General features: G+C 39.4%; 2 protein-coding genes and 1 long non-coding RNA gene across 4 annotated transcripts in view; 2 read left to right on the top strand and 1 right to left on the bottom strand.

Moving 5' to 3' along the window:
• Positions 1–318, top strand: part of LOC143887007 (uncharacterized) — a 4658-nt gene extending 4340 nt beyond the window's left edge. For both annotated transcript variants that reach the window (XR_013253978.1, XR_013253977.1), the window contains one exon: positions 1–318. This exon is cut by the window's left edge. This is a non-coding gene — a long non-coding RNA (uncharacterized LOC143887007).
• A 10576-nt stretch (positions 319–10894) lies between these two features.
• Positions 10895–13231, top strand: LOC143887006 (protein VAPYRIN-like). The gene has a single exon (XM_077391133.1). The coding sequence runs from the start codon at positions 11271–11273 to the stop codon at positions 12885–12887; it is 1617 nt and encodes a 538-aa protein (XP_077247248.1). The 5' UTR covers positions 10895–11270; the 3' UTR covers positions 12888–13231.
• A 1414-nt stretch (positions 13232–14645) lies between these two features.
• Positions 14646–33822, bottom strand: ABO6 (DEA(D/H)-box RNA helicase family protein). The gene is made up of 19 exons (XM_077391601.1): positions 33323–33822; positions 31630–31784; positions 31317–31404; positions 30988–31224; positions 30094–30189; positions 28647–28835; positions 28408–28567; positions 28197–28327; positions 24913–25083; positions 24533–24805; positions 23153–23347; positions 20443–20646; positions 19594–19663; positions 19266–19414; positions 18503–18811; positions 18348–18407; positions 16462–16614; positions 16255–16365; positions 14646–15761 (listed from the first exon to the last, which is right to left on the bottom strand). Exons 1-19 carry the CDS (start codon positions 33569–33571, stop codon positions 15288–15290), a joined length of 3474 nt encoding a protein of 1157 aa, XP_077247716.1. The 5' UTR covers positions 33572–33822; the 3' UTR covers positions 14646–15287.
• Between the last annotated feature and the right edge of the window lie 32729 nt (positions 33823–66551).

Here is a 66551-nt window from a genome sequence, read left to right as displayed (position 1 = left end):
AACATCTTCAAATTCATTTTTAAAACATTTCCCTATTTTTTCCCAAACCTTCTGCATCAAGCAAAGAGCTCCTTTCTTGGCCGACATCACCTCAATTCTCTCATCACTCTATTCTTCTCCTTAACCACTTCGCTTATATTTAAACCACTTCCATCTCACACACGCACACACACCTACCGTATGCCCGGTTATTCTTAAGAACACTTGCCTCTCATCTTATGGTGGCTTGATGAAAAGCAGGCAGCAGTCATAAGGCAAGTACCGAGTTAACTAAACAAAAGTATCAGTTTTATAAATTCGATTCTCATCTATCTATCTATCTATTCATCTATCCATAATGGAAATTGCTAGCGTCCATCGCAAAAGTCATTTCGCAGCTGGCCTGTCGCATGTCAGACCACCACCTCGTGAATGGAGACAAAAGCTGCTGTCTCCATTCACAAGGTGGCTGGTCTAACATGCAACAGACCGGTTGCAAAATGATTGTGAGCTTGAAGCTCATATAGCTTATATGAGCTTGAGGGCCCAAACACATGTGGGCCCACATTATTAGGATGATCCAAAGCATTCATTTGAAAGGTCCTTACGTAGATAGGGTGTGTTCAAAAAATCAGCTCCATAGGATCATCCTAACCCATCCAAAAGTGGAGGGCAAAATGGACAGACATCATTTTCCACAAATCTGCCCATTTTTGCCCTCCGCTTTTGGAGGGGTTAGGATGATCCAATGGAGCTGATTTTTGGTACACACCCTATCTATGACAGGGCCTTGCAAATGAATGGTTTGGATCACCACAAAAAATGTGGGACCTATGTGTTTGGGCCCTCAAGCTCATATAAGCTATATGAGCTTCAAGCTCACAATCCTTTTCCTCTTCTTTCAATTGTCATTGGCATTTTTCTAAGAAAAGAAATTATTGTAAAACTTCTTCAATAAATTTTTGTTTGGTAAGCTGGGATTGAACCCCTGACCTCTAGGTCAATGAACAAAGCCTTGACCCTTGAGCTAGAGGCTCAATCCCTTCTTCCATAGAGAATTATCACTAGAATTCTTTATGGTAAAATTTTTGTATACCTCATGCTGGGTGGGGCTTATCATTTTTCAACACATGTTTTGACAAGGAGATGCCCATCATTTTGCACCCATGCATTAGCATGGGCGGGGCCGTCATTAAACAACACTAGATAAGGTGAGTCCCATCAGTTTACATTTATGCATTAGCATGGGTGGGCCACCATTCTGAACGCCATGTTTTGCTATGGTGCGGCCCAACCCCCAATCTCTACCCAAACTCTTGCATTATCTTGCACCCTAGATCTATCAAGCCTTGTTTAGGATTCTCCCAAGAAAAGCTAACTGCTGATTTTCTTAACTCCCTCAACTTACATATGGGATCTGGGATGGGACCACCCTACACCTCTTTCCCCGCTTCGGCTGGGCACTGTGATGCTAACGAAGGGAAGTGACGTGCGGCACTACTTTTCGGGCTTATATGGTTCCTCAATCAGAATTTGGGACCTCTCATTGTCGAGGGGGACTCCACGAACGCCATAGCGTGGGCATCTTATCGTCCCTGGAGACTGGCTCCCAAAATTGACAAAATCAGAGACATTATGCGGTTGGTCAAGCCTCAATTGAGGCACAGGAGGCGTAGTGCGAACTCGATGGCTGATGGTTTGGCGAAACATGGCGTTAATCTTTTGATGGCACGTATTGTGGAGGAAAGCTTTCCTACTGGCATTGGATAGAATCTCTTCTATTTTGTTTTGATTACATGTATTGAATTCGACTGATTGTCCCTGGGACACCTTGTCCCCGTCATGTAATTTTCGGTTGTGGGCAATAAAATTTTCATTACCTTTAAAAAAAAAAATTGGCCTTTACCATTGATCATAAAAGTTACTTCTTGAATAGTTGTTTACTATTTTATGTCCAAAAATGTTAAAAATCAGATTATCCTAGAGCCTTAATCCTTCAAGCCTCTTCTTTCACGGTTCCTCAAACAAAGGCTAGACCGTGTATAGTTCTTTATCTTATGCATGGGATGTCTGTTCGACATGAGGCCACAACAATTTGGGTTGCCTTATGATGCTACAACAATTTGGGTTGCCTTGTGATGCTCTACAAGATCAACAGTCTTGATTTCACATACATACATATCCCACTATTTGTTACACATGGCAGTATTAGGATTCTTGGTTTTTGGAGTCTCGCGCCCCGGGATAGGGATGACTCAACAGGGGAGGAAGGGAGGGCATTTTGCAAGGGCAATAGTGTTCTATTGAATTTGACTTTTATGAGAACAAAAAGGGGTAAGACTTGTTTAGGGGTATCCCTCAGATAATATCTTCAAGTCGGGGGATGTGGGAAAAGGAGATCCGTTCTAAAAAACCATATCATCAAATACTCTACATCTCTTTAATCTTCCCTTTCCTAAGCTTTCTTTTAAGTCTTTCTTCCAATTCAGACCATCTCATCATCATCTCCTTTAAGCTAACGGGTATAAAGCTTCAAACTCCCAATAAGTGAATACACAGATCATATTTCACTTTCATATCGCGATCTTGATTTTGACAGTTTTCGCGCAACTACCCCTTCCCTTATTAAAAAAATGGCGAACAAACCGATGAATGATCGTAACAACTCAAGCTAAAAACCAAGAACTGAGCCTAGCTCGAGCTCAAAACCTTAGAGGATTGAGCGACCCCAGTGTAAGGTGAATTATTATTATTTTTTGTTTTGAAGTTCGCTTTCGCAACGATCACACAAAATCAGTGTGATTAAGTAATTTGTTTTACTCAAGGAAAAATTACTTATCGTGCTACATGGGCGATGACTACAATGCACATAGTATCAATAGATTCACCAATGAGTGCGACATGTAAATCGTCGCATTTAAATGACATGTGTAGCGACGCATATTTATCTCAGAGCGTGAAGCATGGCGAATTAACAACCAAGCTTAATTAATCTTTTTTGGGCATTAACATTTAAATAATATTTATCAACTAATCACCTTTTGTAGAGACCAATGCGGGAGATTGCAAAGATCTTAATCTATTTGTAATTAAAGGTTAATCACATTTGGCTGCTAATATTTTATGTAGCTTTGTTTCCTTTTGGGGCCCTCAAATTGTCTTTCATTTCCTTTTTCCTATCACCATTGCATTTTATCTATAAATTAGTCCCTATGCAATATCATCTTTAGGTGATTAATTATAGAGAGATATCAAGAAAATCAAAATTTGCCTCATGTAATCACAAAATTATGGATGTATTTTATATGTAACAGTGTATCTTACACTTACATATTCTTGGTTTAATTCACCTTAGCTCTCCGTACAACAGTTGCAATTGCCTCAGAGGTTTGGCTTTTCCTTTGTCCTTTTCTCTTTAGGAATCACTTGCAACTTCTATGCTCAAGAAATCTTCTTGTTCTGTAATCATATTTTGTTGAGATTTATGCAACAAGCTGGGGAAAGGAAATTTCAAACAAAATTTGTTTGATGGAACTTGCAATATTCAATATTGAGGGCTTATTAACTATACTTATAAGAGGGTTTGGATTATGAAATAAATCGGAATAGTTGGAGATAATTAGAAAACATAAACATAAATACACACACATGCATATGCACTTCCATGTTTTGATAATGGGACGAACTCACCTTCTTTTACATCTTTCAAAGGGTATTACAATTTCCCAAGGGAAATGATATATTCTCCCCCTTTTCTTCTACAGAGCACCACGAAAAGGGGGCGAATATATCACTTCCCTTTCCAAAAAAGAATTCAGCAGCTAAATCAAAAGTTCGTCTTCCCGTTAATTACCAAAACATGGTTGGGCGGGTTGAAATTACAAAAGACAAAATGACTTAGCGCAAATATAGAAACATGGTAGTGCCAAAATCAGTAGCCCAAAAAAAATGAAAATAGAGATGAATAAAACATTTCTTTTTTGACATAAAAAGTTATTCTGAATTTATTAAAAGTAGCATTTAATTCATAAAATTCATAGTGTTTGATAGAATATATGCAAATTTTGATGTTTACCAAAGGAAAATAGTTGAAGTGTTTTACAGGTAACCTCTCCTCGTACTTCTTACCATTAATATCTACCAAAGAAGAATAATGTTTACCTTTACAGTAATTTTATTTGGGTGTTTTTGTGGACATGATTACGTTAATTAATTAATTTGTTTGTTTATCATACAGGTGACTCATGTAAGAGTAGTTTTCTTCTTCCCCTTTTCTTGGGTGTTTTTTTATGAGTAGTATATCATTTGCACACATGGATGATTTTGGATGGGATTTATATAGGGTTAAGTTGCCTTGATTTCTAAGAAATCTAGATGATATTTTAAGGTATGACTTAATCTGTCAAACATACTTAATTGAACCAAATCAATGTGAAATACATAATAATATGTGTTACTTTGGGATAAGCGAGCTAGAAATAATTACTAACAGTTACCATTGTAAAGGTTACTGTCACGCCAGGCGAGATAGTTCAAAAAATGAGTTGATGAGTCAGACAATGATGCTGGGGATACGATATTGCCAGTAATAGATGAGTAGAGCAAAATAATATGAGATATTATTAGACTCTCCACAAGTAATAATACTTCTCATGATGACCGAGTTCTAGATTTAGAGAGCTATGTTCATGTATGGTCTAGGAGGGGATATTTTGATATGTTCCATAAGGAAAGGGCAAATGCTAAGGTTCTTGGGTGGCAGGTTGACTTGCGACGTTACAGAATTTAAGACTGAAAAGATCAGAATGTGCGATGGAGTGGTGCACACTTTGTATGGTGTGACATATGCCCTAAAGATACGAAAGAATCTAGTGTCTCTTGGTTTGTTGGACTCTAGGAGTTGCAAGTATTCAGTTGCAGGTGGCTCCATGAAAATCACACGTGGTTGTATGGGTTTGATAAAAGGAATGATGTGTGGTGGATATATCGTTTAGTGAATAACATAGTGGAAGATGGTGTTCCTAGTACCTCATGGTTGATTTGAAACTGAGTGAAGTATTCAGAAACAAAGTCTCTTTCATAGTTTCTATAGAGATGAGTTTTTAGACTACAAACGATAGTGAAGAGGTGTCCTATTGGTGGGGAGGACGAATCGAGATCCTTCTCCAGAGTTGACATGGTGAGTTGACTTGGTGAAGCTACATATGTGCATTAGTTGTGTTGATCGAGAGTCAAGTAGTGTCAGAAGCAAGATGATTACATGGTGTGTAGTAAGTGTTTTGAAAGGCCAACAGTGGTTTGCGGCAACATTGGACTAATGGAGATGCTAATGGAGATGCCAACAAAATATCTTTAGGATAGTAGGAAAACAAGCCAAGGTGGAGATTATTGGGTTTAGGTGACTTGTTTCGTATGTAAACCAGAAGATGAGTCACTCCCTTTGACTCTAGGCTTTGTAATGACTAGAATAGAGAATGAGAGGAGAGTTAGGTTTCCTTATAATCTAGTTCTATGTTAGGTGCCCTAGATATCTCCTAGTATGACTAGGAGAGAAGACCATCTATATATGATATTGCATACCCTAGGAAGAGGTATGAGAAAAGCCCACGACCAAGTGTGGAGAGAGAGAGAGAGAGAGACTTTTCTTTGGTATTTCTCGTGGTGAGAAATTGAGATGGGGTTTTCTCTTGGTTGAGAAGAGAGGAAAAGTGTAACATGTTTTGGGTTTTGGGTAATCCCCTTGTAGTCTTTGTCTATCTTTTTCTCATAGTGAAAGATCGTGAGCTCGTCTGTGGACATAAGCACCTTGGCCAACCCATGTAAAATCTCGTGTGTGCATCTTGTGGTTTATTTCTTTTCTCTTACTTTGCACGCGGTTAAATCAAAAATTTTACATCAAATTTCTCAACAAAGATCTCGATTGTGATGGTTTTTGTACAGCGGCTACACACTTCATTATAAGAAAGGCCAATGGATGGAAGAATGATGATAACGGATCAAGCTAAAAACCAAGAACTGAGAGCCTGGCACCAGCTAAAAAACTCACCTTTTGTAGACCGTAGAGCGTAGAGCGTTAAGCATGACGAACTAACAACCAACCTTAATTAATCTTTTTTGGGCATTCACATGTGAATAATCTTCAACAATTAATCACCTTTTGTACACACCAAAGTGGAAGATTGGAAAGATCTTAATCTATTTGTAATTAAAGGTTAATCACATTTAGCTGCTAATATTTTAAATAGCTTTGTTTCCTTTTGGGGCCCTCAAATTGTCTTTCATTCCCTTTTTCCTATAACCATTGATGACTCCATTTCACTTTATCTTTATATTAATGCATTAGCATCTTTAGGTGATTAATTATAGATAAATGTTGAGAAAATCGAAATTTGTCTCTTGTAGTCATAGATTATGGTTTTATTTTTAATCCAATAGTGTATCTTAGCCTTCTAAATTCTTGGTTTAATTCTTCTTGGCCTTCCCTACAAAAATAGCAATTGCCTTAGATGTCTTCTTTGTCTTTAGGTGTGGCTTTTCCATTGTCCATTTCTCTTTAGGAAACTCTTTAAAAGTCTATTTTTAAGTAATCTTGTTGTTCTGCAATCAGGTTTTGTTGAGTGTTCTCTAACAAGCTTGAGGGAGAGGGGGTTGAACCTCTAGCTCAATTGGTAAAGGCTATTTTCTTCGAACCTGAGGTCAGAGGTTCAATCCCAGCTTACTTACCAAAAAAATTAAAGGTTGGGTGAGAGAATTTCTAACATATTGAGTTCTCCAATAAGTTGGGGAAGGAATTTCAAACATATTGAGTTAGATGGAGAGTGTGACACTCAATATTGAGGTCCTTGTTACCTATACTTACACACACACATATGGAAATGATATTAGCACAACCATGTTTTGATAATTGCACAAACCCAGCAAAGCATGGTTGTGCTGATATCATTTCCCTATATTAGCACAACCACGGATAGTAGTGCCATTAGGGTTGAATCCTAAAGATAATCATGGGTCCCAAATGGGACATGTGTGTTTAATCTGGACTGTTGATTTACAGGGTATCTCACATGATCCTGTTGAAGTACACATTTAGTCATTTGTAAGATCGAGGGCAAAGGACAATTTTTAGGTCTTACAAGGGGCTTGGGGGAGCCTATATGAAAAATGAATAGGGTCTTGCCTATTGGAATTACATAGATAGTCATTTGCGGTGACAGTGGACCGATGAAGATATGAATGAAAAATCTTTACGGTGGCCGATCACACTTCTGCCTGCCAAAAGACAAAGTTGCGTTACTGAAAATATCAAAACATGGTTGTGTTGATATCATCTCCCTTCATTAAATTGTGAAATGTTATCAAAAGTCACCATCTAATGATATCAGATATCACTAGTAAACAGCCTATAATAGTGACCCATTAACAATCTAAACGCAAAAGTGTGTTTTCGATTTTGTGTGTTAACAAAATGCAATGTTTGTCGAACTATATTTGCAAGAATAAAAAATAAATGAGTGCAAGAGAGTCATTAGATATTGTATTTTATTTGCCAACGGCTATCGAAAACCCGATACAATATTTCGGTAGTATATTGGTTTTTTGACGGCCGAAGGATCAATTACCGCACGAACATTTCTCCACCTACGTATAGTGTAAGGGTGTTAATTTTGGCTCGGGCTCGGAAGCTCGCTCGAGCTCGGCTCGAATCCTTAACGAGCCGAGCCGAGCCGGCTTGCCAAGCTCGTTAAGCTTAACGAGTCGAGCCCGATTTAGGCCAGGCTCGGCTCGTTAAGAATTTAATATATTTAAATATATATATTATATATTAATATATACACTAAAAGGGTTATCCAGGGAGTGAAAAGGGGAGGCAAAATATGTCACTTCATTTTTGGAACCCCATTTGTTACTTGGACCACCCCCCATAGTGTAAAAAAAGTAGTCAAATTACACTAGATAGGGCTGTCCGGGGAAGATGAGGGGTGTGAACTTAATATAACCCGAGCTCGGTAAGGCTCGTGAGCCTGGCCGAGCCTGACCGAGCCGAGCTTGGTTCGAGCCCGAGCCGAGCTTGGTTCGAGCCCGAGCCGAGCTTGGTTCGAGCCCGAGCCGAGTACTAAACCCCTTTTTTTTTTCTGGTGGGTTGTGGGCCATGGGCAGGGATTGCAAAAAGAGTCTCCAACTATGATGTTTTTGCAAATAGAGTCTTCTAGTTTGCTAATTTGGCATTTGGGCGTAGCAAATCAGGTGAAGAGCCTCTTCACGGAATACAGCCAGAAGCATGGTTTGAAATTTCGACCGAAATCAGAAATTTCGGATTTCGGTCCGAAATTTCAGAATTTCGAGAATTTCAGCTGAAATTTTGGACCGAAATTCTGAAATTAATTAAATAATCTTTTTTAATTATTACAAGATTTTGGCCCGAAATTTAGGATTTCGGTGGGGTCTGAAATCGGTACCGAAACCGAAATTTAAAACCTTGGCCGGAAGACATTTTTAACTAGAAAAGGACAAGAATACCATTTTGTTAAAAGACAAAAAATAACCTTTATTCGATTATTTATGACAATTATAAAGATTTGCTAAAGTGTTATATAGATGCCATCTACAATGTACAGGTGGCAAGCATCGTAACCGTTGCTTGGAAACCCATATGTCTTGAGATGAAAATCCAAAGCCATTCAATCACCTGTAAAATAATGACCTACCTCATAACAACGTGTTGTTAAGTGTTAAGCATTATTTACAAATCGAGAACACTGATCATAGTAAAAAGGAAATCCTGTTTACTATAAGTTCTCATAGCTAGAAATTTAGAATAACAAACTTGTGATCATCATCAGAAGTTTAAATGAATCACTTGTAGTATTTGGAATATTTAGCTCATCCCTTTTAGTTACTAATAAATTAAACTTGGGAGAGTTCTAATTGAACTCCCAAGTTTTCTTTAGCTAATAGACTACAAACTCCTAGCTTTCTCCGGTTTTTGAAATGTTAAAAAGCAATCCAAGAACTCTTCTTCCCTCTGAGATTCTTCCTATTCTACTTTTTTTTATTTTTTTGGCTTATGATTGATCTACAAGTCTAATTTCTACCTTCATGTGGCCCTATGGCCTATACACTCTCCTAAAAACAGAAAGGTTCTTTTCATATTTGCAGCAACATAGAGTAGATGCCCACAATCCTAGAATCTAAACAAACGGCTTTTCAATTGGGAATAGGTCCATGACAAAGACAGAGGGTACTTCAAGTATAGAATTTACAAAATAGCACCAAGTGGCATAGAAACAAGAGAATAGTTTTATGTTTTTTCCTCCAATGAGCTTGCTTACAAGACAACTGCAAACAAGCCACCTTTACTAATAAAAAAAACACCAAAACCACGTTGTGGAAAGCTATGAGACCAAATCTATCCACCTTTCATATTTGTACAAATGGGAATCGGGAGTGCCACAAAGAGGAGAGAAGTTTTCAAATCATATTCTCTACACAAGGAAGATTTGAAACTGATATTGTTTATACAAGGAAGATTAAATACGTACATATATTCATAAATCACATTAGTTATCAAGGAATCCTGCTATGCTCATTAAAGGAAAAAGAAGGAATGGTTCAATACTCCTTTGCTGTCATAGATTAATTTATTTACAGAGAACATATCCATTTCCATGATCTTTTCTCAATAAAGTATGAATATTATGATAAAATAAATGCAGCACATCTGCCATGCCTTGAGACATGGCACTGACGGCCACTGAAAAACACATCATTTTTTAGTTCCCAAAATAGGAGTTCCCTTATTTTGGATTCTTACAATAAAACAAAGACAACAAAGAACCTCATTATTCTTTTTAACCATTGCAGGTTTTTGTCTTTCTTTTTACATAATTTTTTCTTTAAGTATACTAGGTTATTTAGTGTTTCAAAATGTGGATGAGGGTTAAACTGCGGCCAAAGCAAATCCTAGTCGACTTCGCACAACCTTGTCGAGTACTAATGAAACAACTGAGTACTCGGTTGATGCGGTCATAACTCAGGAGAGTCAAAGGAGTTTTGATTGACTTTGAAGGGCAAATGTAGACGCAAGAAAGAATGCGGCCAAGGTAAGTCGACTTGGGGAGTCGACAATAACACGGGGGAGTTTTGAAACTATGAGTTATTGATAGCTAATTATTATGTGACTAAGATTACTTAAAAAATAATTATAACACTACATTTCTCTATTCTAAAACTCCCAAAATTAATCATTGATTCGCCCGAGTCGACTTGGTTTTGATCTTAAAAATCAATCAAAAACTCCTTTGACTTTCCCGAGCTAATAAAAAACTCGTCTCATCATTCATTGACTCACCAGAGTTAACTTGATTTTACCTTGGGTGGGTTATCATTCGAGCATGAGTCTTTATGGTAAAAATTAATATACTAACTAGAATGTAGCACTCTTTCCTTATATCTCTCAAAAAAAAAAAAGATATTAAGGATAACAGAGAAGGGAAGAAAAAGAAAGTTGTTTTACTAAGAAAATATCTGACATATGAGCATTCTAGTAATTTCTCAAGATTTAAAAGCATCTTGGCCATCTTATGATTTCACATGGACCCAAATAAAAGCATAGCTTCTGATAGTGAAGTATTTGGTGTTTCCCCATAATTTTAATGGTTTATGCAGTAATATATATGCTTTAAAGACATGGATAATGACTTCCAACAAACAACTACAAGAAACCCATTTGATGTTTTGACTTACACAACAAGGAGCTCATCAAATTTTGTAATCTTGACGCCGGATAGAACAAGTCAGCTTAGGTTTTAACACCACCACGTGGCATTATTCTATTAGAGCCGGCCACTCTCCCTTGCAAAACCCTACTTAAAATAAACCACACCCACCTTCTTCCCTAACTTCTCTCTATTTCTTTTTCATGGGTTTTGCTCACTCTGCAAAACCCATCAAGGAATAAGAGAAACAAAGCAAAGAGAAGAAGAAAAAGAAACTAGGAGAGAGAAAAGGTGCCCAACAAAGCTTTTCTAGAGAAGAACAATAGTAAAGAAGGTAAATAAGCTTAAAAGTGCTCAGTTCTTCATCAATTCAACTACAAGGAGGAGAAAGAGAAACAACTACAAAGCCCCAGTTCCCATCTCTACTATAGAGAATTCAACAAAAAGAAGAGGAAAAAGAAGAAGAAGAAGAGGTGAAGTGCAAGAGAAACCATCAAAAGAACAAAAGGCTCAAGTTCTCATCTCTAGAGCAATATTCAACAAGAGAGACAGGTGGAGGAGAACTCATAAGTAGAGATGGATAGGCTCATAAGTTTAGAGCCATCAAACCTGGTCGCGGTCCGAGTCGAACCTGGTCAACGGTGCTATGGTGAACTCACCCTTCGCAACGTAATGTACACGATGCCGGTCGCCTTCCGGCTACAACCGATGAACAAAAACCGTTACACGGTCCGGCCCCAATCCGGCATCATCTCACCTCTCTGCACCCTCACCGTAGAAATCACCTATCTCTTGCCACATAGTTCGACTCTCCCTGACTCGTTCCCCAACTCGGACGATTCATTCCTCTTACACAGTGTTGTTGTACCAGGGGCAGCTGTTAAGGACCCCTCTTCCACCTTTGACTCAGTCCCTAGTGACTGGTTTACCACTAAAAAGAAGCAAGTTTTTATTGATAGTGGGATCAAAATTATATTTGTCGGCTCGGCGGTCTTGGCTCAGCTCGTAGCCGACGGCTTGATGGACAAAGTTAGGGAAGTGCTCGAGCGGAGCGACTCATCGTGGTGCCCGGCTGACTCAGTTGACTCGCAGGGTCAGACCCTACTTCACCTAGCCATAGCTCGGGGCCGAGCCGACCTCGTCCAAGTCCTTCTCGAGTTCGAGCCGAACATCGAGGCTCGGAGCCGAGCCGGGCGGTCCCCACTAGAGGCCGCGGTGGCTGCCGGAGAGACGCTAATCGTGGAACTCTTGCTGGCACACCGAGCAACCACTGACCGATCGGAGTCATCCGAATGGGGCCCGCTCCACTTTGCGGCCACAGGTGGGCACCTAGAGGTGATGCGCCTCTTGTTGCTCAAGGGCGCATCTATTGATGCGCCCACGGCCGAGGGGCGCACCGCACTGCACCTCGCAGCTGAGGAGCGGAGGCGGGACTGCGCCCGCCTCCTGCTGGCCAGCGGCGCACGTGCCGACGTCCGCGACACAGCAGACGGCGACACGCCACTCCATCTCGCCGCTGGCCTGGGAGACGATAACATGGTCAAGCTTTTACTACAAAAAGGCGGCAACAAAGACATACGGAACCGACATGGCAAGACGGCTTATGACATCGCGGCCGAGTGCGGGCACACTCGGCTTTTCGACGTGCTTCGGCTCGGGGATAACCTATGTGCGGCGGCCCGTAAAGGCGAGGTGCGGGCCATCCACCGGCTCCTCGAGAATGGAGCTTCGATCAATGGACGGGACCAACATGGGTGGACCGCCCTACACCGGGCCAGCTTCAAGGGGTGGGTGGACGTCGTACGGGCCCTTTTGGATAAGGGTATAGATGTGGACGGGCGAGATGAAGACGGGTACACGGCTTTGCACTGTGCAACTGAGTCGGGCCATGCAGAGGTGATAGAGTTGCTCTTAAAGAAGGGAGCCGAGGTCCAAGCCCGAACCAACAAGGGTGTGACCCCATTGCAAATTGCGGACTCATTGCACTATTCGGGGCTCGCAAGGATACTTATTCAAGGTGGTGCGGCTAGGGATGGACCCGCACCGGACCCATCACCGGCGGCGGTCCCATTCGCTGCCGGTAAGGTCCGAGAGCGGGATGTAGAGATGAAGAAGAAGAGGAGGAGCAACAGAGATAGCATGCGACGCAGGAGTAGCATGGATCGGCCTGTGCCATTGCCATTGTCTACTTAGCACTTAGGTGCGAAGAGTTTTTGCACCTTAAGATCACACCATTCTTTTCTGAAGAAGTCTTAATGTTTATTTATGTACAAAAATACGGGGTGTCAGTTGGGCCGGACTCAACCTCGGGCTCGGTAAAAAAAAAAAGATGAAGAATAGACTGAATCTGAATTTGATCCGATAAGGAGATAAATTTTGGATCCAATTAGCATGTGAATCCGGCCCACTTGAGGGTTTGAGTATGTTCGTAGCTTATTTCAAGATGCAACTTAATTTTGCATTTTTTTGCTACTCAATGTATCATTGACATTCCACTTGTATTTGGAATCATTATTTATAAGTAATCGTAATAATAATTTTGGAGTGTTATTTATAAAGGGAAATGTTATCGGCACAACATTATTTTGATATTTGCACAAACTAAGATTTCTTTTCTTCTTTTAATTGTCTCGTGAGAGTTTTTTGAGAAGTGTAATAACCTTTTTACGGATCTTTAAAAATTAAAAGACAAGATGAGTTAGTGAAAATGGGCTAGTGAAAATATCAAAATATGGTTATGCTGATACATTTCCCATTATAAATGGGGGAATGTCTATGCAATTTTGCAAGGGTGATGATAAATTCGCACTCCCTATAGGATTATTCACGCCCCTTACAACGTGAATTTAGTCTGCCACAATTCAAGTTGAAAGGGGTGCGAATTTATCATCTCCCTTTTGCAGCACCTCTTTTCAAGAGAGAAGTGGCACTCGTAAATTAATTAATGAGATATAGTTGTGGGAATGATAGATTTCCAAGAGATTGTGTGCCCGAGAAGTCCAGTATTTTTCAAAAAGTAGCGTGGGGCCAGTTTCCTACTATTATTGAAACAGTTCAAAACATGACCCAAAACAATAATAGGCGGTAATCCCCCCCCCCGGCACCCGAACCCAATGGGTTCAACCCAATTTTGGCTCGTGTTGGGTTGGCATTCCTAGGGCTGGGTTAGGGTTGGGAAAATCCAACCCAATTTAATTTTGGGTTGGGTTAGGGTTGAGAAAATCCAAGCCGATTTAATTTCAGGTTGGGTTAGGGTTGAGGCCTTGGCAACCCAACCTGACCTCCTTCCTCTAATTTTATCTTGATTTTCTTTGGATTACTGTATTATTCCATTTGACCCACCTGAACCAACCCGACTCAGCCCAACCCAATTTTGGGTAGATGCATTGGGTTAGGGTTGAGAAATTTAGAGACGGGTTGGGTTAGGGTTGAGAAATTTAGAGACGGGTTGGGTTAGGGTTGACCATCCTCAACCCAAGGCTCGGATTGGGTTGGGTTGGGATTAGAGTTGAGGGAATTCTATCTCGGGTTGGGTTAGGGTTGGTCTCAACTTGATCCAACCCAACTAATCTTAATAAGACATGGATGTTTTTAGTGCATCCCTAAATTGTCTATATCATGATTAGAAGTTAGATCGATATGAGAATCCCCAAGCAAGCAATCGGAGTTGCATTATAAAACTCAATATAATAAGGGATTTGCCAGGGACCATCGCAAGAGGCATTTCAACTTGGTTTTTTTTTCTCTCTCAACATTTGAAAAGAAATTACACATTCAAATACTAAATATATAGGGATTTGCTAGGCAATTTTGCAGAAAGCTATTTCCCAGCTGAATTTTGCACGAGATAACAGCCACTATTTTCTTTGGAATATTGAACCATTCCATGGGTGTGGTGTGCCTAATCATTGCATATAATCTAGACCAACCACATCTCACAGATGCCCACAATCAGTCAATCCTGCATCCCTTCTATCATCCAAAGCTTTTTGTTATGATTTCAATAAGTAGAACAACATCTATACTCTGGGATTTTTCTTTGTTTGAACATTGTGTATTCCAAGAAATGGTTACTACGCTTAAATTAATAAATTTATACATATAACCAAAGATTTACGTTAATTCATACCTTACCCACCGTTCGTTGTAAGGGGCGAAATCTCCACTGGTAAGTTGGCATTCTCTCTGATATTTATTGCCACCTTTAATAAGAAGCCGAAACTTGCAGATCTCGCTCGGCAAATCTGCCATATCACGACTTTTACTCCGAAAGAATGGCAGAAATTACTGCAAATTCGCACATCTCTGCTTGAATGTAGGCCACCCACATATACGGTATAGTTATAACTCATCGGCCTGTAACCAAGTTGGCATCCAATTGACACATCAGACACTAATAACTGTCATCAAGCTTAACCCATACGGGTGTGGCTCTTTGGCTTGAAGTCATGGGTATGCTCCCCATTGACGCGAGTACGAATCCCCTGGGTTTACCTGATGCGTGTGGTTTACGGGTGATTGTGCGCATCCGAAGGGAATAGTCCCGCCATAAAAATTGGGGTGGGGATACCCTATGTCATTAAAAAAAAGTCATCAACCTGGGCGGCGCTTAGACCGCCTGCGCCGCCCCAGAAGCTTCAGCATGTTATCAGTAACGTCGGGTGGGGAATCGTCATCTTCACCCTTGTTATTGTCAGAGGTGTGAGTCAACCAGCCCAATGCCTCTATAGCAGCATCCCTCTCAGCAAGTTGTTTGTTCTTCTTTGGTTTCCCCACGAATTGCATCCCTTTGAACTCCACCAGTGCCCTGAATTCATTGGTCTTGAGGTGTTTAGTCTTGTACTTTGGAGGGCTGTGTCCTGCTCTCATTAGCAGGGTCTGAAGCAAGCTTTTAGGGTTTGTGCCATCCTTCATTTTATTGTCGTTTTCATCAGTAGTAACCCTAGCCTTCTTGCTTTCCCGGCCGAATACGAACCTTCCTTCACATTGGTCTCCTGTTACCAGCTCCTGCACGGCAAGCATGAGGTATTTGCCTTGCTTGTGAATGTCTAGTGTTGGATCTTGAAGCTGCAAGCACACATTAAGTTTAGAAACTCGATTTGAGTTTTCAAAATACTTCCACTAAATCAAGACTCAAATTGAATTGCAGCTTTTATGCGCAAATGAAAGGACTAATTCAAGTAGTAAAAAATCAAAATTACAAATAGGCTCGCTCAAACTCAAAAATGTGTCGACTGCTCAACCAAGAGCCTTCGACTCTGGGTTGAGTTTTGAGTTTTCAAACCTAGCATGAAGTTCACATGACTTCAACCATATGGTGGAAAGCTGGGATTGGACCCGTGATCTTCACATTCTGATGCTCACAGCCATGAGAGCTTGGCCCAAAACATGTGATGTCTTTACCCTATATAGTGTAGCTTACCTTCTTTTGGAGAAGTCTGTCGAGTTCCTGCTTAATGTTCCAACAGCAGGAACTCGTGAGCTTCACCTTCTGATGCTCACAGCCATGAGAGCTTGGCCCAAAACATGTGAGGTCTTTACCCTATATAGTGTGGTTTACCTTCTTTTGGAGAAGTCTGTCGAGTTCCTGCTTAATGTTCCAACAGCACTCTGCCAAAGTCGGATCCATGAAGAAATCAATATAGCCATCCAACATCTTCAAATGCCCTGCCTGAAATATATATAAAAGCCATTTTAGTTGCCGCTGGAGTTTGGAATAGTTTAAGTTAACAGAGAAAGATTAAAAAAAGGTCTCGTACGAAATTACCATCACTCCACGAGCAAGAGCACCGCCAAAAAGGATAAGTATTGAATCAGATACACCTGTAGAATCGCGTATGAAAACGGTATTGACTTTGACTTTCTCGCTGAAGACCAGCCAAGGGTAGGGAATGGTCTGGTAACGAGCATTCACAGAATTCTGAAAGAGGTCCAATACCATGTGTGGGTTAAATTGAATTGAGAACTATATGAATATCCATAGTTTTAGGACGTGAAGCATTTAAACAAAAAGCAGGCATACTATTTTGATGAATGTAGACGTGCACTATTTCTCAGAAAAAAAATGTAAATATGCATTATGACAAATGCATCCATGTACTATGTAAGCATATAAACATCCATTTCATGCATCCTTATCTATATCCACCACCCAAACATACAACAATATCTTTTTTATAATATTATAATAAGCAATGATAGATACAAGGGAGCCCTTGCATAAAGAGCCGCAAAAGGGCTATTCATTGGATCCACGTCATTTTCAGTTACATTTTAAAATTGGTTGAAAAAGTAAAATCAGTTACATTTGATGACTTGGATCCAATGAAGAGCCCTTTTGTGGCTCTTTATGCAAGGGCTACCTTGTATCTATCATTCCTCTATTATAATAGATTATATTCATATTATTATTATATATATAAGGGATTTGCTAGGGTCCATAGCAAAAGGCATTTTGCGCTCTGTCTCCATTCACGAGGTGGGTGGTCTGACATGTGACAGACCAGCCGCGAAATGCCTTTTGCGATGGATGCTAGCAATTCCCTATGTATAATGGCACTCCGCCCTTTATTAACCACTTTTCTGACTGGTTATTGAGAGCATCATAGAAACTATAAAAAAAGCCTTAATGCAAGTCATAGAAGGGTAATGGCACTCCAATATTCACACACACACACACACACACAATGTGTAAATACACGGGAAAAGATATGTGCACGTGTTTTAATAATAGCACTCCTTTCATCATTGTACATTTTTCTAGTTAGCAGTTAAAAGTGTCACAATTTCCAAAAAACTATCAGCAGCCAATAAAAAGTGATTAACAAAGTCCTGAGTTCCATTATCTAAACAAGAGTCAAGATATTATTTCCCTGTGTGTGTACATGTATAACGTGTGCATGTGTGATTGTGCATATGTATCCATATTCGCAAGGGTAAACATAAATAGTAAGTTATTTATGAGACTGTGAATGGCATTATGAATACACATATATCCAGATATGTACCCGTATTTGTTCTTTCGTGTATAAGGATGGGTGTGGAGTTTAAACTGCAGAAACATAAGTACTGCACAGTAACATACACATGGCAATTTCAAAATGAGGACCGATCATTTAGGGCTAGTTTGGGTGTGCAACTTGGTTGGATTTTGGGTGCAATTTAGTTAGACAATATTCATCATTAAATCAAACATGAAAAGAATTCCACCCTAGGCCCCACCCCAACAATTCTTCCCATTTATTTAATTACGGGATTCCTACCCAATGCCATAATTTCTTTTTGAGACGGACCTACCCAACGCCACATTAATACAGAAGAAACACACTTGTTCCATCAAGAGCTATTATCTCAATATTTCAATCCACTCTTAACACAGTTTTTTTGTTTTTATTTATTGCGCATTAGAAGGAAAGAAAGGCTAAAAACCTATACATTTTTTTTCCAAAGAACTGAAAAAAATTTCGACTCCAAACACTACCATTTTCTTTTTCATTGTCAACCCATCTTTCTCTTTTCAAACATATTCCATTTCACGAATTTGCATAGCAATTTCTTCCCCCACAGGCCCACATTCTTTTGGGACCGCAACCACATAGAACATGTACTACCTTCCCATTAATAACATTTCTAACTACTATATCCCACACTTACCGCATATAGCATAACCTGGCCATCATCCATTGTCTTGAAAGACATAGACTTCTCTCTGTGCTGCACATTAAGGTTATACATGAATTAGGTAAACTAAGAATGTTATGTCACCAACATCAATAACAGAATGCATGTAAATAAAATGAATTCCTTACCACAACAGATGATATACCAGGAAAGAGACCAGAACAGATGACAGCACGAACCAGGGGCTGATTGTGACTCAGACTATTGCAGGTGCCTGGTTCTGAATCTAATAACCCAGCATCTTTCAAAATAAAATTAAATTGTTTCCGAAGGGAATGGATAGCCTGAAGAGTCTGGGCAGAAAGGAAATTCCTCCAGCAATATTCGTAGGCTGAACCCTCTCTTTCTGCATCTTTCCACCCTTCATATGCACGAACAAGAGCCATATGATCACTATAGTCCTTTGCAGAGAATCTTGATTTTGCCGTCCCTGCTAGCTGAATGAAAGAATATAAACATCAGTAATTCCTATCGGTGTTTCTCGGTATATCCTTAATTTTTCCCTGCTTTTGAGCCCAACAAGAAAAGCGAAAAATGAAAAGTGGAGGTTGCAACATATATCATTAGCAACCGTGACAATGGTGTGGATCATCATACAATACAAATAACTTTCTTAGGATGAAAGTGGAGAACACCATCAAGAGTAACAGCGAGAAGAGTATGTTGATTTAATGACATGGGATCCTAGAATTCAAAGAGTAAAATAATAAATCTTCCATTAGGTAAAGATAAAGTTCTAAACGAGAATGACATTGTTAATTTAGAGAGGGGTCCGGAAACATGAACTAAGGCAATATGGCAGTGTATAAATTTGCAATTGATAAGTGGTCAATAAAACCAGCAGAGAACTAAGAGGAAAATGGTCTCCACAAAGGCAACATATAAACTTACGTCCTTTTTGTCCTGAGGTAATAGAAAAGGATCCCTAACACTGAGTCCAGACACTACTGTAAGAATAGGATCGAGACACCGGAAGACTGCACCCATGATAAGCATCTTGCCTAGCTTTGGATCCACTGGAAGCATCGACAGATATTGCCCTGAAAAATACAAACACATGGATGAGTATCTATGGAATTAGGCACAATATGCATGACACATGGTAACTGTTAAGAAATAAAGGATTGGCTATCTTCATTCAAAAAAAAAAGGATTGGCTATCAGGTATGTCCTCCCAGAGAATATATACCTCACAAATCTCAACAAGAAGTGAACTCACCAAGATTTGTCAAGTTCTCCTTCTCATCTAATGCTCCAATCATCTTAAGGAAATCGACTGCATTTTGGACCTGCCAGTACACTGGAGTTTGTTAATATCGCGTGCACAAAAAGGAAGTGTGGACAGCAACATGCAAAGGCACCAATGCAATGAGAGAGAGAATTATTCCAACATGTAATTATCTACTATCTCTTTGAGTACATATCCAGTCAGAATAAATATACGCAGCAGAAATAATCAAACAAGCACGCCGCTAATTATCTTTTCGTCTTCTTTTTTAATTATCTTTCAATTATAATAATAACTGACCATTCAAAAAAAAATTATAATAAATAACTGCAACGAATAGTTGATTCATCAGATATGCTGGGTTTATCGTGTCAGACACATCGAGTCGATTCTCCACACAGGCAATTTTTCAGTTGTTTATTTCTCTGCAATTTAAATGAGAAGAAAATTATGTGAAAAATGAGCCCAATGACCTCTCCAACCGATGGCCAAAAAGTTTAAGAAATTGCTACTGGAATATTTTTAGAATGTATCATACGCATGAGACAATGTACAGGTATTCATTGAAACAGCATCCAAATAATGCCATTAAATTCTCCCTTTTGAAATGATATGAACATCCTCATAACTATAACACTAAACTTGGGCCAGCCTAATTATACGAATTTGACATGAGGTTGTTGTCATTTGTCAAGACTCAAGTATTTCATCTATAAATTGTGAAACACAGATTACGGTTAATGGAAGCCACCACATAGATAAAAGTATGCACATCGCAAAGAGAAACGTTCTTGGCTCATAAATAACAATAGAAGAAGTAACGACAGAAGAAATACTTACTGCCATGGGTTCTGGTGGCTGTAAAGCAGCTGACAAGAACTCCCCTATAGTTCCAAGCTGTAAACTTTTGATTTGCAAGCAAAGAGAGTTCAAAGGAGTCCTCAAAAGTTCAGGAAGCTGGTATTCTGCAAAAGCATCATATACACATCTCGGGTACAGGTGATAGCACTCTCCTGGCTGAACACGGCCAGCTCTACCCCTTCTCTACAGAAGCAAGTCAAAGACAGCGGGAAATAAGATGATCGTTCACATAAACAATATGTTGAGATATGCAAGTTAGAATATAAATGTGGTTACAAACTAGTTCAAGACTTATATATAGATTCATGGATGCAAAAAAATTTCTTTTAGCTATTTTTCATGAAGTATGCCGTAACAATCTCTCCATTTAAAGATGCCGAAGCTATGTTACATGGATACCTCAAAGTGGGTGCCAAACTGATGCAAACAGTAACATAGCTTGATTTAGTAATCTCATATGCAAAAAAGAGTTCATACCATTCAGATAAAAACAGAGTTTACCTTGTATACAAAAGAACTACAGAATGAAAATAAGATTTAACAGTTGAATGGTGCAACATAAAACTCAGAAACCAAGATGCTGCAATGCTAAGCAGGTCAAACATGTGGCATGAAAGACATTGTACTCGATAACACCCTGAGTGACTAAAAGCTAACAGAGTGGAAAGAAGGTTCCTTCATTCTCTTTGAATAAAAACTACACTGTTCATCATGGAATCCACTTGATTATCTAGAGATTTGTGCTAGTCATAGTTAGAAAGTACACAGTACACCATTGATCAAACAAGTCAGCGTGCAGGGGTAGGATTAGTTTTATACTTTTAAGGTATATACTTTTTGAGAATGTCATATACATCGCTCAGTACATGTGTACCCATAAAGAAGACACAAGAGGATCCAAGTATACGACTAACGAAAAATCCAACGGGAATTTCAACTACAACAGAAAGCAACATAGCATACATAAATATAGCATCCTACAAAAAATATCCATACGGGGAATGTGGATACTTTTGCAATAAGTACATTTTTGCAGCTCTTGGTTAGAAAGATTTTGCTGTTGTACCTTATGAGAAGGGATGAGCTTGCTAGCTTCTGATTGCTTTATAGTTTATCAGAAGTAGTCATGTGGTATGTAAGAAGTTGGAATAAGAACAGTAGAACACCAATGAAACAGATGGACGATCTCAACTGACAGTCCCTTAGATGAGCAAAATGCAATAAGATTGATAACTTCTTGCCTACAACAACAAAACATGCAGTAATGGAAACTTTTTTTCTTTTCTGATGAAAGCATCTTCATTAAAGAAAAACCAAACAGGATAGGTGCTGAGGAAGCCCCCCTATTACAAGGAGAAACTCAACTCAACTCAACTCAACTAAACCTTTGTCCCAAACTAGTTGAGGTCGGCTAATGAATCCCTTGGAAAATTTGCATGAAGAAGGTGAAAGAATCTACCCGGCTCAAATTGACCATGTCTAATCCTGACACTAGTTGGGTTCGTCTACATGGATCAGTTTCTTCCATTCTATCATATCCAAGGTCATGTTCTTTGTTATGTTCCTAGCTATCAAGTCTTTCCTCGCTGTTTCTACGCAAGTTGTTTTCAGTCTGCCCCCTTCCTCTTTTTACTCCATCAACTTGGCACGAGTCACTTCTTCTCACTGGAGCATCCAAAGGCCTATGTTGGATATGCCCAAACCATCTTAAGCGATGCTCTCTCATCTTCTCCTCAATTGGTGCCACCCCCACCTTTTTATGGATGTCTTCATTTTTAATTTTATCTAACCTTGTGTGGCTGCATATCCATAGAAAAAGAATAAAAAAAGCAGAAATAAAATGAACACAAGACAATAAAAAAGGTATTAGATACTGCGAATCTCTCCCTGTATGACCTGAATTTAGTGAGATTATCGACTATGACATTGACTAGACAAATGATATGGGCAAAAGAAATGTCAACCCTCAACTGATGTATCTAATATGAGTTATGTAGTTAGCTACTCTCCAATGATCGAGGCACTTGGAGGAAGCCCACAAGAAAATATTAGCAGTCTCCTTCTACCTTAATATGTCTTCCCGAATAATCTCCAAAAGCATTTAGACCTACAAGGAGGGCTCCAGCTTCAGCCTCATTGAAATTAGCAACACGAAGGTAAAAAAAAACAGAGACCACCTTGTCTCTAAGCCCATCCTTGATGCTGGCCAGACGAGGAGTCATCAACATGATCAGGTAAACCTGCTCATGACATGACTTTAGGGTAAATAGATCATATAAGAATGAAACATATGATCGCAGTTACAAGCTTATCTGATCATCCTGGCTTTATTTTATTTTTTTTGAATGCCGCACATCTTGGCTTGGTGAAGAATTCAAAATAAAATGATTTGATAGATTCGGTTTGTTTAATATAAGAACTTATAAACAAATATGATTTGGTTTTACAGTTTACGATAGGTCCATTTGTCACATTTGTTTCCAGCACACCTTGCAAAAAAGTAAAAGAAACAGAATCAAGCAATTTCATCTAGAAGAGTAACATGCAACTCCTGATACTCAACAGCACCTCAAAGTAAATGGTGGACAAGTTCTCCGCTTAGCAATCCATGAAACATGAAAAAACAAAAAAAAATGGTACTTCCGTAATTGCAAGGAAAGTTGACAAGCTATGGTATGAGATATCTTACTTGGCGAGCAGAAGCTTGTGATATCCAGGATGGCAGCAAGCAGGGTGTATTGTTTAGGGCATCATATGTGGTCTCTTTTGCTTTTCCACAATCAACCACAAAAACAATATCATTGATGGTAATACTTGCCTCTGCCATGTTTGTAGCAAGAACTATTTTACGTACATTTGGTGGAGCCTTCTCAAATATGAGTTTCTGCAAACATAATCACGACCATATCAGTTGGTAGGTAATTATATAAACCTACATCTCCTTCATTTATACAAAATAAACAGGTAATTGAGCGGTTCGAATGCAAGTAAGATTTTTTTTATGTTTTTGAATAATGGAGATAAACATGTTGAAAAGAAAGAACACCAAAAGCGATTGTGACTTGCATGATAAGTGCAATCTACCAAATCGTAAATGACTAAAATTAATTCTATAACAGATGGTAGACATCCGTAACGTAATCCCATCTAAGCATTTTCAGCATGCATCAACAGACGACTCATCTCTATTGTCAAGTTTATGTCCTTTACAATGTGCTGGTCAACTAATACTTGAAAGTGATTTCTGATATCCTTGAATCAAGTCCAATTCTCTACTCACTATTCAGATATAAAACAAGGTGCCCTGTGTCCATGGATAGCTCAGCTTCATACTAATCAAATCATAACATAATTAACAAAAAAACAAATGGTTACTTGGATGAAAGGAAGGAAATGACCCACACTATCTTGATAAGATCATTAAAGTTTAAGATAAATTTTTTGTTTGACAATACATGAATATTAGTAATGAGTATCAATAAGCGTGAGAGTAAATAAAGGAGAGAAAGAGAAGCTAGAGAGCGACAGGTTGACTATTCAAGTACAAACAAAACTAACAGTCCACTACAGTGACAGTTAAATTGAATAGTAGTTTCTTAACACTATTTCCTAACACTAGCAAACTTTCCACACCCTCACTTGCTAAAAAATCCATTTAGTTAATTTCTGATCTCCTTATGTGCTTCAAGGACGGCTTTATCCTTTCACAAAAATTCAGAACATCCAAAATAAAATCCTCTAGAGGCTATGGCCCCACAGACGTCATCGATGCCCTTTGATATAATGTTGCTTGAGTTCCTTTCCACCAAGAGATGACCATCTAAATCTGACTTAAAGATAGAAAACGTTATGGTCCAATGGAAATTGAAAATGAGTTCTCTAACCATGTATTGTATCATTGTATCCCTTTCCAGATAGCTGCTCCATAGTTTAGCAGAAAAACTTGTGATAAATCGTGAAAATGGTAAAAATTGCAATTCATAGGCAAGAAGTTACAAAATAGTACATGGATATGCAACTAATCAGTTGTTCATAAGCAACTTTACAATGTTCAAAAGATAAAACACACCTGTTCAGATGTAGCCATTGAACCATGGCATGTAAGCAACAGAACCCGGTTTGGATCTCCTAAGAGCGGATGTGCCTTAAGTTGATCTTTCAAACAACTAATATCATCCCACCCTGTCATGAATACTAAAACAGCACCTGCTCGTTCTTTCCGACATATATGACACAAAACAGCCTCAATGAAATTAAATCCTATGCAATCCGGTGTCCAAGAAGCCAGAGAATCACGTGCCCTAGAACTATAGTTTTCGAAGCTTGATTTGCTAAGTGCATCCTGCACAAAAATAGCAGGAAATATAATCGTATTCTCACAACAGTTCAATGCAAGAATCCTGTAATATATACATTTTCAATCAAATGCTTCCCGAGATAATGATATACCTCAACAAGTGCAGTGATCTGATTTTTTCTCTTCCTTGGCAATAGCTGCCTCTGTGTTTTCCACAACTTCTCTTGACCATAATCATCAATTTGATTAAATGAAGTCAACTTATATCCCGTTGTCTCCAATATATCTTCTAAAAAGTGTGCCCTTACAGGGTATGTAAAGCCCTGGGGTGAAGATTAGATACAAACATTGAAATGAATACTGAATGAGTAACAGAAAGGAATCCTAACTTGCTTTCAGTTTCATGTAATCATCATTTTTTTGAAAGATAAGTTTCATGTAATCATCATGGCATCTTAAAATCATGCTTCCAGCTAACAATTATAAGTAATGTATTATTGACAGCTCATGGAAGCACAAACGCAAGTGCTGGTGCAAATTTGATTAATGTATATCACAGTCTTACAGTAAAAACAATATAAAATATATTGCAGACACATTATATGAAAATCGATTAAACTTAAAAATTTCCGGTTAACAATTATTTGTAATGTATTATTGACAGTTCATGGAAGCCCAAACGCAAGCACTGGTGCAAATTTGATTAATGCTGAGCACAGTGATACAGTAAAAACAATATAAAAAATCTTGCAGCTACCTAACTAAATGAAACCCGGGTAAACTTAAATATTTCAATAAGTAAGACAGAAGTATAAATCATTTCAAAAAAAAAGACAAAAGTATAAACATCTTATCTTCTTAATATATTAAGTCAATTTATATCAAGTTATTGAAGATGATTTAGTGTTAGAGGTCACACACCTTGATAGTGAGGAAAACGAAAGGAGGTCTTAAAAACTTTGACGACATCATGAAGTTACCAGAAAAAAAACATCATGAAGTTGGAGAAAATAAGTTTTAGGTAAAGTCTAGACTAAAGTGGCTTAAAGAAGAGAATAAGAACGCCATGTTTCTCCATGGAATGGCCAATAGGAGGAAAACTTGCATCAAAAGAATTTTCAAAGCTTAAATCATATTGGAGAAGAATGAGCATCGTAAGGTCACATTTGCATATCATTTTAAGAGAGTATTTTCAAGATGAAAAATGATAAAGAGTCAGATCCAAACGGTTCCTCCATGAAATTCCACCAAGAGAATTGGGGTTCCATCAAAGACGACCTTATGAAGATAGTGAAGGAATTCTATGGGAGGGTTGCTTTGATAGATAGGCCAACTCTACTTCTACCTGGCTGATTCCCAAAAAGGTTGATGCTATAAAGGTTAAGGGTTTTGGACCCATTAGCTGGGGTTTTGGTCTCCACAGAATTGCCTGGGAAGATTCTTTTTGATAGATTAAAGGTATTGGTGAAGATTCTATCTCAAGTTAAAGGTGCTTTTTGAACAGATATAAATACTTGATGGAATTCTTCTTGCTAATGAATGCCATCAATCTAAAACAAACAAGGTAAACTAACAGTGATTGTAAAATTGATATGGATGACAGTTACAACCACGTGGATAGATCTTTTCCTTGACTACGTGAGGGATAGAATGGATTTTGGGACAAAATGTATGATCTGAATTCATAGATGTATCTCTAAAACTCATTTTTCCATTTTGTTAATAGGAGTCCTAGGTGTCTTAAGACTTCATTACTTCAAGAGGACTTAAACAAAGAGATCTACTGTCTCTACTTTTCACAATGGCAGGGGAAGCTTTTAGAAAAATGCTAGGGTTGGGGAAGCATGGAGGTTGATTGAAGGCTTATGGAATTGTTTAAACTCCCCAAGTCAACCATCGACTCACCTGCCTTGACTAGATTATAACTTGCCCGAGTTCTCATCCAAGTTTAAGTTTCGCCATACCAAGTCAATAAAAAACTACTTTGATTTGCCTTGGTTAATGAAAATTTGTTCGCATCAATCATTGGCTCACGTGAATCGACTCTTTTTTCACTTGGTCGAGTTATCGTCTGGGTTTGAATCTCAAAACACTAATTTGTGGTGGAAAATTCTATCCCTCCCAACTCACACTTGAAGGCTACCAATGACATTGGTTTTTTTGTGGAGGCAAATGCGACCAAGAATCTACCATGCATCCTAAGTTGATTTGAGTTGATGATGGCTTCGGGTAAGAGGTCTACATTGAGGTAATGTAGTAAAGATGAAGGAGTTTGTAGTGAGGTGGAAATTTTTAACGATTATTTAGGTTTTTGTTGGGATTGAGATCTCCATCCATATTTGTGGAGGTTAATAACTGAAAGAGTGGGAAGAAAGGTAGTTATTTGTAAGAGAAACTACCTATCATTGGGCGAAAGGATTTCTCTCATTAATGCCTCTCTAACCCATCGGTGTATTGTATGTCCTTTTTTAAGTTCATGGGATGATGGAAAACAAATTGAAACAGATGCAAAGAGATTTCCTTCAAGGAGGTGGTAAGGATGGTAAAAAGTTTCATCACCTAAAGGAATGGGAGAAAGTAAATCGAATAGGAAGGGTGAAATAGAAGATTGAAGATCAAGGACTAGGAACAAAGCTCTTCTAGAGACATGGTTTTGGAAATATGACGTGGAGGGCGCTATTTGAAAGGGTGGAATAAAAGAAGGTTTTAAATTTCAGTTTCCTACGCTACATAAACGGAAATGATTCGGTTTCAATTGGAAATTTAGGTGATAATCCTGTAAAATCTCGGATATAAATGGGAACATATGCAAATGATAGAATTTTAGAATGAAACTTCGAAAAATGCTAGGATAAGCACAAATACATCCTTAGAATCCATCACATAAGCAAGACAACCATCTATAATGGCTTAACAACTCACTAAGAAACAACTCAAGAATCAAGATAAATTTAACTAAGCAAAATAGAGGCCAATGTATGGAAATAACATCAGAACAGCAATTTTACCAACAACGTGGAATCTCGATTTCCTACCTGCTAACTTCAACAGCTTAGACTTGCAGCTTTTTTTGGCAACTGCCATCATTAGCCTCATTCAACATTACAAATCAATTTGCATTTTTCATTAGTGCAAGGAACAAAGACAAGCAACCCACTAATCAGGATCTCCAAATAGACCTACTAGACGGAAAAATTGAGCAAATAAATGCATGTCAAAAATGTAATTGCAAGTCAAAATAGCATCATGAGAACATATGATATCCTTTATCATGAGTTAAGCTCAGAAAATAATATCTATTAGAAATCTGTAAGTCAAAAACAAAGACCACCATTGCTATTGCCATCACTGATGCATCATGCAGGAAACAAAAGTAGAGGACTTTTTCTTGAAGCGGAGTTTCATAATATTCCAATAGTGTTAGGCATAATCTTACTGGAATATGAATTGTTGGTGCTCCGCCAAAGAAGTTTGAAAATAACTCAGCATTAAGAGTGGCGCTCATTAAAATCAATCTCAGATCCCGACGACGTGGGAGAAGATCCTTCAACACAATTAATAAGAAATCTGGAGTATACAATTACTGTCATCAGTAAAAACTACATAGCAGAGAACTGAGATTTGATCGAGTTCGTCAAGAATCACACCTTCATTCATGCCACGTTCATGAATTTCATCAACAAAGACATGTGTTATACCATTGAGATTACGGTCCCCCAGCAACCTTCTAAGCAAAATACCGCTGGTACAAAACAGCAGATGTGTGTTTTTACCTTTCATTCCCTCTAATCGAACTTTGTAACCAACCTACCAAAAAAAGCTTACATTATAAATAGGCAGATTGCATTGCGAAAAAAAAATGAACACTGAGTGTAATAAAGCTTACTGATTCACCCAGATGCTCTCCTCTTTCTGTAGAAACTCTTTCTGAAACTGCCATAGCAGATATTCTTCGGGGTTGTGTACAGATGATACTACAGAATGCTCCACGGCCAGATTCTATCTCTGATTCCAATATATACTGAGGAAGTTGAGTAGTTTTGCCGCAACCTGTCTCACCAGAAATCACTATAACCTGCCATTATAAATGGTGAAAGCAAATCAAGCCCGTGACATAAAAAATGTATAGCCAAAAGAAAGTAACTAACCGATATTTGTGTAACCGAATAATTTGCAAACACTAAATGTTAGAACAACAACAAAGCTGTGTTTGATGAGATTCATTTACAGGAATTCCACGACCATATCCAGTTCATAAAAGATATCAATGGCTGGCATATAATATCAGCTCCAGCAGAACACCCATGCAACAACTGACAAGCAAATTTAACCAAGTGGTGAACACATAAGATAGAGTGGCATAGTACATTAACCCTTATTATGTAAGATGAGGATCCAAATTAATACTGATCTTACAATTTTGCATGCACAGATTCGTACACCCAAGGCTTGTCGCCCACCCATGCCAAAGATCGAAAGCGGACACAGATCTAAAGCAAGGCACAATCTTCACCCATGAGATTGTGAGGGTTATCACTTTGGTAAAAAGATAATCACAACTCTTTGCATGCCCTTTGAAAACCCCGGCATTTTTAAAGATTTTTTAACAAAAATAAATAGCTAAAAACATATATGATTAGTTTTTATTCAAGATACTTTTTTCTAATTTTAAATATCATAAATCCATAAAAATTCATTATAATTAAAGACCCATTCCAATGGTAGACACTCCACATCAATGTGACAACACCTGAATGATAATGACACTCCAAAAATAAATAAGAACCCTTTAATACCCGAGATGGTCCTCATCATTGTTGTTTCCTGACACTCCAAAAATAAACAAGGACCCCTTTAATACCCAAGATGGTCCCCATCACTGTTGTTTCCTGCAATTGTGTGAAATTTGAGATAAAGTATTTCCAAGAATACGGCAGAATGACACTCCAAAAATATGACAGAATGGCACTCAAAAAATATAAGAGAATTCAACGCCATCTATGTTCATTACATTGCATAATACAAGGGAAGCCTAGTGGAAAATTTTGCGAATCAATAGCAAGAGATTGCAGAAGCTCATTTACTTCCATCAAACAGAAAAGCTCATGAAACTAGGAAGGTGCATTTAGGTTTCATTATTGTCTGGACTTAAAGGCTGGTGTTCTACAACATACTGTATTGTATGCCAAATTGAGCATCCAATAAAATCAAAATTTATAAGACAATCTTAATCCGGCTTCCTTAACAAGTTTTCCATTATTGCAATGAATGATGTTCAACATACTCGGCTGAAAATACCCTGATAGGGAAGGATCTCAGCACCAAAGCAACACCTGATTCCGTGCAATCGCAGAGAGCAACCTCTCCTTCTCCTTGTAAGCAGGGAGAGATTTCCTGAAATTCAGCATCTTCATGCCCTCAGGTGATTCCTGTTAATTGAAGTTCACCAATTTAGTAATGCTGCGGGAATCAGCAATCATTTAAAATAATGGAGTAAGAGGAAAAAGTATAAACTTGAAACGTCAATAGATGCTATGGGAACATTAATTCAACAAAACGTAGTTTAAAAGTGACACTTCACAAAATTCTGAAAAAAAAAAAAAACATTTATTAGAAGCCCAAAAATCTAGAGGGGCTAAAAATGATAATAAATTTCATCCGAGTAGTGAAAAATACAGAATTACAGGCCCATAAAACCAGGGTTCTATAACTCAATTCAAATTTTAAGCTCAACCTAGCACAACTAAGAACTGTTGGCAGATCACTAGTAGCCCTGTGAAAGTGATCCATCACAAACTCGTGTTTGTATGATAATACACCATTCAATATTATCACAAAACGAAATGGATGTTCCCGGGTCATTGTGTGTGACACCTTGTGCACATGTCTGAAACCTGGACACAAGTCACACCTGAGTCACATGGGACCGGGATAGGAAACATGATGTACATAAAGTAAAATAAGAATGAAAATAGGAATATGAAACATAGTACCCATCCATTTCAAAAAATGAAACATAGTACCCATGAGGGAAAGAGAGAGAAATATCACATTTGAAAGAGAGCGACGGCAGAACATAATATAACATTACAACTATCCCAATGTACTGCAATGAATTGTTTAATTACATAATAAAAAAAATTTAAATCATAACAAATAATAAATTAACACCATATAGCTAATGTTTGCAGAGAGAGAAAAAAAATGAAAGCTGATAGATGATTAACCTGCCAAGCTCTCTGCAAATTACGCATACGGGAACTCTTTCTCTGGAGAATCTTTTCCATGACTGATTCATCAAGCAAAGAATCCTGGCTTTCATCCACGTTCACATCTTCAATCTGATTGGCAACTGGGATATCTACAAGATTATCTCCGACCTTGTCAGAACTTAATTGCATTCTGTCAAGGTGTTCTTGAAGTAGACCCTCAACTCTCCTCTGCAAGCTAAGTGGAATCACGACCTGTTAAAACAATATGAAATTTTGAGATTCATTTGATTCCCTGCATGAAATGTAAATAAAATGCATGGGTTTTCATAGAGAAAGGATGTTACCTCTCTTTGTGGACGCTTCTCATCAAGATCAGGCCTGTAATTAGGCAGAGGAACCTTGCTTGCCACAACCACTTTTCCATACAGTTCACTAAATATGTCATAAATATTGTATCAGAAATGGTGTATAAGTTCAATATAGAACATGAGAAAAAATTTCAATAGCAATAATTACTTTTTATTTTTTATTTTTTGAAACGATAGAACTTTTTTTACGAAAGGTAAAAGAACACTATTAAGGAAACATCAATAACAGAAACAACCGTCAATTGATAACTAGAACATAAATAAGATAAAGAACGTAATGTTTCGCTACCTGTAAAGGCCCATCCTTTTGGCAAGGTTGGAGATTTGTTCATAGTCACGCCTATCTCTTTTATCTCTAGAAATTATCTCCTGGTCTTCTTCACTACGTAAAAGCAAGCTAAGTTTCCATCTCCATTCATCAATGTTGGCCACTGACGAAGATGCCTACCATGAAAATCTCACTTTAGAACTAATTCATTTCTAAATTGATAAAAAAAAGGACAAGGAAATGACAAGAAAGATCTCGAGAATAAGGGAAACTCGAAGTCCTTCAAATGCAAATTCATTTTCTTTTTAAGAATTATAACATTTTCTGCACTTTTCTAGAACATCTGAATGAATTATAACACTAAATAAGGCCTTTCAAATGAAAATTTAAACAAAATATTGACTAAATTTTCATTAAGGAAATACATACAATAAGTAACAAGTAAAACAACATTGACCACATTTTAATGATCTACACATCTTGAAGTTTACAGTAGAAATGCTGCAAATTCCACAAAATCCCATTGAAAAAACACCACTAGGACTGAAAGAGTTACCTCAAAAATAGTGATAGAACTAAAGATTCCATATTTCTTCAATTCAGAAAAAAAAAATCATTTCTTCAATGGAGCAAAACCCTAAGGCCCTGTTCGTTTGACAATCGATTGTGAGCCACTATCAGATTATTGGACTTAAATTAAACGTAATTTTGAGTCCAATAATTGGTTTGGGGCTCATAATCGATTGGCACGGTCTCAAACGAACAGGGCCTGAACAATCAAATGGATTGTAACGCTATTCAAAGCCCTTCCAATGCAGACTCAAAACAAATGATAAGAGGGGCATCAAATTTCCACTAGTCAAATGACATGTTCATCAGTTCTATGATTTGTTTCTTCAAATGTACCCATATAAATGACTCAAAATTCCAGCCAATAGAACTCAAAAGGTTACTTCAAACGCATATATCCATTTTTCATCGTCAAGACAATACCATAAAAATAAAAATAAAATACTTAACGCCCTTCCAATTCAAAATTCAAACAAATATAAGGGAAGAAATCATCAAACTTCAATCGATAATTCACAACTCAAGGAAGCAAATTAGATTCACATTACTTCAAAGGTCCATATATTCAACTCTTACCATAGAAAATGAACGAAAAATTCATCATTTCCACTACACATTGGATTGCAAGAATTTTGTAGAAAAATTTTTAAAAGAAAATATTTCTAAAATTTCCGACTTTCTTTTCTACATGAAAAGAGATAGATTGAACCAATCCTATTCATTTTTTGTTTAGAGGGACCATCAATTTATGATAATATCCCTCAAAACTAACCATAATCATATCATTTTCTTCTAAATCATGGAAAGAGAAATTTTTCCCAAGAAAAAAATATTTTTCTTGCAATCCAAGCAGAACTTAAGGCACTGTTAGTATTGCACGAATTTCTGGAAAATTTTTGGAAATGGAAAATATTTTATAAATGTTCTTCCTTTTCACACACACACACACACACAAAGATGAACTTGAAACAAACCTATTCAATTTTTAAGCAGATATGTTATGATGATATCCATCTAAATTAAACCATAATCATATCATTTCCATCTAAATTGTGTAATCATATCCATCTAAATATCAATCATAATCATATCATTTCCTTCTAAATTGTGTTATTAAATGAAAAGGATTGAATGAGAAAAGAACCTGATGATTATCGAATTCGCATTCGTACTCATCATCTGAATACTGCTCTATTGCGTATCCGCAATAATTCCGACCTTCTGAAACCAAAGCTCTAGACCAAATCCCAAACCTATTTCTGAAATCTCTTCCATTGCAGATTGAAAAACGAAGGAGATTGGACAAAGCATAATCGCGAGTCGAAAAACAGCGAAGTGACAGTGTTGCTGCCAATTTGCTGAACCTTAGAAAAAACCCTAACCCTGATTGCATTCTGAAATCTCTACAGGCATGGCCCTTTATAAAACCCTAGTTTATACGGTTTGAAAAAAATCGTCCAGATTTCCGTAGATGGAATTAGAGAGCATGGTCGAAGATTGAATAAATTCGAAATTCTAGGGTTTTGACAGTTTGCAGAGTTGAAATGAGACCGAGGGGAGTCTGGGAGTGAGTTTTTATCCAACGCAGAAGATAGAAACCATTATAGGGTTTAAGCCCTAGAGTCCGGTATTTTTCAAGGCATATGTTTTCAGCGCTACTGTATTTACGAGGGCACTCCTCACTTTTAAACCTGGCAAACGGGTAACCCGCGCGGGTACGGGTACGACCCGTGCGGGTACTGACCCAACGGGTACGGGTAAAAAATACCCGCGATTCTGTGGGTAGCCATTTCATGTACTCAGACCCCACCCGGGCGGGTAACCCGGAAAATTTTGTAAATTTAACAGAAACTAAGGTGCTGTACTTTTTCTCAAAGTCTGTGTGCTTAACTGCTTATGAACTGATGTCTAGCCATATCCACTTCAAATTCAATCCCTTTACACCACCCATACTGACAAGAAAGATAACATTTTCCCTTTTGAAGAAAATCCTTCCATTCATTAATAAGTCCATTTGTTGGGTCTATCAGATCTACACCATCCAGTGGTTGGCCATACAGTCACATCTGGTAACAAGAAATATGGATTTTATATGGTGTAAGCCCGATACATATAGTCCAGTATTGATCAAAAGGTATTGTACGGTCCATCCAAACCGTCCATTTGATGGCCCATCAAATGGACAGTTTAGATCACCGTATGGTATGGGCTTACACTAAATAAAAACTCCTGCTTACACTTACACTGGTGGCTTAACAGAAACTAAGGTTATATTACAATAAATACTAATTGAACACAAGCAATTGTTGCATGAACAAAAGATGTAATTGATATATGCAGAGCATAAAAGCTAGTAGAAGAATACATTTCGTCCATCATTTCACCATAAAAGTGCCTGTGACAAATTAGACCAAAATCAGAAAATTTGTTTCCAATGAAGACAAGGTCCCGTTGTTCTAGTTTTCTAGATAACTTTGACAAACACCATAAAAGCTGAGAACTTCTCTTATTTCTCATTCCCTGTTGCCATTCTTCAAAGAGCTTCTGCAAAACATGCAAAATATTAAACTACTTCATCTCCTTCCAATTTTCAATTCATTGTTCTGTGTCACCCCCAAAAATCTTGGTGATGTAGACAATATATACAGTGGATGAGAAATCACGGCTGTGGATGGTCTAAGACTTTTGACCTGAGCAATGGCAGAGTACCACTTAGGAGAGTTAGGAGACATGCATATGGCACTGAAGTATTCAGTTACCGATTTTCTCACCAAGCCAATGCTCTAAAACTGATTCTCTTGCTATTGACTCATCTCAAGATGATCCCTTTTAATACCTAAAGCATGTGAATGGTGCATAAATTTACATTTAAGTCAAGCAACCCAAAAAGGTGGGGGTTTGGAAAGTAAATAAATAGAAATAACATCAGTAACTCAAGATAATATATAATACACATCAAAGAACACATTAATGAAAATGAAAATAGAATAGCATATGAAAATACCTTCAGTCTATTCCAAGTACAACGGGCATCCTGAAAATTCCACTACAACAGGCAACTTGAAAATTCAAAATTGATTGGCCAATCTAAAATAAGATGCATAAGTCTACTACAATAGGCAACCTGAAAATTCCACTACAACAGGCAACCTGAAAATTCAAAAGTGATTGGCCAATCTAAAATAAGATGCATAAGTCCACTACAACAGCTAACAGGCAACCTGAAAATTCAAAATTGATTGGCCAATCTAAAATAAGATGCATGTGGGAGAGCTCTTATGTGGAATAGCTCCAACACTACAATAGGCTTCAACACCACCAGATGCATGTGGAAGAGCTCTTGTGCATAGGTCTACATCTTACAAACAAAACAAAGTTTATGGAAAGGCACGATAACATCAAACAAAATGCAACCAAAGCGAAAGAAGTTGCTATATCCCTTCCATTCCATCGACAATTGAGGGGTCTCTTGTTTCCGAAGTGCCATCTTCGAAAAATTTCACCATTAGTTGATCATCACTCGGACCTTCACCTACATTTACAAATATAAATAATGAAGTAAATATTATTATAAAATGAATAAATGTTGTGTTGTTATAAATTAAATGTTACAACTTACTTTGAACTTCATAGCCAAATAACCAATTTCGAGAGCAAATCAAAGCTTGTGCATTATCCGGACTAAGCGTGCTTCGATATTTTGTGAGGACTTTAGCTCCAATGCTAAAAGCCGACTCGGAAGCAACAGTGGTTATTGGTATGCTCATGATATCACGTGCCATCTTACATAGTATGGGATATCTACTACGATTGCTTCTCCAATACTCTAAAATATCCAAAACTTGATGTTCTTTGGGATCAAAGTCTGGCTCCTCCAAGTAAAGGTCTAATTCCGACTTCTCGCTGACATTTCGTCGTTTTCTATAATAGTCATATTCCTACATCATTGCAATTTTTATATCAAGTACAAAAAAAATTGAAACTTAAAAAAAAAATGTAATGCGACAAGAATTATGTAACTTACACAAATATCATCGGTGAAGGAATGAGTGCCATTAGTCCCAACCGAAGTGGTATCTTTATCGTGCGTGGAATATTGATCAACATATTCTTGAAAAAGTGAAAATAACTTCCCTTTGAGAAATGACACTTTTCCCTCCGCCGTATGTGAATCGATCTTATTATAGCAAAATCTCACAAATTCAACTTGTACCTAGGATCAAGAACAACCGCCATGGCTAGAATAATGCTATAAGAATCCCAATATTTCTCAAACTTTGGGTACATATTTTGAGCCATATCACTAATAACTTCATCTTCACACATCATCTCCTCAAATAGACGCAACTGAATTCTCCACACACATATAAAGTACAAGTTTGCCGTTGGGTACTCGGAACCGGATACAAGATTAGTCATCTCCGCAAATGGTTTCAAGAATTTGGCAATTTTCACCCCTCTTTCCCACTCCTCTTCCGATGGACAATAAATATAACCCATTTCAACAAGATCATAATGGACGAATGCAGTACGAAATTTGATGGCGTATTCAAGCATGAAGAAAGTAGAGTTCCATCGAGTGGGAACATCCATGCGCAAACCCATTGAGGTCACAATACCAACTTGTGCACAACAATCTGCAAACTTCCTCAACCTACCCTCTGATCCTTTGACATACCTGATACTATCTCTAATCTTTTATATCGCAACATTAGCAATTTTCAATCCATCTTGAACAATGAGGTTCAAGATATGTGCCGAACATCGCACGTGAAAAAACTCACCACCACATAACAAAGAATTTTGAATACGAAGTTGATTCTTTAATATGTCTTGTAGATTATCACAAGTAGAAGCATTATCTAATGTAAGAGAAAATACTTTTTTTTCAATTCCCCATTCCTTCAAGAATTGAAAAATTTTCTCCGACAAAAGGAAACCAGTGTGTGGAGGAGGAATGTGATAAAAATTAAGAATTTTACTATGCAAACGCCAATCCTCATCAACAAAGTGCGCCGTAAGACAAATATACCCATCTTGTGTAATTGATGACCATACATCCGAAGTAAAGCAAATCCTCCCATCAACTTTACCCAAAGCAAGCTTAAGCTTTTCTTTTTCCCTCTTATATATTTTCAAACAATCAGCTTTCGCCGTGTTCCTAGAATATGGTTTGACATCTAAATTCAAATAAGTATGAACATCTCTTGTACCTTCATGTTCAACCATTAAGAATGAGTAGTTATGCTTCATTATGGAAATAGCCATTTTCTCACGGTAAGTCTCTTGACAAATTTTTAACTTACGCAATTTCATCCCTTGATCAAATAGCATTTGGTCTACATCCATGCTCATATGCTTGTATTTTGCACATTTAGTGAGATGTTTCCTCAAATTTGTGGTATCATGACTATTACTCCCTATGGCATAAGATACAACTTTGCACCACTTACATTTTGCCCTTTCTTTTCCAGAAGAATCCTTATATTTCTCATAATCATCCCAAATAGTTGCTTTTTTATTTGAAAGAGTTTCACTAGCCGGAGGATTTTCACTGTTAGACAAATTATTAAGCAACAAATGGCTATCATCATCATCATTGGACAAATTGGCCACACCAACAGTGGGATTCTTGTTCACAGATTCCATTGAAATTGAATATCCTATTAGAAATTTATAAACAGAAATCACATATAGAAACCAATAATAAAAGTCCTCTTATACACACGCAGTAATACTGTAAGAAATTGGAAAAAAAAATGAAAGAACTAGGAAGCTATACCTGTCACTTCCGTTGCGACGAATAGAGAGGGACAGTGAGATAATAACTTTCTCACTACAGACTGCTGTTGAGAAAAAGTATTTGACACCAAGAAGTGTTATCAAAGTGAACAAGGAACAATGTAAAGAATGGTTGGTAGAAAAATAAATGAACAATAATCTTTAAAATATTCAACTGTATGATAGTTAATCAATGACCCGAACCTATCAGTAATCAGTGATAAGGGAGGGTTTTTTTATTCATATTGGTACCAATTCGGGCCACACTTGAATTTTTGAAGAACGAATGAAATATTGTTTATAGAGAAAAATTGATTCCTAGCCCTATGCCCCTATTGCTCTGCTTATGCTGGGCAAGAATTTTTCGAGTTTTATTAGCAGGATAGGGGATTCCGAGTCTTTTGTTGATCAGGGTTTTGACTAGGGTTGCATAATGCAACAACCGAACAACGGCATCACGTCATGGTTTAGATTAGGGTAAAATTACAGGACATTGAAAGCCTAATACCCAAAGTCCCGTAAAAATATAGACAAATTAGATTTAGGGTTTGCGACAGATTACAAAAAAACAGATAGGTAGAGGAGGAAATGAAGCCTTCAAAAGCACCTAACAAATTACAGACATTGGAAGGAGATTAAGGGCGAATGAGATGGAATGAGATGGAATTCTTAAAGAAAGAGAAGGAGACTAGGAGAGAGAGAGAGAGAGAGAGAGATAGAGCTCAATTTTGCAAGAGACAACAGTCAACAGCAGATTAAGGGCGTGCTGTCGTGCTCGATTCCTCGAACAAGGGTTTGGTCTCTAAAAGGGCTTAAAACCTTTGCAAGAGACAACAGCAGAGAGATGGAGTTGCAACGAGGGTTTGGTGACTTGGTCTCTAAAAGGGCTTAAAAGTTAAAACCTAAAGTCTAATTTAAAATTTTCATTTTTTGTTTTTTTTTTATGCTACGGGCACCCGCGGGTTTACCCGGCCCGGCCCATTTTTGACGGGCCAGGTGGACCCGCGGGTCCACTTCAAACGGGTCACTAGTTAGAGACCCACACCCGCAAATTTGCGGGCGGGCCGGGTGGACCCGCGGGTGCGGGTCACTTTTTGCCAGGTCTACTCACTTTATTAAAAGTACGGTATGTTCTGCACCATAGGATCATCCAAACCGTCCATTAGATGGGCCACAGCCTAAATAGGTTGTGCCCCAAAAATCATTTCCATAGGTTGATCCTAACCCTCCGATCGGAATGTTAGAGTATCGATCCTAACCCTCTGTAGATCAGAGGGTTAGGTTCAACCTATGGAAACAATTTTTGGGGCACAAACTATTTAGGCTGTGGCCCATTAATTAACCCTCTGATCCTAACCCTCTATAGATCAGAGGGTTAGGTTCAACCTATGGAAACAATTTTTGGGGCACAAACTATTTAGGTTGTGGCCCATTAATGGACGGTTTGGATCTGTGGAACCAGATCCGGGACGGGCGTGGAGGACGGGCCCCCGCGCGAGTCTCTCTAGATCGTCCACGTGAAGGAGAGCCCCACCAAGGAACTCTCGAAAGAGTGCCCCTCACAGCATGAGCGGCGATGTAAAGTGAGATACCTCTCGATTCGGGGACTAGCCCAGATTCGAGGCGTATCTTAAACAAAGAAGAGTCGCCATCCAAGGAAGTGGGCCCTGGATCCCATGCTGTGCTCTGTTGCAACGGATAACCAGAGATATAAAATAGGGTTCGTGCCTGATGACGAATGGGGAAGGGATTAGGCGCCCCCAATTCGCCCAAGTGCTAGCACCTGGTCTCTTATGCCATTTATTATTAATTTTGAAGAGTTTTGGGCGAAAATCATGCGAAATGGGAACGAATATCCCCGAGATAACGTCTAGCTAATCATGCACGTCTCGGAGATGAATAAGAAACACACATAAAAGAAATGAAAGATATGTCGCCTAAGAATAGCTAGGTTATGAGTGACATGCCTGATTGGTGTCTAAGTTCTGGTGGGCAAACACATGCATGCTACAGCTAAAGGTATAGGATCTGTACATAAAAATAAGAAAACACAGCAAAACACACAACACAACACGACTCGACACATGACCCGACACGACAAACCCTAGACTCTAATGCAATACTTGACTCGGACCAGGATGGCCATCCATCCTAGCTGCACTACGTATCCCGGCCTCGGGAAGAATCAGAGCCAACGTAGTTCGGTGCCCTATTCTAAACTACGATGCCTAAAACTCTAGGACCGCTATCCTAGACTCGATCCACTAGACTCGACTGATTTTTAAAGCTTTTTGTGCGATTGCTTAAATTCAAGTGGATTGTAATTTTTAGGACTCTATATGTCCTAACTAATGCAAGTTGATTAGCCTTAAGCTAATGCAGGTGGGCCCTATATCCTATGTGTATCTAGGCTGTGCATTCTAAGGAAAACCATGGGTTGACTATATGCTTCCTAGTCTAGCCATCGGTTCGACTAAATGTCTAACCGATCGACTTGAGGCCTCCTAACTCTAGGGACACTCACACGACAGGACACACCACATCAATACAAATCAGGACCGACTCCTAACTCTAAAACACCCTAAATATCTAGGACAGACTCCTAACTCTAGGGGAAGATCTTTTTTTGAAAAGGTTTTGAAGTTTTTTTGTATTTTTTTGGAATATTTGAAATGTTTATTTTTAAAGGTTTGGCTGGACCTGGGATGTGGACCCCAAGCTGCACTACGTACCCTGTTGAAAGGGATCAAGCCAACGTAGTTCGGACTAGAATTCCTAACTACTCTGCACATGACTCAAGATTTTTTGAAATTTTGATTTTTAAAATGTTTTTGGATTTTGAATTGTTTTTTAGATGTTTTTGAATTTTCAAGTGTTTTTTGGAATGTTTTTGTTGTTTTCAAGTATTTTTGAAATGTTTTTATTGTTTTTTGACACCAGAGAATAAAATCCTATCATCATAAGGGTAGGGAGACTTCTGGAATCCCGCAAAGGTTGGACATCATCCTATACTTTGCGGGGGGAACGAACAGGAAAATAACTCGGCAAGGGTTGGACAGCATCCTATACCTTGCAGGAGCGGGTAAAGATCACAACTTGATGGGAGGATGGACAGAATCCTAACCCCTATGATGACAGGAAAAATTCCTGGACTGACTGAAGGACTGACTCCTGTGCTGAAGACTGTTATAATTACTATTTATAATTACTATACAAGATTACTATTCAAAAATACTATTCATAATTACTATTTATAGGTACTATTCAAAACTACTATTCATAATTACTATTTATAAGTACTATTCAAAACTACTATTCATAGTAGGACCCGCTGATGTGGGACCCGCTGTTGTGGGACCCGCTGATGAGTGACCTGCTGTGGGACCCGCCGATGTGGGACCCGCCGATGTGGGACCCGCTGTGGGACCCACTGATGTGGGACCCGCTGTGGGACCCGCTGTTGTGGGACCCGCTGTGGGACCCGCTGTTGTGGGACCCTCTGTGGGACCTACTGATCTGGGACCCGCTGTGGGACCCGCTGTGGGACCCGCTGATGTGGGACCCGCTGTGGGACCCGCTGGGACCCGTTGTGGGACCCACTGATGTGGGACCCGCTGTGGGACCCGCTGATGTGGGACCCGCTGATGTGGGACCTACTGATGTGGGACCCGTGTAGTGCAAAGAATGAATAATTATAAAATAAAAAAATTGAACTTACGCCAGCTATAGGAGGAACAAGAGATCCAGGAAGGTATTGACAGAGTCGTGCTTGTGTGGGGCCCGCTGATGTGGGACCCGCTGATGTAGGACCCGCTGATGTGGGACCCGCTGGTGGTGGGGCCCGCTGGAGGTGGGGTGGAGGAGATGTGGATGCCGGTGGAGCTCCGGTGGTTGGTTGGGAGGATGCCGGAGAAGGTGGCCGGAATCCGGTTGGGTTGCCGGAGGAGAAGAGGTGGTGGTCTGTGGTGGATGGAGGGTCGGATGATGGTGGTGGTGATCGGTGGATGGTCGGTCGGAAATGGGTTTGGCCTCGCCGGATTCCGGCTGGGTTGCCGGAGGAGAAGACTCTCTCTCTCTCTCTTTCTCTCCCTCTCTCTCTCTCTCTCTCTCTCCCCTCTGGTGATCTCTCTCTCTCTCCCCCTCCCCTCTGCAGATCTCTCTCTCTCTCTCCCCTCTGGTTTTTCTTCTACTGTCCTTTTCTTTTCTTTTTTTTCTGGTTTTTCTTCGCGAGAGAGAAGAAAACCATCATGAGTCATCATGAGGGGGAGAGAAAAATGAGAGTGGTTGTCCCCCTCATGTCCCCCCCATTTTCTTAATTTTTCAAAAAAAATAAAATAAAAAAATCATTACATGCATAGGATACCAAAAGAAAACAAAAAACATAATCATTACGCCCGTTTTAAAAATCAAAAGAAAATGATGATGTCCTTATTCTCTATTTGAATACAAGCGGATCCCACATTAGCGGGCCCCACACAAACGGGTCCCACACAAGTGGGCCCCACATTCTCTTTTGCTCGGATTAATTCCATTCGAATACGCGGGTTTAGGGCCCTGTCAAAATGGGGTGTCTACAGATGCCCCTCTTTGGCAGAGTGTGCTTGTCGCGCGAATGTCAAAGCTGAACAGACAACACATTTTGACTGGCCCAAAATTTATTTTACAAAGATTGAACTCGTGGAGGGAACAGATGTCTCAGGGGTCTCACTCGAATTGGAGGGAAGGGATGCCTCAGGGGTTTTGAATGAAAAGGATTTTGATTATTGGCTTGATGCTCTCAAAGATGCTCTCAGAGAGACTTTCGTTTTAAAATTTCACATTCAACATGACTTAATATTAATTTGGTGAAATGCTGGACACATAACTCAGCATTCAAAACATATTGGTGAGATAGCCTCCCACCAGAGAAATAACTCGAGTAACACATCGGTCACACTCGAGTAACACATCGGTCACACAGGTATTCCTGACTCCACACTTGGGTGACGGCACACTGTGGAACGACGGACCATGACTTGACAACAAAATAACTAGAGAGAGTTGTTGTCCAGCTTTTCACCAAATTAGACAAGGAAGAACAACAGTTGAATGAAAATTTTGATCAGGGGTCCATGGTAATAAGCCATGAAGAGCCTTGCAGAAAATGAGGGTCCACGGTGGTGAACCGTGAAGAGCCAAGCAAACGGGAATCGAGGGTCCATGGTAGTAAGCCACGAAGAGCCTCGCGGAACGAAATTTATTTATATTTTTTTTATTTTTAGGAAACTAGAAATCGAGGGTCCACGGCAACAAACCGCGAAGAGCCAAGTCATAATCCGGGGTCCGTGGTAATAAGCCACGAAGAACCTTGCAAGAAAGATATTGAGTGATTAATGGATTAGAAAAACTGAGAATCAAGGGTTCATAGCCATAAGCTATGAAGAGCCAAGAAGTAATCGAGGGTCCACGGTGACCAGCCGTGAAGAGCCACGCAATGAATCTAGGGTCCATGGCAAGAAACCATGAAGAGCCCAGCAGAAAGGAATTTAGGGTCCACGGCAATACTCCGTGAAGAGCCAAACATTGAATTTGGGGTCCATGACAATAAGCCATGAAGAGCCCAACATGCAGAAACAAATGATATGTAAAAGATATGAATGGAATGACTATGAATAGTGGGTCCATGATATTTCTGGAAGGACATATCACGAAGAGCCAATCGGGGAGCATGGGTCCATAGTATACCTGAATGGTAGACCATGAAGAGCCAAGAAGTAATCGAGGGTCCACGGCAACAAACCGTGAAGAGCCACGCAATGAATCTAAGGTCCATGGCAAGAAACCATGAAGAGCCCAGCAGAAAGGAATCAAGGGTCCACGGCAATACTCCGTGAAGAGCCAAACATTGAATTTGGGGTCCATGACAATAAGCCATGAAGAGCCCAACATGCAGAAACAAATGACATGTAAAAGATATGAATGGAATGACTATGAATAGTGGGTCCATGATATTTCTGGAAGGACATATCACGAAGAGCCAATCGGGGAGCATGGGTCCGTAGTATACCTGAATGGTAGACCATGAAGAGCCAAGAAGTAATCGAGGGTCCACGACAACAAACCGTGAAGAGCCACGCAATGAATCTAAGGTCCATGGCAAGAAACCATGAAGAGCCCAGCAGAAAGGAATCAAGGGTCCACGGCAATACTCCGTGAAGAGCCAAACATTGAATTTGGGGTCCATGACAATAAGCCATGAAGAGCCCAACATGCAGAAACAAATGACATGTAAAAGATATGAATGGAATGACTATGAATAGTGGGTCCATGATATTTCTGGAAGGACATATCACGAAGAGCCAATCGGGGAGCATGGGTCCGTAGTATACCTGAATGGTAGACCATGAAGAGCCAAGAAGTAATCGAGGGTCCACGGCAACAAACCGTGAAGAGCCACGCAATGAATCTAAGGTCCATGGCAAGAAACCATGAAGAGCCTAGAATGAAATTTGGGGTCCATGACAATAAGCCACGAAGAGCCCAACAAGAATAACAAGTAATGGAGATGAATGAAATGAGCATGGAGAGCGGGTCCATGATATATCCTAAAGGACAGATCACGAAGAGCCATTCCGGGAGCAAGGGTCCATGATGTGCCTGCCTGACAAACCACGAAGAGCCTTGGAAGGACAGTGATATTGCTGAGAATTGATTGATTTCGAATGATGATTTTTTTTTTTTAGACTGATTGCCTCTTGCCGAGGAAATTGGGAGTATGAGTTCCTTGCTGAGAATTGGACTCAGATAACTTGCAGGGATTTGGATATTGACCATTTTTTCTGATTTTGCCGGGGATTGAAGGCTGCGCGAGCAAATTCTAGACTCCGCTTGGGAAACTGATTTTCTTAGAGAATTGACTCTTCTGAAGAGAGGACTCAACTGAGGAGTTTAGAGGTTTGGCTTGAGATGTGCTCGTACCCCTCTTATCTTAACTTGCTGGAGGCCTTATTACTGATTGCCTTTGTGTGCTTGACATCTTTTATGACGCGAGTCATAAAAGATGCCCCTAGTATATTGTGTTTCCATGACAGGAGTTTTAAGGAGGCAGGACAATGATGGTTGAAGAAAAGATGTTTCATTTCATGAAGGCTTGAGGTTGCACAGTTTTTTTTTTTTTTGTATGGAGAGAGTAGGACAATCACCATGATGGCCGAGTCTGAGAATCCCTTCTTTCGTATTGCTAACTTTTGGAGGCTTAAGGTCTCTGGTAGGTTTGAATAAGATGTCTCTCGCCCCTTCTGATACCTAAACCAGGATTTACTCTGAATTTTCTTTGCATTTTGGAAGACACGCTCCCATTCTTCTAGCACCCGACAGTTTGGACTTTGCAAGGAAAGGGAACACAAATATGAAGGAGGAACAGATTTCCAAGGACTCAATCAAAGAAGACTCTTTTTGCTTTAAGGACTCGACTCGCTTTCGACTCACTCTTGGATCTGATGTGTTATTTTTCAAGGGTATGGCTTAGCCACTCTTAGAGTATTTCGAAGACCATGTCAAGAGGCACTACTCTCCTCTTTCGGTGTTTCCGTCATGGTTATTATCCCTTTCGGATTGCTCGGTTTCAATGCCCCCAGTTTAGAGGAATGTTAAAGTAAGCTTGCTGGCACTACTTGGACTCCGAGGTTTTACCTTGGTTGAAGACTGTTTCTCCATCTCAATGATTCGTTTTTTTTGTAGGAAGTCATTGCCATTGACCAGATTGCCTTGTCAGGTTTTCAATCTGGCGGACCGCTTGCCCTAACTTTTGCCTGGATCGCCCTTTCGGGTTTTCAATCCAGCGGGCCTGCTACCCTAACTTTTGCCTAACCCGACTTTTCAGTTGTCAACTTAGCGGGTGAATGACCCTAAATTTTGCCTAGACCGCCCTCTCGGGTTTTCAGCCTAGCGGGTCTTCAAACTCCATCATTTTTTCTTCTTGACTTTGAACCACTGCTTGTTCACCAGAAGGACTTTCTAGGCGGGCTTGGGTTCAAAAGGGTTAGATATCGGAAGTTCAAACGATTTGGATCGAATCTGGTCTTGCCAGACTACCTACGTACCCCAAAAATGGAGGATCAGATCCGCGTAGTTTGCTGGGGTTTGGAACACAATGATTTGGCTTTAAGCTCAAAAGTTGAAAGGGAATAATTTGATTTTTATTCCAAAGGTTGAAAGGGAATAATTTGACTTTTATTCCCAAGGTTGACCGAACCTGAATTGATCAGGTTGCCTACGTACCCCCGAAGAGTTGGGGATCAGGTCAGACGTAGTTCGGGTCGAAATGCCCCTGGTTTGTGGGTGTTTGAAAAGAATGTTTGATTTTGTTGAGGCTCAAAGGTGTTTGCAAAAGGATTTTTCAAACTTGGGATTTTTGGCGTTTAAAGCGCAGGCGTCCAAGGATGGCCTTCTGGTGTTTTGGCATACAAGCTTTTTGAATGGCTAAGGTTCAATGGCTTTGAACTTTTTTCTCTTTTTTTTTTAGGAGTCTGGCGGCATTTCCTGGCAAGACTTCATCTGTACTGCGCAAACTTGACTGATTGAATTCCCACTTTGTCTTTGGGATCTTGCACTGATGCTCAGTATTCTAAGACTCAGGGTCTTCTCTATATGCTGAAGATGCTTTAAAACCGACTCAAATTCTCGGGATTCTGATATTTCTAAGGAGTTGACGTGGGGCATGCTCCCTTCTCCTTTCGTCTCTGGATTCTATCTTATTTTTCTTTGTTCATTCTGATTTTTATTTTTTTGCTTGGATGTGGGGAATGCCCCTACGCCTGGAATGCTTTAACTTGAAATTCCATCGCAATGTATAGCCCAAGTATTCTTTTTGGGGTTCATGCTCTATGCTCATGACTTTGTTGTCTGAAAGTCTTCTCTCAATTTTTCATTCACTGCATTTGATGTTTGGTATTCTTCATTTGAATTTTTTTGCTCTTTCGACCTGATGTCTGAAGCTGAGGGTGACTCACGTTGAACAGTGCCAAGGCACGCTTCTGATTTATCCTCATAGGACCAAGCAACACTTCCTTGAACCCTCTAAATAGGTTTATCGACTCTTTGCGCTCTTCGGGAGATTTTGCTAATCCTTATTTCCCGAGTTTCGGATTTCGATAACACTATCCACGGTATCGATTTCATCTTCAAGTGGCTTTGCTCAACACTCTTCCTCTCGTTTGATCATCTTTCAAATCTCGAGGAGAATTTCATCGGCATCCTCGTCCGAGGAGGGTGTCTTAATTTGTTTATTAACATTAGATCCAAGAGTGAACATATACAAGAATAATGACGACACTGGAATCAAATGTTCGTTGCGTTGAATGTTTGAAGTACATACATTGATTTTTGACGCGCCACGATAGGCTCTCCATCAAATTCAACAAAAGATTGGACATTGGTTCACAATGAGAGAGACCAATAAACACAACGTACGTAGAATTGATATTGGCATGGTTAGGCTTACCAACTTTGACAGGAGGGTTGGTATACACTCTTCCAAACAAATTTCAAAGATGAGACACTTCATCGGAGGCAACGGATTGGCGCTGAAAGTTCAAGGACAACGTGCCTTCATTGATAATGATTGGAGAGAGCAATCCTGGAGTTAGAATCTCAGAAGAGAGGGCCTCTTTGGTTTCTGTTAATCCAGCTCAAATTGTCCTTTAGCACCTGACAATGGCAAGGCTTTCTCTGGTATAATGTTTTCAAGGAGTTCAAGCTCTGACATTTTTCTTTTCCCTTCCTAATCATTTTCCAGCCCAGAGGTGGTATAGGTAGAGGTGGTAAGATCTGTGAAGGGTTGAATGAGTTGAATGGTTCCCATGGTGGGTGAAAGAAGTGCAACACGGTTATGTGCAGGGTTCTCAGAAGCATTTGAGTTCGAGAAGACTGAGGGGATCCCCGTCTATCAGGTCATGGATGTCATCACCATCTCTCTCATTTCTCTCAAGACGAGACTTTCAGCATACTCAGCCATCTGGGCAATGTGAGAGGAAAAAGGTATAGCGGGCTAGACCAAGCGAGTTTAGAGATGAAAGCTTTTTGGGGTTGATGGTAAACGAGTGACTAAGACTCCTGTCATGGACATCATAAACACTAGGCTCAATGAGAATTAATCCCATAGCAATGTAATGTGCAAGTTGAGACAAAAGGTAGCGCCAACACATCCTTCCCTTGGATCAAAATCCGACAGCTTAACGGTTGTGCATGAAGATGTGGTACGACAAGTACATGGTTTGTCAACAAGCCTAAAAGGATGATGACCACACTCAAGGTATTTGGAGAAAATTCGGCAGCATAACGGCTATACCAGGAGATGTGGTAAGGTAAGCACATGGTTTGTCAATGAACCCAAAAGGATAATGATTACGCTCAAGGGTTCTAAAAAAAATTGGCAGCATGACGGCTATACTAGGAGGGTCTCAGCAACTAAACATGAAGAGTATGCCGTCATGGTCAAGATAAAGCAGGGTTCTCAGCAAGAACACACACTCCGATAATGATAATGGCAAGATAGACTCACAATCGACATGTGGAACACGGTCTGATCAGGATCAATCAAATGATCAAGCTCACGGAAGACAGATCATGACTAAAAGAGCCAAGAATCTGATGATAATCCACAGAATGGATAGATGGGGAAAAATTGATTAGATTAGAAGGAAACCTAACTAAGAAGCAAGCCCTAATCTAATAATAAATATATACATATATATATATATATATACATCCTAACCAGGGGCACCAACCCTAGTCTAACTAGCGGAGTCAAGGAAGTCTCGACTCAAGACAGACTGATGAGTGTACTAGGACCGCTGTAGCCATGTCAAAATGAACTACCCTAGTCTACAAAGGGGACAAAGCTCCTAACTCTAGGCTCCACACGTGTGAGCAACACATGTTCGTCCTATATGAGTACATATATATAGTGTCCTAGCAAGGGTTCCCTAATTTTGGTTCTAAAGGGAGCAACTAATATATATATACATAATATAATGAAATGAAAGTAGGGCCCAGGCATTTCTGCAGGGTACTATGCCTATGACCATACCCTTGATGTATAACGCCAGCACACCCAGCATTATACAGAGTATGTTCATTGCTCATCGGCTGCTGTAGAACACCAGCACACCCAGTGTCTACGGCTGCAGCTCCGGCGCATAGCTAGGAAATAGATACAACGGCTCCCATCTGGTGCGCGTCATATCTATTCCCTGAGGCCAATAAGGAAAATAATGAAAGAAATAAAGAATATGACAATGCATGATGTGCAGTGTGTGAATCCCTTGTTTTATTTACGCACCTACTTGGTGCCCCTGGATTTCTAACGATAAAGTTCCCATTTAACTCGATTTTGGCCCAAATTTCCTCAAAATTAGTAACAATGGCATTTTTACAGAGTTAGGCAATGTTTCAAGAAATCCCCAGCAGAGTCGCCAGCCTGTGGACCCAGATCCGGGACGGGGCGGCGTGGAGGACGGGCCCCCGCGCGAGTCTCAGGAGATCGTCCACGTGAAGGAGAGCCCCACCAAGGAACTCTCGAAAGAGTGCCCCTCACAGCATGAGCGGCGATGTAAAGTGAGATACCTCTCGATTCGGGGACTAGCCCAGATTCGAGGCGTACCTTAAACAAAGAAGAGTCGCCATCCAAGGAAGTGGGCCCTGGATCCCATGCTGTGCTCTGTTGCAACGGATAACCAGAGATATAAAATAGGGTTCGTGCCTGATGACGAATGGGGAAGGGATTAGGCGCCCCCAATTCGCCCAAGTGCTAGCACCTGGTCTCTTATGCCATTTATTATTAATTTTGAAGAGTTTTGGGCGAAAATCATGCGAAATGGGAACGAATATCTCCGAGATAACGTCTAGCTAATCATGCACGTCTCGGAGATGAATAAGAAACACACATAAAAGAAATGAAAGATATGTCGCCTAAGAATAGCTAGGTTATGAGTGACATGCCTGATTGGTGTCTAAGTTCTGGTGGGCAAACACATGCATGCTACAGCTAAAGGTATAGGATCTGTACATAAAAATAAGAAAACACAGCAAAACACACAACACAACACGACTCGACACATGACCCGACACGACAAACCCTAGACTCTAATGCAATACTTGACTCGGACCAGGATGGCCATCCATCCTAGCTGCACTACATATCCCGGCCTCGGGAAGAATCAGAGCCAACGTAGTTCGGTGCCCTATTCTAAACTACGATGCCTAAAACTCTAGGACCGCTATCCTAGACTCGATCCACTAGACTCGACTGATTTTTAAAGCTTTTTGTGCGATTGCTTAAATTCAAGTGGATTGTAATTTTTAGGACTCTATATGTCCTAACTAATGCAAGTTGATTAGCCTTAAGCTAATGCAGGTGGGCCCTATATCCTATGTGTATCTAGGCTGTGCATTCTAAGGAAAACCATGGGTTGACTATATGCTTCCTAGTCTAGCCATCGGTTCGACTAAATGTCTAACCGATCGACTTGAGGCCTCCTAACTCTAGGGACACTCACACGACAGGACACACCACATCAATACAAATCAGGACCGACTCCTAACTCTAAAACACCCTAAATATCTAGGACAGACTCCTAACTCTAGGGGAAGATCTTTTTTTGAAAAGGTTTTGAAGTTTTTTTGTATTTTTTTGGAATATTTGAAATGTTTATTTTTAAAGGTTTGGCTGGACCTGGGATGTGGACCCCAAGCTGCACTACGTACCCTGTTGAAAGGGATCAAGCCAACGTAGTTCGGACTAGAATTCCTAACTACTCTGCACATGACTCAAGATTTTTTGAAATTTTGATTTTTAAAATGTTTTTGGATTTTGAATTGTTTTTTAGATGTTTTTGAATTTTCAAGTGTTTTTTGGAATGTTTTTGTTGTTTTCAAGTATTTTTGAAATGTTTTTATTGTTTTTTGACACCAGAGAATAAAATCCTATCATCATAAGGGTAGGGAGACTTCTGGAATCCCGCAAAGGTTGGACATCATCCTATACTTTGCGGGGGGAACGAACAGGAAAATAACTCGGCAAGGGTTGGACAGCATCCTATACCTTGCAGGAGCGGGTAAAGATCACAACTTGATGGGAGGATGGACAGAATCCTAACCCCTATGATGACAGGAAAAATTCCTGGACTGACTGAAGGACTGACTCCTGTGCTGAAGACTGTTATAATTACTATTTATAATTACTATACAAGATTACTATTCAAAAATACTATTCATAATTACTATTTATATGTACTATTCAAAACTACTATTCATAATTACTATTTATAAGTACTATTCAAAACTACTATTCATAGTAGGACCCGCTGATGTGGGACCCGCTGTTGTGGGACCCGCTGATGAGTGACCTGCTGTGGGACCCGCCGATGTGGGACCCATTGATGTGGGACCCGCTGTGGGACCCACTGATGTGGGACCCGCTGTGGGACTCGCTGTTGTGGGACCCGCTGTGGGACCCGCTGTTGTGGGACCCTCTGTGGGACCTACTGATCTGGGACCCGCTGTGGGACCCGCTGTGGGACCCGCTGATGTGGGACCCGCTGTGGGACCCGCTGGGACCCGTTGTGGGACCCACTGATGTGGGACCCGCTGATGTGGGACCCGCTGATGTGGGACCTACTGATGTGGGACCCGCTGTGGGACCCGCTGATGTGGGACCCGTGTAGTGCAAAGAATGAATAATTATAAAATAAAAAAATTGAACTTACGCCAGCTATAGGAGGAACAAGAGATCCAGGAAGGTATTGACAGAGTCGTGCTTGTGTGGGGCCCGCTGATGTGGGACCCGCTGATGTAGGACCCGCTGATGTGGGACCCGCTGGTGGTGGGGCCCGCTGGAGGTGGGGTGGAGGAGATGTGGATGCCGGTGGAGCTCCGGTGGTTGGTTGGGAGGATGCCGGAGAAGGTGGCCGGAATCCGGTTGGGTTGCCGGAGGAGAAGAGGTGGTGGTCTGTGGTGGATGGAGGGTCGGATGATGGTGGTGGTGATCGGTGGATGGTCGGTCGGAAATGGGTTTGGCCTCGCCGGATTCCGGCTGGGTTGCCGGAGGAGAAGACTCTCTCTCTCTCTCTTTCTCTCCCTCTCTCTCTCTCTCTCTCTCTCCCCTCTGGTGATCTCTCTCTCTCTCCCCCTCCCCTCTGCAGATCTCTCTCTCTCTCTCCCCTCTGGTTTTTCTTCTACTGTCCTTTTCTTTTCTTTTTTTTCTGGTTTTTCTTCGCGAGAGAGAAGAAAACCATCATGAGTCATCATGAGGGGGAGAGAAAAATGAGAGTGGTTGTCCCCCTCATGTCCCCCCCATTTTCTTAATTTTTCAAAAAAAATAAAATAAAAAAATCATTACATGCATAGGATACCAAAAGAAAACAAAAAACATAATCATTACGCCCGTTTTAAAAATCAAAAGAAAATGATGATGTCCTTATTCTCTATTTGAATACAAGCGGATCCCACATTAGCGGGCCCCACACAAACGGGTCCCACACAAGTTGGCCCCACATTCTCTTTTGCTCGGATTAATTCCATTCGAATACGCGGGTTTAGGGCCCTGTCAAAATGGGGTGTCTACAGGATCATCTTATGGTGTGGGCCATACCTTACTTTTAATAAAGTGAGAGTGCCCTCATCAAAATAGAGTAGTGCTGATAACGTTTCCCTTTTTCAAATGTACAGCAAAGGCTTACATCATGGGATGATCCAAACCATAATTTCTTTTTGAAACCGACCCAGATTTAGTCTTAAACCCGACCCAACCCAAGAACCATGATTTCTAAACCCGACCCTTGTTATTTTCAGATCGAGTCGAGGGACGGGTAAAACCCAACCAAAGTTGCAACCGTACAACTCAGGAAACAAACTTTCCGTAATCGTAATGTGCAACATGTAAGTGTTCGTCATAAAAGGAACACGGGCAACGGATCTTTGGCGGTCCAACTTTGAGAAAATCATAATTAACCATATGGATTGAAATTGAAACAGTAAAAGGAACATACCGAAAGCCAAATATCGTTTTGCTATCACTGGAAGGATTCCATTCTGGTATTTCTCCTCACTCCACAACAGACGGTGATGGGGACCGACTTCCTCTCTCTTTTTGCCGTGGATTGCAAAGAGAAGGATGTAGAAATTGTTGTGTGCAAGTAGGGACCGAATGAGAGAATAAATAGACATTTATGGGAAGAAACACAACTCCTCATCACGTTGGTTTCCTCCCCAAAAGTCTCTTACATTTACACCCCTTCTTTTATGGCTTTTCACTTAATGCCTTTTCACAAAACCAACTAACAAAATGATCTAGGCCGTTGATCTTGCACATGCCACATCCACCGTTAGGATAATTTCCTAACATTCTCCTACTTGGCCAGCAAGATCTTTGAGCCAAACATAAGGATCATATCTTTAAGTTAATTAGATAATAAACACAACATTCCGTTCAGCAAAAACTACTAACAATAAACCATGTAACCATTGGGTCACCAACTCTACCCAATAGCCTACCCCACGATTATATCATTAGTAATACTTACTAACATGAATGTAAATACATACATGCATAAGATGTAAATATGGTCCAAAACAGTCTAGAGACATTCTATCTCTTACTCACAATCCATTTACGTAATGTGCACAAAATGGAGCGGTAGAAAATAATATATATCAGAATCATAAAATAAAATGTGATCACAACAGTGTATCTCAATACCTAATGAAACTCCCACTGTCATAGGCTATCAAAAGTGTCAACCAACCTTATGCGCGCTACATGCTCTCTGAAGAGCTTTGGTGACAAGCCCTCAGTCAAAGGATCCGGCAACATAAGTGCGGTGCTTATGTAATCTTCAGATACACACTGATTCTGAACTTCCTCACGACAATATGTCAATACATTGACCCCATTACTTGATTTGTCATTCTTGGAATTGTAAAACCGCAGTGGAATTATCACAATACATTCTCAGTAACTTGTCGACTATCAACAAGATAAAACCCTGAGACAAAATTCCGCGACTTCAAGGCATAGTACAAGGCCTTGAAGTACACAATAAACTCCGTACGCAAGGTGGAAGCAACTGAGTACCAATTTGACATTCTTCCACGATTTAGGACTTTCTGCAAAATATACTAGAGCAGAACTCTAAGTGTTCTGACAACAGTCGGAATTAGATTAACCAATCACACTAGGGTTATCTCATTTACTTTATGTGAGCATTAAACATTTAGTCCCTTACAGACAATATATAACCTTTTGGCAAGTTTCCAATGATCTATACATAAATAATATTAGTACTTTCTAAATTTGCCCACCATATAGGTTATACACAGATAGGTGCAGATTTAAACATTCAATAGACCCCAATTGCGGAACTATTAGAGAACCTCTTTATCTGCTCCTATAATGAATCGATCCTGGGACCTTGGAACTGACTGAATATATCACCCTTAACTATAGGAACACTACAAATGGAGTAATTTATCCATGTTCAATACTTAGGACTTTACCAAGATAGGCTTTCTGCAATCTCAGCAATCCTCGAGTCCCAACTAGGTGAATCTAAACTCCTACTATGTAGGATGCTTCACCTGAATTCTTTTGTATGAATATCATTGAACATGGCTAAGTACTACTAGCAAGTAGTATACCATCAACACATAACATGAGGAAAATAATATTACTCCTCTGACCTTAAGATATATCAATTATCCTGTGACAATTCCTTAAAACTTAACATAGAGAGTACTTGATGAAACTTTATATACAATTGTCGGGAAGTCTGCTCTAAACCTTAAGCAGAATCTCTAAGTCTACAGACTATGTGCTTCTTTCCTTAGCCTCAAGGATTGTTCGGTAGTCGTCACCACCAAAACATCTATAATGTGGATTGTTAACTTATATGTGTCTTTTAATGTTCCATTGAGCATTGGTACCACCTTCTCTTGGATCACCAGTACCGGTACTACAATCTGGTTCTCCTTAAAGGTGATTTTACTAAAGACACTACACTCCCACTAAGGTCACCATCCTTTAGAAGTCTTGGCACATTTAATCCCGACAATATACGTACTATGGGTCAATCAACAGAACCTAAAACCCTTAAATACTTTAAGATAATCTATGAAATTGCAACTTATGGTCATAGAGCTTAATCACTATATTCGTGGGTTATAAACTTTTGCCTCATGTGAACAACCCAAAGTTGCATGTTTCCCAATTTCAGCTTCCTTATGACCCATAAATCTTAAAGGGTCTTAGGCACAGCCTTACTTGGATCACAAAATACATGGGTGTTTTAAGAGTTTTAACCCACAATCTTAGGCAACAGAGAGTTGCATAAATGACCCTTATTGTTTTGATCGTTTATGTCAAGTTAATTCTCGACTCTTACCTTATGGATCACAAACAAAGATAGGGCCTCCTACTTCTGATTAGAGACACATTTAAATATGGCTAGAAAATTTAACCAAAAGGGTAACACCTTCCGCCACCAACTGTCAGAGTCCAAAGATCCAAGATGTCATTGTGAATGACCTTTAGTAGATCAATACTCTTGGTGACACCCGAAACCGATTAATCTTTGTATATTTCTCCCTCAATGTACCCCATATCATTGTTTAAATCGGTAAAATCAAATGAATCTAGAATTCTTCTTTTACCCAACTATCCTCAGATATGTGGTTAAAAAACTTAAGCCACTTATTGGATAAATTCTTGTTCACGCGATTTCATTTATTTCTAACAATACTTATTATCTCATTCTAATGCATGGTGGGCCACGTCTGACCTTGAGAGAAGTGCAATCCAAGTCAATAAGGATTGCCCTGAAGAGAACTAAAATCACTAAATGGGAAATGAAAAACTAGAGAGAATCCATTATACTTCCAGACCTTGATTCATAGCCAAAGGAATCAAGTTTTTCTAGAATAAGGTTTCTAGTTCATATGAAACCAAATTTTCAGAAAAGAGTGGTAAGTAATAATGGATTCAACAGCCACCTTTATTATATTTCCCGATATAATGGTATACTCTCCTCTACTAAGCACCTAACTCACACCAAGACCTCACATAGAATTCTAAATGTGAATAGTAATGCCTTAATCTATTCACAAATCTTTTTTCGGAGTACTTACGAAATAGAAATCATAATATACAAAGATATGGTATTAATTCCAGGCCATATCGAACTTAAGTGATCCATACTTTATGTGTCATTTATTATTCAAGATAATGGCACTTGATACTAAGTTCACTCTCTTTAATTGATAATGCTAAGACTAGTCTATATCTTCAGGACTCTAATGTTGCCATTTAAAATAACCAAGAGATGTGTCGAAAGTGAGCACAACCAAGGTTCTGAATCTAAAGCCTTTCAAAGTGTACTCAAAACTACAACTTTGGTGAAAATACTTTAAGGTTATCAAAACACATCATAAGGGTATTTGCAAGTGCTTCCAATGATCCTCTAAAATATTCACTAACTAGATTCAAGAACTCATTTGCATTTTCGAGTCTTAAAAACATCTCGAATTGCATAAAAATGGAGGTCTACCATTACTACTAGAGTGATACTAACATTGAACTCCCATTATTCGTAAGCATCTTTTAGATGTGGGTTTAGTGAGCCTGTCATTCAATGATACATAGTTTAGCCTTTTGTAGTCTTGAATTATGCAGATCTATTCCATCACTTGCTAAGGTTTCTGACCCACTAAAGTACTCAACATAATCAGTATCTAGAAAAGACACTAAGATACCAACAACTTCAATGTCACAGACACGGACTTGCAGTTCCAAACATGCTCACTTCTTATAACACCTATTCAGTCCACAAATGGAGTTTAATTAACTCAATCCAGGATTTTAATCAATCCAACTGAAAAGAATGACTAAAATGTATAAAATCATGATGATACATAAGTGTGCTTCTAATTAGATACCATATGTGCCATCGTGGGCCGTCCGTTGGGCCGTGCCATGATGCAGAATTGGTTTCTACTTTAGAAAACACAATACCATGATTATGAAGAGACACCGGTGTATCACCGTGGGTCGTCCGTTGAGCTGTGCCACGGCACACAATTGGTTCTCACTTACAATACTCAGTCAATCTATCTTAAGGGAAAATTAGTTAGATTGCCCAGAATCACAAAAATGTGACCCCGACGAAACATCAGACGTGTCATTGTGGGTCGTCCGTTGGGCCATGCCACAACACACAAACGATTTTCAATTCAGGAAATCACAATACTGTGATTCTGGCAAGACACCAGGCGTGTCACTGTGGGCCGTCCGTTGGCCGTGCCACAGTACACAATTGACTCTCCCATGAGACCAACTAGGGCCAGATAACCCTATACTTGAGGCGCATATCACCGTTGGGCAGAAGCATAACCCCAAACCAGGTTACCCAGGCCTAGCCCTCTCACACCGCCTATTTGTGCAAAACAACAGTCATCCGTTGGGCTAAGTGTTGCTCTTGGACAAATAGTCGCAATTGAAAGTGGTTCATAGTCCATAAATGTGTCATTGTATGCGACACGGTTCTCAAAATTAACCACTTAACCTTAAGCGATTTCGTTTTCCAGTCGGAATCGCAGTTCTTTGTTCATTCATTTAGTGACCAATCATAACAAGATATAGTTTAATTTCAACTAAAAATAATGAACAACGTAATAAACTTGTGTATACAAAACCAACTTTCAAGTTCCATGATCAAACATAATTCAATGTTTTAGGTTTTGAAAATACACACTATCAGTTTATTATAACCATATGCTTGGGTTTTAAGCATATCTGGCATGAACTAATGTTCATTCAAGTTAAAAGTTTAGTCTCATATATGATTTCAACTAATCATTTTAACCCGTAAGTTATATGCAAAACATAAAGCATATAAACAACATATAGGAGTTCTTAAGTTAAGAATTAGAAACCAAATGTGTTCATTGACTGAGTTTTAATCATTAAACAACATCAAAACTTTACATAACTAGGTCTCCATGGCATTTAGTTAATTCTTTAAGAGTTTGAAATCAAAATTAAACTCAAGGCCCAATTTAAAAAACTCAAAAGTTATAATATTACACTGGAATTTTAAAATCCAGACTCCGAACACCAAAACAGACCTTGGAAACGGGTTCAGAATGATCTAAAACCATAGGAATGGTCTAACCCAAGTCCAAAACCCCAAAATATTTGACTTAAAATCAAACTTACAAAATCAAAAGTCTTGATTTTACACTGTAACTATATCATACAGTGCTTAAATACCAAAACTGACCTCAAATATAGGTCCAGAACGGTCTGTAACCTTATGAACCAATCTAATCTGAGCCAAAAACTCCAAAACTTTTGACTCAAAACCAAATTTATAAAGTCAAAAGTGTTAAAAATACACTATAAGTGTATTATACAGTGCTCAGATGGCAAAATGAATAGCAAAAATGGTTTCAAAGGGTTGCAAAACGTTCGGAACTAGTTTTACTTGGGCTAAAATCCTAAAATAATTGACTCAAAAACCAACTTGAAAAATCAAAAGTTTTTGAATTTACACTATACCTATATGATACAGATACCAAATGCCAAAACTGACCGAAAAAAAGGATTCAGAAGGGTACAAAACCTCCAGAACCGCTATAATCTGGCCAAAAATCTCACAAAAATTGGTCAAACCGAGTCAAACACAGATTTGGGCCTATGGGCCGGTTCAGGTCAGGTTGTGCCAATCGGTCTAGTGGGCTTAGAGGGTCTACTGGGCCCTTTTTAATTGAAAAGCCCGTCGCGGATCCTTGATGGGCCCGCCAAGCCCGACACAATTCATCATCTTCTTCATTAAAATAGTAAAAATTCCAGCAAAATCCGAAAAAACACTCGAAGTTCGATTTATTATTGCGGCTTCGTTTGAAGTACGATTAAGGCTCACAATATGCCGTTGGACTCGTCTCTCGACGAACTTCGCAACTGAGCCGGAAAATCTCCGGTTGAACAAGCCGGTCGCCGGCGGCACACTGTTTTCCAGCGAGGTCCAAAACTTCCCCAAAAGTTAAAATTTTCATCTTTAAATCGCCGCCAAACGCAATCCAGACATCGGATCGACGAACCATTTGTTGCGTTGGATTCATGGGAACACAAGCAACGTTTCAGTGCCATTTAATCATCGATCTGACTCCAGAATTGATGGCAGCACTCAAAATACAAGTTTTCACAAATCATATTTCAATAACTTTTAATGCGATTTTATCGCCATTTTCTCGCCGGAACCGTGGCTCTGATACCACATGTAAGTGTTCATCATAAAAGGAACACGGGCAACGGATCTTTGGCGGTCCAACTTTGAGAAAATCACAATTAACCATATGGATTGAAATTGAAACAGTAAAGGGAACATACCGAAAGCCGAATATCGTTTTGCTATCACTGGAAGGATTCCATTCAGGTATTTCTCCTCACTCCACAACAGACAGTGATGGGGACCGACTTCCTCTCTCTTTTTGCCGTGGATTGCAAAGAGAAAGATGTAGAAATTGTTGTGTACAAGTAGAGACCGGATGAGAGAATAAATAGACATTTATGAGAAGAAACACAACTCCTCATCACGCTGGTTCCCTCCCCAAAAGTCTTACATTTACTCCCCTTCTTTTATGGCTTTTCACTTAATGCCTTTTCACAAAACCAACTAACAAAATGATCTAGGTCGTTCATCTTACACATGCCACATCCACCGTTAGGATAATTTCCTAACACAACACGCTCCCGACTCTTCAGGAGTGGCTTCCCACAGTCAAGAAGCAGATTCCTTGGCCTCAAAAGCCTAGCCAATCAAGTCCAACTTAAATGAAGTTGTGAAAGGTAAAGAAGAAGAAATTATCTGAGGAACCGGCTTACAAGGTGGTATTCATCATCCCACCCCTGATATTTGATCCAACAGCAGCCCGCTTTTTAAGATGATCCTGTCGGAGATGATGCTGAGTACGATCTCATACGCTCATTCGGCATATAATTTCACGGTAAAGAATATCGTTAATCTGTCAAAGCCCACAATCAATGGGTAGTTCTGAAAATTTCATCAGGCAAACAATTAATGGATTCCTTATTTCCTTGTGATCATAACTGTCCATTTCGGTTTTGAGGGATTATAGGTCATCTATAGTAGAGCCCATCAAATGAACGGTTAGATAATTTAATGCGTGGACTTCTACAAGAGATTGGATTTTCTGATTTATATGATGTGCGCACATGAAGTCCAGTATGAGCCTAACTCTGTGTAGAGATTTATATAATTTATTGTTCCATGATAGAAAGGATGGTTAGGATCATCCTATGAAGATGATTTTCGGGTACAGTCTATTTATGATGTGGCCCATCAAATGAAAGGTTTGGATCATCCTAAGAAGTGGGCCCCACTGTACTTTCAGAAAATGGCGCGCACATCATATAAAATTGTGGATTTTCATGCCTTGCAGTGTGGCTCTTTTTCATCTGTTGGAGCAAAGAGCCTTGGTGCCATGATGCATGACGTGGATCCGGAGGCAGCAAAGGTATCCGCTTCCTCCTCCTAGCTGCAAGCTACAGTTGCACAAAAGTTAGGGAGGCTTTAGTCGCGTGGGATTTTAAATCCCACGAATTACTGGGCTATAAGTCACTTGGGGAAGTCCAATGGATTGTTGGTCACTCTGGGAATGCCTGGGATTCCTCAGGTAGGGATTTTAGAGTCGTTGAGGCTTCAAGTTTTGCGTTAGTCGTGAAGAAATGAGGATTCTCAACTCCTAACAAAGTTTTACATTCTAAGTTTTCACAATTACCATAGGGAGTTCGTGGGCCCCAATTAGGAGCCCAAATAAAAATATTGTGGGCCCATTAAAATGGGTCGAAATGTTTCTTCCCACATTTATTGATTATCAATTTTTCAACATATGGACCATCCAATTTGGCACTAATATCAATTAATAAAGATCAGAATTGGATTATCTTTATTATTGATTAGTGGGATTAAGTGCGGATGAGTCATGATTCAAAAATCCCAAGTAATTATATGTATTAGAACAAAAGAAATACATAGAAATGTGAATAATTTCCCTAAAATTTCCACTTTTCTTGAGTACATGATTTCTATAATCAAGAAAGATATAGACAAAGCCATTGTTCGGATCACATGTCGTGGTTAGCCTAAGGTCTCAAAAATGTGGGTGGTTCACCTTCTGCGATGATGATCCCTAGCAAACCCCTTCCTCTTTTTACTTGGGACAGCCCACTCTAGTGCAAAAGCCTAGTCATAAACAAACTAGAGGGAGTTGTCCCAAGTAAAAAAAAGGGTCAAATACATCACTTCCCTTTTTTCATGGCAGAGAAAGAAAAAATGAAGAATATTGTTTGGTAAATCTGACCCGTTCCACCTGTTAATGTAATCTTCGACTATTGAGCTTCATTTGATAGTGATTTGGTTGAAAAATGTTACAATCATGGTTGGTAGAGGGCAAAACGAAAATGAGACACAAAAAGGTTGGTGGGTCAAGTGGGTCCAAGCCATCTAGGTTAGGTGAACCACGGACTCGAGTCCGAGAGCAACTTCTTAAATAGAGGAAAACGTTATCGGACCTAATTTAAAATGTCGTGTCCGATGGGACAACTTCTTAGGATGATCCAAACCGTACATTTGATGGGCCACCATGTAAATAGCCTATAAATCGTCTCCATAAGATGATCCTGACACTCTGTTGTGAATAGTGACTGCACGTTATAGAAACCTCTACATATCCACTTTATGGGATAATCCAAACTGTTCATTTGTTGGGCTACAAGGTAAATAGATCGTGCGAGGGTTATGATCATCCAATTATATTTATTTTCAGGGCACAACCTATTTACATTGTAGTCCAACAAATGAACTGTTTGGATCATCCCATAAAATGGACCATACTGTACTTTAAAATATATATATATATATTGGTCTATACTTGCTTACACCATATAATCTCTTAAAAAACATGCTTTCATATAATATTAATCTCAGCCCTTCACAGAAAAGTCAAGGGTATATTCCAGCCAACCTCGGGTTAAAATATTGGAGACTAGGAGAAGGTGGAAAACTTTTTTTTATTGAAATCGTGAGATTGTATTATATAGATAAGCCACGACCAAGGCAGTCACGGAGACAATATAGAGCAAACAGACGATAGGAAATAGACAACCAAGTACAAAAACTCCTCGAGGAAGAATGTGAAACACAAACACTTGGGGGCTGTTTGGATAAGTTGATTTTAGAATCCAGGTTTTAGTTTGAAAACAGTGTAAACGAGGGTTCATGATCAAGCTGTTGTATGCTGTCTTGACGGCGTGTCTTGGATTTTAAGTGAGAAATCTAGGTTTTAGAAATCCCTCCCCCATCCTGAGAGTTCAAAAACATGGAATTATGGGACAATCTCCTGCTCTCTTATTGTCGGAAAAAAGGACGAGAAATCAAAAAACAGCTCGTGTACAATTTTGAGAAAATCCAAGATTCTAAAATCCACATATCCAAACGGCCCTTTATTTTTTTACTCCTCTCCTGAATTCAAGATGCATCCTGACCCAAAAAATTGGTGATCCTCGCAGATCTGGGAAGGCTATTCCTTTATGAATTTTGCAAAAAACAAAAAAAAAAACATAAATCAAATCAACATTATATTTTGAGCAGTGATAAATCGACCCCCATATAGGGCAGTGCTGAGAGAGAGAGAGAGAGAGAGAGAGGAGAGGGAGGGAGATATGGGGCTCGATTTAAGATATTAGGGGGTCGATTTATCACCGCCCTATATTTTTGGTGACATATATCACGAGAAAATATATATTTGATGTGTGCGCTTGAAGTCCAACACTTTATAAAAGCTGTACCTCATAGTCCCCTATAGATTGGAGGGTTAGGATCATCTTATGTAGATGATCTACGGCTTACAACCTATTTACGTTGTGGGCTAACAAATGAACGGTTTGGATCATCTTATGAAGTAAGCCCCACTGTACTCTTTGAAAAATATTGGACTAGGGTCTTCGTTTAGCGAAATCGAGTTGAGGTGGCTACCACGTACTATCATATGTATTTTGTTTCAAAGAGGTCCTCATAACCCGACATCCCATGTGTCTAACACACTCATGACAGAAATGCCCTTGTGTTTTGATAAATGACAACCATAACTTACAGCATTGCGATGTGTTTTTATTGGCACGATTGAAAACTATTTTGGCACGATCAAATCAGCATTTTATATTTTTATTTGCCGACACAATGCATGCCAGTGTGAATTCATAAATAGACAATGCAAGTACTAGTATCAGATTTAGAGTCACAGTTATACTATTTTCGATCCATAATGAAAATGACACAGAGGCATGCTTGGGTTTTGCTAGGGACCATCGCAGAAGGCCAAATAGGCTCAGATCTTTGTCTCATTCATTTATTCATATGAGGTGGCTGCTCTCTCAGGCAACCGCCGGTCCACGAAATGTCTTTTGCGACGGTTCCTAGCAAATGTTGTTTGTCTCATACAAAAGAGAACCCCAAAATTTCATAGCAAAGCCCCTATTAAATACATTAGTGGTAATGGCATTAGTCACAAATTGAATCTTAGTTAAGGCTATTTTTGTCATTTTATCTTTTTTCATCGAAGTATTTTCCAACTTTAGTTGGGGAAGGGAAACGACCTCTTTGGTTTTAGTTTAAAATGACTGAAACACCCCTTCTTTTTTCAATGTCAAATGCATGTCGCTTTCAGATCACTAGTCTCCGGACTTAGGACGGAGTCTCCACCAACCCTGATGATTTAGCTATCTCACCAAAGATCTGGACAGATTTTAACCCTTCTATTTTTTATATCTATCGGTTAGACGGTCAAGATCAATTGATAGAAAAGATTATAAGCTCCTTGGGGAGGCTTTTCGACGGTTGGGATCTATGGAAGGGTGGGCCTTACTTGCACTTTATTGACTGCTTGGACAAGAGAAGCCCTTTATGGGTGTCATGCTTCACACATTGGTTAATCAAAATATTAAGGGCACGTTGAATTCGTTTTCATGATAAATGACTCCTATGGGAGATGAGGGCGAAAACCCTAAAAATCAGGAAATAAAATCTCAGAAATTAGTTTTTCGGTGATGAGTTGCTGCTAAAAATCCGGAAAAGGTCGATCCTGTTTGAGTTGAGTTTTTGTTTCTGGATATTTAGCTAACTTGGAAATGATTTTGTTTTCTGATTTTTAGAGATGACGATTTATCATGAAAACAAATTCCTGGCAGCCAAACGTACCCTGAATAGAATCAGGAATCTAGCTGCTTTCGTCCGTGTTCTTAAACACTTTTATATTTAGAAAGTTTGACTATAAACTTTGAAATGTACACTTCAGAACCTAATTCGGGTGTAGGTAAGCTACGATTTCAAAATATTTTATATTTCAGGTGTGAAATGAAAAATCCGCACCCCCAACTTTTGATAATGCCCGACTCTAATCTCCAACTTTACTAGGCAAGTTGCAAGAAATTATATGATTAAAGGCCGTATAAACACGTAAAGATGGTACCCGAGAGGTACCTCGATTAATATTTGATCCAACAGCAGCTCCCCAGCTCTTAAAAAATTGACCTGCTGCTGGATCAAATATGAAGGATGGGATGATGGGTACGTGTTTATACTGCCTTTCATCATATAATTTCCCTGCAAGGTGCAACGCAGCAACGAGTAATTAGAAAAGTGTAAAACAAGTGAGAAGTGCCATTATTAAGGCCCTGTTCGTTTGTGAGCCCCCAACCAGTTTTTGGACTCAAAATTAAACGTAATTTTGAGTCCGATAATTGGCTTGGGGCTGACAATCGGTTGCCATAATCTGAAATAAACAGGGCATAAAAGAGGGCGATTAGAATAATATCTTCTTTTATAATGCATTTCATTTCCTTTTTTTGTTGAAATATGCAAATGTAAATATGGGTAGTAAATAATAAAATGTTTGAAAGCTTTTGGATTGCCGGAATCAAGTGTTGGAATCGGTATCCTATTCCAATTCAGCCCGGTTCTGTCATTTGGTTCAAAAAAATGAACAGAATCATATGGCGGGACATACACCAAGCCAGAATGTGTCTGTGTGACTGTGTCTGTGTCTGTGTGTGGCTGTGTGGTGTGGGGTTATTGGGCCGGGGGGGGGGGGGGGGGGGGGATTCGGCTCTAGTTGGAATGAAATTTTTTGAATTAATTTTTTATTTTAATTTTATTTTCCATTCTATTAGTAGGGAATCGGAATATGACGCGGATTCTAATTCCTAATTCCGACAACCCTAACACAGATGTTGGGAACTAATTACAGCTCACAATAACTGACTAGAAGTGCAAAATTACGAGAAACACAGTTATTAAAACAATGGTGTGAATACTATTTTATCTAGAGAATGAGTAACATATTCACAACAGAAGAGGGCTAAGTTTACCTTTCTCCCATGTATATTCCTAAAAAAGGGTAAATATTATATACTCTCGTGTTTTGAAGAAATTGCACTCATCTATATGCTTTAATAAAAGGGGGTGCCATTATCAAAATAAGTAAGTGAGGGTATCATTTCCTTATTTTGTAGGGTCTACGTCGTACACCTACCCCCCCCACCAACTGTGGCCATATATTCCATTCATAACTTGAAGATTCTAGTCATTTTCATCAAAGAAAAGGGTATTTCTGTAATTGGAAATAAAAGGGAAATGATATTCGCACGCCCTTGCTGCAATAATTGCACTAATTTATTTAATTCACCCCTCTCCTAACCTTGGTGAATGTTTTTGTAGACCATAATATTCACACTTCTCCCATCAGTGGTGAAAGAAAGTTTCTCTTCCACGATCAAGGTTTTAAATTTCGGACCGTAATCCGAAATTTTCAGGACCGATATCCGTAGTTTCAGTGCCATCATCAAGGTTTACAAAATTTTGATAAAATATTAATTTTTATTTATTTACAAAATTTCAGCTGAAATTTCGGCCCGAAAATCAAACATTTCGAGCTCATCTACCAAATTTCGGAATTTCAGCATTGAAGTTGATCGAAATTACCCCTGAAACCAAAATGTAAGACCTTAACCATGATTTCCCCGAAGCGGTGTTTGATGAGGGTGTGCGAAAATCATTTCTACTTGTTCTTTTCTCTTTTCGAGTAATTTTTAAGGAGAAAGTGTTCATGCGCTGCAGAGCTCCTTGTGCTTTAGTGGCTTATAAAGCCTCCCATTCATCACTTTTTGTGGAGCCGCAAAGGTGGACCCGCTATACGAATCAATTAGAGGCTTTATAAGCCACTAAAGCGCAGGGAAGCTCAGGGAAGCTCCCTACGCTGCAGCGCGGGAACGCTTCTCTCAATTTTTAATTTAATTTGTTTATTGTTGTGCGTAATTATTACCAATTTTGGGGTCAAGAAAGAACCGTGAAAGTTGGTGAAGGGAGTTGGTGGGGAAAGTGGTGGTGTGACACTCACTCTGCTCTAGCATTCCTATAGATTTTATTTGGTAAATGGTATTCCCACTCAATTTATCAAACCTAACTTACGGGAAATCATGTCACAAA

This window comes from Tasmannia lanceolata, unplaced genomic scaffold, assembly GCF_043159265.1.
Source record: "Tasmannia lanceolata isolate RefF3 unplaced genomic scaffold, GAP_Taslan_0.1 ptg000012l, whole genome shotgun sequence".
In the NCBI taxonomy this organism is placed as follows: domain Eukaryota; kingdom Viridiplantae; phylum Streptophyta; class Magnoliopsida; order Canellales; family Winteraceae; genus Tasmannia; species Tasmannia lanceolata.
This window is presented reverse-complemented; position numbering and strand designations above follow the sequence as displayed.

Excerpts from the sequence above, each read along its gene's own strand:
- LOC143887006 (XM_077391133.1), top strand. The coding sequence starts at position 11,271 with ATGGATAGGCTCATAAGTTTAGAGCCATCAAACCTGGTCGCGGTCCGA.
- ABO6 (XM_077391601.1), bottom strand. The coding sequence starts at position 33,571 with ATGCAATCAGGGTTAGGGTTTTTTCTAAGGTTCAGCAAATTGGCAGCA. Across the intron at positions 30,190-30,987 it reads ATTTGCAGAGAGCTTGGCAG|GAATCACCTGAGGGCATGAA; the intron begins GTTAATCATCTA and ends TTCAATTAACAG. Across the intron at positions 28,568-28,646 it reads GAGAGCATCTGGGTGAATCA|GTTGGTTACAAAGTTCGATT; the intron begins GTAAGCTTTATT and ends TTTTTTTGGTAG.